The sequence below is a fragment of the Pinus tabuliformis genome, chromosome 1_1, assembly GCF_031772625.1.
Source record: "Pinus tabuliformis cultivar Carrire ecotype Pingquan chromosome 1_1, CPIR1, whole genome shotgun sequence".
NCBI classification, from domain to species: Eukaryota; Viridiplantae; Streptophyta; class Pinopsida; order Pinales; family Pinaceae; genus Pinus; species Pinus tabuliformis.
The window spans coordinates 263,632,838-263,704,926 of record NC_142297.1 but is presented as its reverse complement, the minus strand read 5'-3'; the positions used below and the strand labels follow the sequence as shown (position 1 = coordinate 263,704,926).

At 37.6% G+C, this 72,089-nt stretch overlaps 1 long non-coding RNA gene and 1 pseudogene across 1 annotated transcript; both read left to right on the top strand.

The window, feature by feature from the left end:
* Positions 1-29,062: 29,062 nt before the first annotated feature.
* Positions 29,063-29,551, top strand: LOC149212549 (nucleoside-triphosphatase-like; annotated as a pseudogene).
* Positions 29,552-29,782: 231 nt separating this feature from the next.
* Positions 29,783-32,210, top strand: LOC149212548 (uncharacterized). The gene is made up of 2 exons (XR_016250246.1): positions 29,783-29,951; positions 31,987-32,210. It is a non-coding gene; the product is annotated as an uncharacterized LOC149212548 (long non-coding RNA).
* The last annotated feature ends 39,879 nt before the right edge of the window (positions 32,211-72,089 follow it).

The window sequence follows — 72,089 nt, the reverse complement described above, 5'->3', positions numbered from 1 at the left end:
GACCTGGTATGCAAAGGTACCCCAAGGACAAGTGAAAGTGGTGTTATCTTGGTCTTTCGGGCTCATTTGAATCTAATTGTACCCGCTAAACCCATCTAGGAAAGAGAAAAAAAAATTCCCCGCCAGACTGTCTAACACTTGATTTATGAAAAGTAAAGGAAAATGGTCCTTTTTAGTGCCTTTTTTTAATTCCCAATAGTGGATACAGATTCTCCACTTACCTTTTTTTTGGCACCAGCGCCAAAGGAGAGACCCAATCACTGTCAAAGATGGGATAGATGAATCCTACATCAAGAAATTTCTGCAGTTCTTCCTTAACAATATCTTTAAGTGTTGGATTCATCCTCCTTTGAGGGTGCTTGACTGGCTTGCAAACCTCCTTGATATATATGATGAGTACATACTAAAGGGTGCACTCCTTTCATCTCCTTATAACTCCAAGCGAAGGCATCTAGGTGTTTTTTCAGCAGGCTACACAGTTCATTCTCTTGGGAAGTGGATAGGGATGGATTGATTCTCAAGGTTCTTTCTAGGCCGAACTCTATATTCTTAACACAAAGAGAAGTGGAGTTGACCACACGGAGATCAGTTGAGGGGTTGTTTTGGGTTTCTCTTACTATGTCCTCTAATGGCGATACACTGGGAGGTGGATTCTGAATCAGATTTTCAATCATATCATCCTCATCTTGCTATTTCCCCCCATGGCGATTTCTAATGCACAAAGCAGTGCATAATAGACTTCATCCTCATCTTCCTCCTCCAACCAGAGAGGTAGATCATGTTCTAACAAGGGTTGGGAAGGAGAATATAGGATTAACTGCTTTGACATATGCCCGTTCTTTATGGTCATGTTCCCAGCTCGACAGCTAATGTAGTAGCCAACCAAGGTCTTCCCAGAATGAGAGGATACCCAATGAGCTTTGCCTTGACAGGAGAACTAAGAAATTAGTAGGGTACTCCCAAGAATCAATGGAGCCCATCACATCTTCCACAATCCCCTCAGGGGTCACGGTGGAGCGGTCTGCTAGCTGCATCACGGTCGTGGTCTTCCTCAAGGAGCCCTGGAGGTTAAGTTTTAGCATTGTGTCCTTTGTCATCACATTAATGGCAGCTCCTAGATCAATCAAGGTGTGTGGGATCATGGCGCCATTGATGTGGACATCAACTAATGGGCTTCTAGGGTCCAGATATTTTGGACATATTACGTGCCCCAACATCAGGCCAAACATTTTCCCTATGACATTGATGGTTGGGGCATCTCTTTTACACCTTCTTGGATGCCTAAAGCACTTATCTTTGATCAACCTGTTGTAGATAGGTACATCTTTTATGGCTTGGAGAAGTGGTATCTTCACACATAAATGTTTCAATTCTCCCAGGAGTTTAGTTTCTTCTGGGGTAGGCTGGACTGTCATGGATAGTCTCTCAGGAAAGGGTGGAATTGCTTTAGGTTCAATTTCCTCTTTATCTTCCTCAACCTCCCTAGGTGGAGGCTGGCTATCTGGGAGAAATTTCCTAGATCGCAAGTTAATTTCCTGAATCTCCATAGCATAAGTTGGGCATGATGGTTCCCCACTATACACTTGCTGAGCCTGTCTGTTGTTCGGGTTCAGATTCGGCTGGGTAGGCATTTGGGGTTGCTTTGGAGGAGTAGGAGGTAACGGTTGTGGTTGGGTAGGTGGTGGAGGCAAAAAGAGCGGGAAGAGAGTTGTATTGGGGCCTCCACCCCTGATGAGGTGCATTCCACTGAGGTTGTGGCTGAGCATAGGATTGAAATGAATGGGTGGTTGGTTGGGCATGATATTGAGATGTGAAGGACCAAGGAGGAGGCATGGACCAAGAAGGATGAGTAGGGGGGCCCAAGAAGGTACGGAAGTGACTTGGTTGGGGTTGTAGTATGCCTGAGATGTCCCTTGCATCCCCTGCTGGTATGGTCTAGGTCCATGCGGCCTTCTTTGGTTTATGTAATAGAGCTGTTCAGTGACTCCCTCAGCCCCTTGATATACAACTTTAAGTCCGAGTAAGGAAAGGCGCTTATCTATAGAATGATTTTCTTCGCAGACTGAACAAACCTCTATAGAGTCAATGAGCATTCATTCCTAGGATGCCTCTTGGTGCATCTAGGGAAAAAAATGGCTAAAGCCCTCTCTGCTTCCTCTTGTTTCCTTTTGCTATGCAAGGTATCCATTTCCATGGCAAGAGTCTGCAGCATCTCACTCTTGAAATCTTCCAACATGTTTCCAATTTCTCCTTTAATGGATGAGTTAGAGGAAGAGGTATTGGCTATGGGTTGACTCCCCCTACCTTTCTTTCTGGTTGCTCTAGAATGGTTTCTAAAAACAGTCTTTATGTCCTCATAGGACAGTTGGTAGATGTCTCCCTGACCAGTAGATGGAGGGTGTCTAAAAGATCTTCCCGAATTCCCCTGAGCAGGACCAGCTTCAGAGACTCAGGGTCAAGTGTACATCCGGCCCTTTTGTAACTAAGCTGGAACCTCTCCTCATAGTCTTGCAAGGACTCATCACTTCCTATAGTCATTCGGAAAATTTCCTCTTTAGTATATTTTGACCTACAATAGTCTCGATACTTGTTGTTAAACGTTGGTTGCATCTAAGCCCAAGTGGTGATGCTATTTCCAGGTAATCCCATGAACTAGCGCAATGTTGCATCCTTGAGAGTAGAAGGGAAAACATTCAACTTTTTCTCATATTCTGCATAGTCACAGGTTCGACAGATAACAAAAAACTCAAACAAAAAGGTGTCAGGATCCTCTGTAGTCAAACCATGGAAATGAGGTAGGGTGGAAAGGCTTATATTCTTCATTTTGGTGTCCCCATTGGTCTCTCAAATGGGAAAGGTACCCTCTCTTCTCGCTCCATTCCCCCTAGCATTTCTGTGTTCAGCCATTGGCTCCAAAGAAATGTTTTCTTCTTCTTCTTCCCCTATAGGATCTTCAAATATGTGTGGTTGTTCACCTAAGGGTTCTTCTTGATCGCAGCCACCGAAGAAGAGGGAAGGTTGGCTGTGTGAAGCAATGGGGGTGTTGGGCAAAAATTTTCCTAAGTTATCTCTATTCCTACGAGGCATGAAAGGAAATCTTTTTGGTTGGTTTTTGTTTCTTTTTTCCCCACACTGATAGTACCTATAGAAATTGAAATGGTGATTGAACAAAACAAATTGCAACTATCTAAAATGAACTTGCTGAAATGAAATTTGTAGAATTGAAGAGGAAAGCAAGGAAATGCAGAGCTGAAGGAAAAGAAATGACTAGTCTACTTTTGTTGAAATAAACTATTAACAGAATGTTGCAATAGAAAATAGAAGCAGTGTTCACAGAATACTCGACGCTTGCCCGACAACGGCACCAAAAAGTGGTGAGCACCAGTATTGCAGCAATAATACTACAACTCCTAGGCTGCCTACTTTACTCTTATCAACCTGGTAGTTCGTAACAAACTTGGAAGAAACAGTGATGTATGCACAAGTACTAGTTCTTACTGCAGGTTTTCACTTGGTCAGCCGGCGCAAGATCACTAGGAACTCAAGCCAACTTCTATGGATTCCAAAAGAAGCTCTATATGTGATGAAAGGAGAGAAAGACTACTCTGCAGATACTACTCTAACTGCAGAAATGGAAAGACTGAAATGTAAAGCAAACCAAGTAAATCCTAATTAGCCAACTAATCCTACTTTTGCAGAATGCACTATGAAAACCATGAAAAGAATGCCACTACCTACTCAAGGAAGTAAACAACATCTAACTAAGTTATTTCCAGAAGTAAATGAGCAAAAAACATCTTTTTGGATTTTTATGTATTTTTATGTGAATTTGACATGCATGTAGTTTATTGTTTGTGAATGTGGCAGCGAATTGGTGGTGTTGAAGGGCGGTTTTGGGACTTGAGAGGATGTAGAATGGTGTGGATGGGTCCTAGGATGTCTCAAATGGCTTTCTGGAGGGCTTTCCCACACTCAGCCTTCAAAAGGAAGCCTACAGGAAAATCTACAAGTGATCCAGATTTAAATAGGAATGCAACAAATTACAGAGATATCCATAAAAATAGATATGCAGCGGAAATAATACTTCATTTCATTAATGTAAAAGACTGAAATATGCTTACAAACCGAAAATAGAAATAAACCAGCTAGGGTGATGGTAGCTTATCTCTGAGGAGAGATGTGGCGGCTACATGCCTTTGAACTGTTCTGAACTGTGTTACAATGAGGCTCGAAGGCCTATTTATTATTGAGAAATAATGGAAAACCCTTCACATTCCAAAACCTAACCCTAGAAGATGAAACGCCAAATTGTGGGCCCCATTTTGGGGTGAGTTGGACAGCCAACTTCCCAGGGTTGCGAATTGGTCGTATTATCTCCGTTTGACGTGCATGATAGCCCGTTGGAAAGATCTCTCCGAGGACTACGACAGAAAAGACGATTTTTTAACAAAATAATCATGAGTGGTAGATTTCCCAAAAAACGTCGTTTAGGGCCTCAAAACGGCTCCAGAAGTTTAGGACCCGAAAAACTGCTAAAAATAGTAAACTGCGCTATAATTAAGGAAATTGAAAAACTGAAAGGGACAGTTGTGGGGGTCTAGATGGGATAGGTGGGTGGCCACCAACATCCACCTGGATCATTCCTCCCCCCTTAAGAAGCAATGGTCCCCATTGCGTTGAGTTCCTCCCTAAGATGAGGAAGCTTCTGCTGAACTAGGTCTCTGGTGAGCTGTTCTGCAATCTCTAATGTGTTCAGAAATGGTGGGAAGCGTGGTCAATGACGGTCCACATTGAACACTCGGTGCAAGCGACGGAATGGAGGAATGTTGTGCTTCCAAGCATTGTTTCCCGTAGCCCTGGTACTAGTGTAAAAACCATGTCGGAGTCGCCTAAGTTTCTGATGGGTTCTGGTAAGGCGTTCTCTCTAGAGATGTAACCAAACTTTGTCGCCCACCTGAAACTTGGGTGGTACCCCTCTGGGTAAGGAGAAGTTGTTCCTGCGTTCTGTCATGACTGTATCCCTCTGTTGCTGCTGCTGCATGGAGGAACCCTTCGCGGGGGTCATGGATGTAGCAACAATCTTCCCCTTACTTTGGGAGCGAACCAAACAGAAAATAAATTTCCTAGTCTGTGAGATGAGCTTGCTGCCTTTCTTAGCAGTGATCAAAGAGGTGGCGGTAGGTGGGGCTACCTCCAGTATCCTGTATAATGAATTATTCAAAGAAATAATGACAGCGCGAGGCCTTCACTCATACACAGCATGTCGCCTCCACAAGTATGGCTGGCCTAATAGTACATCACAAACATCCAGAGGTGTAACATCACACAATACCTCGTCTGTGAAGGGCTTGATGTTGTAGGGAAGGCGGCACTGCTGGCGAACTTTGAGATCTCGTCCTTCATGAAGCCACCCGATACTGTACGGCTGTGGGTGTGGTGTAGTTGGTAGGCCCAACTACTTCACGACCTCTGCTGAAACGAGGTTCTTCTAGCTCCCACTGTCAATAATGAATTGCAGCGGTGAACCCTTCACCCACATTTGTGAGTGGAAAAGACGTTCCCCCTCCTCTAGTTCTTCAAGCTCATTCTTCTGGATCTTGGCGGTAGCAACGGTGGCGCTGGGCTCCGCATTAATGATCTTCTTCCCTTTGCCATTCCCCTTGTCGGGTTCTGACTCAGGGTCAGAACATGCATCTGATTCAGAAGCCTTCAACTCGGCCACCAGCGACTGCTTGGTCCGACACTCACTTGTGTTATGAGTGGGACTCTTGTGGAACTCACACCAATTTCCTGTGTCCTTCTTCAGCTTCGTGGTGTTGTTCTTTTCTTGCGGCTTCGATGGGTTGTCTTGGGTCACCCCGCCTTGGCTTTTTCATTTGGGCTTCGGATTTGCAAATCCAAAGTCTCGCTTCTTCTGTTTGAACTTTTGCTCGATTTTGACAGTGTATCAGTACGTCGTGCCGAGCGAGGAGATTTTTAGGAACTCCATCTCTTCCTGGATGTATCTATGTAGGCAGCCATGGTATTTGAGTACCAGATGCAGCTCAGAATCTTTGATACCCAACTGTGTGCGAAGGGTATGAAAAATGTTTGTGAACTCCAACACATCTTGGTCTTGTCCCTACCACAGTGTGGTCCATTTGATGTATTTGTCGTCATAGCTTTTGACAGGGTAGTACTGCTTCTTGATGGCATCCTGGAAGTCATTCCAAGTGGGTGCGGCTGAAAACAGTGAGCCTGTAATTTCATCCTTCTGCTCGCAGTATGTTTCCCACTAATCCTTGACGTGGGAGGCTGCTTTGAGAAGAGCGAAAACAATCTTTTTCCGACTTGAAAATTCATGAACAGAAAAATAACCCTCTAGGAGATTTAACCATTCATCTACGGCATCCGCGTCTATTTGACCCTCGAAGATGGGGATTTCAAAATTAACTTGTACCTTAAAGGGCGTGGTGTTTCCAGAGTAGCTACTGGAAGCTGATGTGTCACCTCTGGGTAGCCGCTAAAGGATCTGCGCAAAGTTGTCCATCATCGCATTCCTTTGTCGCTCGAGGGCTTCTTCAAGCAAGATTTTGATAGGATCTCCTACCCCCTCGTCTTTCTTCTCATCCGCCATGGGAGGCCATAGGGATTTGCAAGGTTGGTCTTGCAAAGGTTCGACCAGTTCAAGCCCTAACTCCTTATATCCTGACCTCGTTGGGGACATTCAAAGAAAAACAGAGAAAAAGCAGACCGCTCTGATACCACTGATCCGGATTTAAACAAGAACGCAAAAAATTACAGAGATATCCATAAAAACATATATGTAGCGGAAATAATACTTCATTTCATTAATGTAAAAGACTGAAATATGCTTATAAATCGGAAATAGAAATAAACCAGCTAGGGCGATGGTAGCTTATCTCTGAGGAGAGATGTGGCAGCTACATGCCTCTAAACTATTTTGAATTGTGTTACAATGAGGCTTGAAGGCCTATTTATTATTCAGAAACAATGGAAAACCCTTCACATTCCAAAACCTATCCCTAGAAGATGAAACACGAAATTGTGGGCCTCGTTTTGTGGTGAGTTGGACATCCAACTTCCTGGGGTCGCGAATTGGTCATATTATCTCCGTTTGATGCGCATGATATCCCGTTGGAAAGATCTCTCCGAGGACTACGATGGAAAAGATGATTTTTTGACAAAAAAATTACTGGCAGGTAGATTTCCCAAAAAAGGTCGTTTAGGACCTCAAAATGGCTCCAGAAGTTTAGGACCTAAAAAACTGCTAAAAATAGTAAACTGCGCTATAATTAAGGAAACTGAAAAACTAAAAGGGACAGTTGTGGGGGTCCAGATGGGATAGGTGGGTGGCCACTAACATCCTCCTGGATCAACAAGAGGACACAGCGAATCTACAGGAGGCCTACAGGAGGAGGCCGAGAGCAGTTTTCACTGTTTTGAAGGTGTGAGAGTGGGTGGAACAGGTGGATGAAGATCGGAATGAGGTGTTAGGGTGATTTAGGAGGATCTCGAGACACCAAGGGAATGGATAAAAGCTCGAAATTCAAAATGGATGAAAGGAGAATTTGATGGCATCAGTTGAAAGGGCTCGTCTTCCTAATCGTGGTGGCGTGAACGGTTTGTCAATCTAAGCTCGTATGCAAAAGATAGAGCTCGTCAAAGTTTGGTATGGCAGGGGAAAAAATGGGGCCCACAGTGCGCCACATAGCATCCCAGTCAGCACATGGGGCCCACATGGCAGCGTGACACATGGCCTCCCTCCAGTGGCCTCTTAAACATGCACAAGAGACAAACAACATTTGGTTATAGTTTTGATATAGTTAATACCCTAACTGTATAACTAAACCCAAATGTTTGTAAGAAGAACTTCGGTGTAAATCACATGAGGAAAGACCTTTGTCGACGTGTTTCGAACCAACTAGTGTGGTTCATCGTCAAGACAAGTTGAAGAAACAGATCCAGCTATGCAAGTTAAATAGACTAAGCAAAGCCTCCAACGACTATCTTGGCCAATGGCTAATTTGACTTTGGGACCACAATCAAAAAGTCATTTTTATAATAAAGTTATATTTGGTGACCATTCCTTTAAAATATATATAAAAAACATTTAAATAAATAAATTAATTTAATAGGTGCTAATGTTATTAGTTAGTTAACAGGTTTAATAATTAAAAGTAATAGCTGGTAAAAGTTAGTTGAAAAGTCAAAATTAATAACAAAAATAAAAGAGGAAAAACAAATGAATAAATCAAAATATAATAAAAAAGAAACATAGTAAATAAAGGTAAACGTTAGTTTAAAAATTAATAAAAGTAAAAATAAAGTAAAGGAAAAAAATAAAAATAAATAAATAAAAACAAGACAATAAAACAATAAATAAAAATATAAACTAAAACTAGGAAATATAATTAATAACGCAGTTAGTAAAGGTAAAAGTTAGTTAAAAAATAAAAATAAATAAATAAATAATAATAATAATAATAAATAAATAAAAATAAAAATAAAAATAGAAACAAATATAATAGAGAACAAAGCTAAATAAGGTAAAAGTAAGTTGAAAAATGAAAGTAAAAATAAAATAAATGAATAAAAAAAAATTATATAATAATAATACGACCAAAAAAAAGGGATAGGAAAAAGACCAATAAAAACCACGGATAAACACAAGGAGGAAGGAAGGGCTCCAGGGGGAACAAAGAAAGCAAGCAAAAAGAGAATACGGGGTGGGGGGGGAAGGAGAAAGACTAAGACGACAGGGCAGGGATCCAACAGCTACTGATTTTCCAGCCATCATCTCTATTGAGATTGTTAGGCGTTGTTTCAATCTCAATAGTTTCCCTAAATTTACGATGATGGAAATGAGCAACTTTGGCAACAACCTTGGCCTCCTCTATACAAACCTGATGCTTGGTTTTTTCCACATGCTCTGCTAATGCTGAAGACTTGGTTCTCCCATGTCTTAGGTCAGCTACATGTTCGCTGATCCTCTGATGGATGGAGCGCCCTGTTTCCCCTATATAGGGGGTTCCACAAGAACAAGGGATCAAGTAGACACCTTTCATGTCCTTAGGGTCAACAAGATCTTTCACCGATCGGAGGGATTTATGAATGGTGTTGAGGGGACTAAAGATTGAGGGGATATCATACCTCTTGAGGATCCGAGCAATTTTGCCTGTGGTTCCTTGAACATAGGGAAAATGGATACCTAGTCTGCGCTCCTTCTGCTCTTTATTAATTGACGCATTTTTAGAGGCTTTAAGGAAAGCCTTCTGACCTAGGCGCCTACTGTAGCCATTCTCCACAAAGACATTAAGGAGATGGGATCTCTCCTTATCAAAGCTCTTATTATCAGAAATCCTTTTTGGTCGTATTATTATTATATAATTATTTTTTTTATTCATTTATTTTATTTTTACTTTCATTTTTCAACTTACTTTTACCTTAATTAGCTTTGTTCTCTATTATATTTGTTTCTATGTTTATTTTTATTTATTTATTTATTATTATTATTATTATTTATTTATTTTTATTTTTTAACTAACTTTTACCTTTACTAAGTGCATTATTAATTATATTTCTTAGTTTTAGTTTATGTTTTTATTTATTGTTTTATTGTCTTGTTTTTATTTATTTATTTTTATTTTTTTCCTTTACTTTATTTTTACTTTTATTTTTAAACTAACGTTTACCTTTATTTACTATGTTCTTAATTATTCCTTTACTTTATTTTTACTTTTATTAATTTTTAAACTAACGTTTACCTTTATTTACTATGTTTCTTTTTTATTATATTTTGATTTATTCATTTGTTTTTCCTCTTTTATTTTTGTTATTAATTTTGACTTTTCAACTAACTTTTATTTTATTTATTTATTTATTTTAACTTATTTTCTCGTTCTAATTCTAACTAACTATTATCCTATAAAGTACCCTTTGTATATTGTTATTATAATATCTCTTATAACTTTTATTTTTAATTATTAAACCTGTTAACTAACTAATAACATTAGCACCTATTAAATTAATTTATTTATTTAAATGTTTTTTATATATATTTTAAAGGAATGGTCACCGAATATAACTTTATTATAAAAATGACTTTTTGACTCTGGTCCCAAAGTCAAATTAGCCGTTGGCCAAGATAGCCGTTGGAGGCTCTGCTCAATCTATTTAACTTGCATAGCTGGATCTGTTTCTTCAATTTGTCCTGACGATGAACCACACTAGTTGATTCGAAACGCGTCGACAAAGGTCTTTCCTCATATAATTTACACCGAAGTTCTTCTTACAACTATTATGAATCACAAAAACCTCAATTCAATAATTAAACCCAAATATATATTAAAACAAAACTATACCAAAATATATATATCAAAATACAACCATATATACCAAAATCAAACTATATCATTTTGTTATATTAAAATATTATAACAAAAAAACAGACCCCATTTTATAAACCAACGTGGAAAAGGTTATAGCCAAAAGGTGTACATAGATATATTGAGTGGTTTACTGAACAAACCAACGTATATATATATAAAATAACTTAATATATATCAACCGACAAAATCAAAACCGTTGGGACGGCATAACCGCAATATAAATGGTATGGGTTCACATAACCACAACCACCTTTCGGAGTAATGACAATTGGAGCGCCGGCATATCCGTTAACCATGGAACGGACCACATGCGGGTAGGCGGCTCAACACTTAATGCGCCCAGATTTTATTAAAACCAAAACACGCTATATTTGTAAGTTTTGGGAAAGTGCGCCCATTTAAAATTTTTAATATCTTAAAGGTTGGTTCATAACACTGATATATGTTAAAATTAGAGGGGCCAGCAATTGACCTCCTAATCTCCCTCAACGAATTTTTAAGTTTTACCATCACACAAAACTACTTTCTTGCCATATCCACCCAGGAAATTACATAAACTCAGTGTTTTACCTGAGCATGGAGGAAGAGGAATGCACGAATTTCGAGATAGGAGCGGGCACGCAAATCAAGGCAGTTTAATAAATTTTTTTAATGCAGGGATCATGAATTTTGCAAGAGAGTAAAATTTTCAACTTCTCAGGAATTGACAAATTTTATATAGTTTTTATACTTCTCATTGCCATGAGTGCAACGGTGTTGTCTGTTTCTTTATCAGAGGTCTTCATTTTTCGGTCATTTCCTAATTGCACGTGAAACCATGTTTTCAGAAAAAACAAGGAGCGGAACCATAAGCCATGATATTTTTCCAAGGAGGTAAAATTTCACTTTGTCAGCATATGGTTTATAATTTTTTTTCATGGTTTTCCGTAGGGATCCTAATGGTGAAACCAGATTTGACATCTGAACAACGGATTTTCAGCTCATCCCTGAAACAGAATCTTTGAGGAATCCCAAGGGAATCTAAAAGATTCCTTAAGCTCTAAATTTTCAAATTCTCAAAATTCAGACTTTGAACAGTCGTTTTAGTACTACTTGACGCCACAAATCTGATGGTGTATTCATATTTGTCTTTCTGTCATTTCTTGTTTCAGTCACTTTTTTAAGTGCTAGTGCAGATGTCCATCTTCATGTGCGAACAATCTTCTTCTTACGATCAATGATGTGAGATCGATGTTTCAGAAAACTTCAGCACTTTGACAACCTTTGCTTTAGGTGGCCCTTGTTGGTGAGGTATATGATGTGTTCATGTACTTCTTCTTTCTGCATTATGTTGTATAGATCTATGATTGACGATTGATGCAGGATCTTATTATTTCATGTTGTCATGATTACTTGCTTCATGTTATGTGGAATCTTTCATATGATGTACTTTCTATCATAACTCTTTGTGTTATGCTTTGAGATCCCTTGTTGCATGTTGTTGGGATACTCTGGTTGTCATCATGCATGTGACATCCCTTTTGTGCCATGTTGGCGGGATGCGCACCATGCTTATTTTGTGTTATACTGATAGGAGCCTTTTGAATGAGAGTTCTAACTGTGGAACATCTCTTAGAGCCACTCCTGCGTGAAGGCATTCTTCCTTGTATGATTAATACATCATATTTATTGACAACACATAATGCAGCGGCCTATACCATTTTGACACCAGGGCCTGGAGACGTAGTCCCTCTTGGACGAACTCTGTTATCAACGGCTTTTGTTTTCATGCGCTGATGATTTTTATGTTCCTCTTCTTTATTGTATGCAGATGGATTCCTTAATGTTTCTTTAAAAGCAATTTTAACACATCATGAAAGTAAAAGGTCTTGGGAAGGTCCTTCTTCACACCTGGACCTGGATCAAGTGGTATCAGAGCGGTCTTTACGTGTATGTGAATTGCAGTGTGAACAATTGAACTTTCAGTGACAGAGAATGAAAAAGCAATGTACGAGACTATGGTCGACATTTCCAAGAGAGTGGAAATCATGTATAAAACTCTACATAAAGAGATAGAGGAAAAGGAGTGATTGCATCTTCAATTGCAAGCCACAGAGAAGGCCATGGAAGAATTGAAGCAAAACAAACATAATCTTCAAACAAAGAATGATGAATTGAAGATGCATCTACATGAAGAGAAAGAGGAAAAACAAAGTTGGCTACGACAGCTGCAAGGAAAGGACGAGACCTTGGAAAAGCTGCAACGTGACTCATGTGAGGTAAAAAGTAGTTCTCCATCTTTATGTATGTTTCATGATGATGATTTCGCTATGTTTGAAAATCACACCATAGGAATTGGCTCCAAATTGTTGAAGAGAATGGGATATGAAGGAAAAGGCTTGGGCGTTAATGGCCAAGTCATTGTTAACCCCATCAAAGTAGAGGAATTACCACGTCAAGCAAGACTTGGGTATGTCAGGAAAGAAGTTGGAGAGTGCTCAAAGGTGTCAGAGTCGTCTGAGACATCGAATGATGGGAAAGCATCCCCATCATCCCATGGAAGTTTCCATCATAGGGAGAGAGCTGAGGCAAGCTTTCATTGGCATGCTGACATCAAAAACAACAAAGGAAGGTATAATCACTTTCGATCTTTGAATGTTCATTTTGTTTATGATCATGTTGTTAAAATGAACGAAGACAAAGGCATCAAAAAACATGCACTTTTTGTGGTTTACCTAACCATACCTTTTTCAAGTGTTGGAAAAGAATGGCAACACTCATGAGGCATGAAAAACCCTCTCAACATCATGAGAAGAAACAGGTTAAGCAGGTATGGAGGAAGAAAACCTACTGCAGTCATTGTGATAGAAATGGCCATTAAAAAGCCACTTGTTGGAGGCTCCATCCAGAGCAGTGACTTAAAGACAAAGAATCGATGCATGAACCAGGAAGAGCAGTTGTTTGATAAGCAAAACCGCCACAAGGAGGTGACCCATTCATATTGATCAGTGAAAAATGGTTTTTAGACATGTTGTTGTTTCATGGTCATTCTTTTGTAAATCATTTGTTGCATTTTAAAGTGTAAAAGTGATGATGTGTTTTCCATCACTTGGTCAGTGAAAATGATGTCTGGTCATGTTTTGAGTCGTATTTTGAGTTGTATATTAAAACTCTGAAAGTGATGTTATGTTTTCGTCACTTGTCAAAACAATAGTGTTTGGCCTTATGATTGTAAATCATGTGTTGCAGTGATGATGTGTTTTCCATGGCTTTTTGAAGCAACCATGATGAGTTGGCCTTGTTGTCATAGCTGGGGTATTGCGTCCATCTTGTTGTAAACTTGACCACCGATTATGTGATATAAACTCGTGGCAAGTATGGAACGTCTGGGTCTTTAGTTTGGTCATGTTATTCAAAGCATGTGATTTGCAAACAATGTACTATAGGTTGCAGAAGTAGCAAGTGTCAGTTTGTCGCTTAAGGCTCCGAAGAACAAAGGTGAAGGAGATGGAAGCGAGACCTTTTTAGAACATTTGTGGTGCAAAAAGGGTACAGAGAGATGCAGATTATTTTCCATGCTTTTGGACGACCAAAAGCTCCTTAGTGGGGAGGATTGATCTAAGAGGATCTCGAGACACCAAGGGAATGGATAAAAGCTCGAAATTCAAAATGGCTGAAAGGAGAATTTGATGACATCAGTTGAAAGAGCTTTTCCTGATCGCGGTGGCATGAACGGTTTGTCAATCTAAGCTCGTATGCAAAGGATAGAGCTCGTCCAAGTTTGGTATGGCAAGGGAAAAAATGGGGCCCACAGTGCGCCATATAGCATCCCAATTAGCACATAAGACCCACATGGCAGCTTGACACATGGCCTCCCTCCAATGACCTCTTAAACCTGCACAAGAGACAAACAACATTTGATTATAGTTTTTATATAGTTAATACCTTAACTATATAACTAAACCCAAATATATATTAAAACAAAACTATACCCCATACATACATATATATATACATATATATATATATAACAAAAAACAACCATATACGTATACCAAAATCAAACTATATCATTTCGTTATATTAAAATATTATAACAAAAAAACCCCATTTTATAAACCAACGTGGAAAAGGTTATAGCCAAAAGGTAGTACATATATATATTGAGTGGTTATATGAACAAACCAACGTATATATATAAAACAAAACTTAATATAAGTATCAACCAACAAAATCAAAACCGTTGGGACGGCATAACCGCAATATAAACGCAGCATGGTATGGGTTCACATAACCGCAACCACCGTTACATATCCAACCATTTGGAGTAATGCCAATTGGAGCGCTGGCATATCCATTAACCATGGAACGGACCACATGCGGGTAGGCGGCTCAGCACTTAATGCGCCCAGATTTTATTAAAACCAAAACATGCTATATTTGTGAGTTTTGGGAAAGTGCGCCCATTTAAAATTTTTAATAGGGTAAAGGTTGGTTCGTAAAACTGATATATGGTAAAATTAGAGGGGGCAAGATTTGACCGCCTGACCTCCCACAACTAAGATTTGACTCTTTGACCTCTCACAATTAACATTTAAGTTTTATCATTACTGCAAATTATTTTTTTGGATATTTTTCCAGAAAATTATATTCAGGGTTTCATCTAGAGTAGGGAGGAGGAGAACTGCACGAATTTCGAGATAGGAGCGGGCACGCAAATCAAGGTAGTTCAATAATTTTTTTAACGCAGGAACCATGAATTTTGCAGGAAGGTAAAATTTTCAACTTCTAAGAAATTGACAAATTTTATATGGTTTTTACACTTCTCGTCGCCACGAGCGCAACCGTACTATCTATTTCTTCATCAGAAGTCTGCATTTTTTTGGTTATTTCCAGATTGCACGTGGAACCATGATTTCAACGAAAACAGGGAGCGGAACCATGAGTCATGAAATTTTCCCAAGGAGGTAAAATTTCACTTTGTCAGAATATGGTCAAGTTTATACTTGTTTTTCATGGTTTTCTGCAGGGATCCTAATGGTGAAATCAAATTTGACATCTGAGCAGTGGATTTTCAGCTCATCCCTAAAACAGAGTCTTTGAGGAATCCCAAGGGAATATAAAAGATTCTTTGAGCTCGGAATTTTCAAATTCTCAGAATTCAGATTTTGGATAGTCGTTTCAGCACTACTTGACACCAAAAATCTGATGGTGTATTCATATTTGTCTTTCTCTCATTTCTTCTTTCAGTCACTTTTTTAAGTGCTAGTGCAGATGTCCATCTTCATGTGTGAACAGTGTTCTTCTTGCGATCAATGATGTGAGATCGATGTTTTAGAAAACTTCAAAACTTTGACAACCTTTGCTTCAGGTGGCCCTTGGTGGTGAGGTATATGATGTGTTCATGTACTTTTTCTTTCTGCATTATGTTGTATAGATCCATGATTGGCAATTGATGCAGGATCTTGTTATTTCATGTTGTCACGATTCCTTGCTTCATGTTATGCAGGAATCTTTCATATGATGTACTTTCTGTCATAACTCTTTGTGTTATGCTTTGAGATCCCTTGTTGCATGTTGTTGGGATACTCTGGTTGTCATCATGCATGTGACATCCCTTTTGTGCCATGTTGGCGGGATGCGCACCATGCTTGTTTTGTGTCATACTGATAGGAGTCTTTTGAATGAGAGTTCTAGCTGTGGAACATCTCTTAGAGCCACTCCTGCGTGAAGGCATTCTTCCCTGTATGATCAAGACATCATCTCTGTGTACATCATCTTTATTGACAAAACATAATGCAGCAGCCTACACCATATTGACACAGAGCCCGAAGACGTAGTTCCTCTTGGACGAACTCCGTTAGTAACGGCTTTTGTTTTCATGTGCTGATGATTGTTATGTTCCTCTTCTTTACAGTATGCATATGGATTCCTTAATGTTTCTTTAAAAGCAATTTTAACACATCACGAAAGTAAAAGGTCTTGAGAAGGTCCTTCTTCACACCCGGACCTGGATCATAAGGCACCTAGGGTCTACCAAGAATCATCAGGAGAGAGAAAGATGATTGGATTTGCTCAAGGAGAGAGGAAGAAGTTCTATGGAAAATGCAGGAAACTATGGTAGAATTGAGGTGAGACTTGGGAGACCTGTAGGGCATGGATCAAATGGAGGATGGGATGGCTAATAGGCTGGCCTACTTCTAGAAGAGAGTTGTTGCAAAGGAATTGACAATCAACGAATAAGATCAAATATGCAATGAAATGGGTGCATCTAGAAAAATAGAGTTTTGCATCAAACTAGTCTAAACTATGATCTCTGAAAGTAAATGCTAAGGAATGTTGCAAGAAAGGAAAGCATGAAAGAGAGTATTGCAAATAAAGAAGTGAGAATGATGAATAAGATCTGAAGCAAAATAGAACTAGACTATTAACCTACTAAAAAGCTGCAAACACTAGAAGTCCTATGAATGAGGAAAATCTGTGTTTTTGGGGCAGCAAGAGGGTCTTTGCCTCAAATCATGGTCCCAAAGGGAGGAAGAGAGGCCAAGGCACTGTTTCTAGCCTTTTGAATCTTTTCTTTATCACTGCTTAACCTACTATAGAAAGCACAAATGGAAGCAAACTACTAAATCATCAAAAGCAACCTATTCTTAACCATAAAAGAGATACATCTAACAACAACCTAATCTACAAACTGAAATAAAACATACAAATACAAGTAAAGAGGAGCTTGGCTGCTTGGATTGGGCCCTAACCCAAGAGCTTCAGCCCTCTGAGGTAACTTAGTGCTAGCTCAAAAAGGATTCCATCTTTATTATCAAAACAATAACAAGATTACATGAGACTGTCACAAAATAATAAGCTTGAAGTTGGAGCAGAGTTTACATAAGCAAAAATACAACAAAAATCTGACCCTAGTGAGGCCCTCGGCCTCTCTACTTATACAAATGAAGCTACCAATAGCTTCCTTAAGATCAGGGAGGCTTGACTCCCAAAAACTTGAGATAATCATCAGTCATCCTCCACTTGCTTGGCTGCCTTCTAGTGCATGACTTGGTTGCTTGTACTCCAAGCTAAATGGAGGGGAATTCGAAGTGCCACTGGATCCTTGACTTTGACCTCAAAATTCATCAATAATCTACATTAAACACATGTTAGACCACATAGCATCATAACTAACTCAACTCACTCCATAAGCATAAATATAATCATAAAATCATACAATCATACAATAAACTAAGAGAATGGTTGATTTGACTAGGTTAAGAGGTAAAATGAGACCATATAATTACCCATTTATGAGGCTCATCACAATACAAGTGTGTTATGTTCAAGACCAAGCCGAGAATAGAAATAACTAGCTCCATTATCATTTGTAGTGATCACATGCAATGCATGTGGGGGTGAGGACATACTTCCCTCCTCTTAGATACATATTAAGTTGGTGGGACGGTAGGCTCACCCCCCAACGCCTTGCTTGTCTGTCTCTCCCACGCCCATCAGGGAGAGGATAAACAAATAGTGTCATTTCTCAAAATATAGTCATTTACATGTTGAGGAGTATGTGATTCTTCCAAATATCCATCCACACAAGCAATAAAGATGTAGAGAACTAACAACATACTCTAAATATCTATCAATCCGAAGCCCATCATTCCAAAAATTATACTTTTCATATGAATTTCACTTTACATAGGTCTAGTTTTTGGGATGAAAGTTAAAATAGTTGTGGGGACCTTGCATAAATGTGGAAAACCTTGTGTTATTCCAATCATAAAAATAAGTATTTTCCTAACAAATAAACATATGTTATAGTTTTGGAGAAACACTAGAGTATGAAAACAAGTGACCTTGATAAGGTTTGTGGAATTTGAAAACCCTAGTTTTGTGGAATTTGAAAACACCAATTGGTTGATAAGGTTTGTTATTTTAGTGAATTTCCTATCTAGGGTATGGAGAGTCTACTTGTGCCATATTTTACAAACATGTGGTATGTACTTTTACTTCATCTTATACATAAATCTGAAGTGGTCATAGTATCTAAACTTTTTGCACTCATCGATTTCAATTCTATATTATGTTATTGTCATGATTTAGTTTCTATAATTGGTTATGCATGTCTACTTAAATATTTTTTATGCCTTGTGAATTGAATTGAGCCTCAAAAAATAAGTTTGATGCATAAAATTCAAAATAGTACTTTGCATATGACTATATTTTGGGATGAAAGTTAAATTAGTGTGAGGAATTTGCATAAAGGTGGAAAACCTCATTTTTTAACAATCATCAAAATATGGTTTTTCTTAAGAGGTCAACATAAGCTAAATTTTTGGAGAAACATTAGTAAAGTAAGGAAGCACCTAATCTTCAAAAGATTTTGTGGAATTTGAAAACCTAGTTGTTGGCTAAGGCCAAGTGTGGAAAACCTCATTTTGTCCTAAGAAGTCAGCATAAGCTAGAGTTTGGAGGAAATATTAGAAGAGTAACCACTTGATCTTGATAAGGTTTTGTGGAATTTCCAAACCCTAATATACTTGGAGTGCTTGATGTAAAGAAGATAGAAGACTATTACCTTGTAGAATTTGTGACATTATTGAAGGTGCCAAGGCAAGCCTTTTGGTGTGTTATAGTGTCATGTTGTGAATCTTTCATGGGGCTAAAATCTCTGGTTAAGTTAAAATATTAGGTTAAGCATGGTCCATTATAACATGAGGTGTATCTTCTTAGAGAATATTGTTATGCTGAAAATAATAAGTGGCTTGTGTCAATGATATCATGAAAATATACATGTTGGTAATGACCTATCTTTGTCACTACTGGGAAAATGTTGAATCGTTATGTTAGAACAAGGATGCTACATATGTGGAGAGAAAAAAACTAGTGGTGCATGTAAACATCCAAAGGGTTATAGTCCATCTAGGAAGTGAAAACACAAGATAGCATATTGGTATAGGGTGTACACTAAATAATTTAGAAATTTTAGAGAGGTATGATGTGTCTGAGAGCCCAACCATTGAAACCTTTAATTCTTAATATAATGCAAGAAACCCTAGAGTTATTGTGTGAACTACTGGCATCATGAGAAGGAAAATAATTCAATGGAGTAGCATGAAGTTGATATAAAAGTGCCTTTACAAGATAAAAAAGTACGGAAAAAATTATCGCCTAATGTTGAGTGTTGGGATGCAAGCAGAGTGAGGCATAACTTCTAGGACTTTGATTGAGGTGCTCTTTGTGTTAATGTCTCGTATGAGTTCCATAATTTTTAGGACCACAAATTAACAGATTGCCAAAATAGTATATGTCCCCTAAAAAGGACAATATTATTGTTTCACAGGCATGGAATTAGAAGACAAGTCTCAATGACCACAAAATAGGTAACAAGCACCCAAACAAACCTCACCACTTCCATTTGACTACAACCATTAGCATAATCAAAATAGTATGTTGGAACTTATATCTTGCCATGAACCACTTCCCATACTGAATATGGGACAACATAAGAGCATAAGATATTTCTAAACCACAACTAGATTACATTGAAAAATTGGAAAGCATTTACATTAGAAGCTTCTCTCAACAAAAATATGTGGTTTTCTGTAATTTGACATTATAACACACACATACTTTTATGTAATTGTGTTATATATTAATCTCTCTACTTATTGATCTCCAAATTGTCTTAGTGTTTTATTGTTTTAGATTTATTAACATTTAAATCTTATTTTATAATAATAGAGAGAAATGAGATTGTCTCACACTTACACATTATTGATTCCTTCCTATAAATGTCCCTATAATGAACATAGGTAAATAAAGTTTTTAACCAATATTGACACAAAAAATGTCTTAATAATGCACCTATGGTCAATTAATATACACCTATATCTTTTTACCAAATAATCTACATCCCAAAAATTTCAATCAAATAATAATTTCACTATTAAACTTTTATACCAATTAAATAAAAAATAAAATACTCATTTTAGAATTACATCATATTTTAAACTTTAGATTTAATATTATTTTAAATTTTCCCATACACATACATATAGGATTAAATTTTAATATATAATTTTAATTATAATTTTTAAAATTATTATCTTAAAATTATATTAATATAATTTTAAATAATATGTCTGTACTCTTCATGTATCCAAGTTTAAAATAAAAGACAAAATAGGTATATCCGTTATAGACTGACGAGTTCGCTTTATTGGCAGAGAACGATGTTAAAAATCACCAATGGCATCCTTCTATGAAGAGAGAGGAGGTGTTTCTGAGTTCATCCACGTCAGATCCTTAAAGGCATCGGCAATTCGGTTTCCAGAGAAGCCACAAGTGGATAGTACATTTTCTATTTCTTTCATCTCGTCGGGTGTGATCTTAACCGAGAGAGCACACATTTTTTTTCCAAATTCTTTACTTGGGTGGTTCCAGGAATTGGTTACATGTTTTTTATTTTGTTTTTTGTTTTTTAAATATATATGTGGCAAATTTAAGCAAGTGAACTTTTCCAACGTTAATTTTAAGAAATTTTTAATTAGTTAGTTTATTTATTTATAGTTGTATCTTTATTATAATTATGTAATTTGTTTAAGGGTTTGTTCATTTTAAAACACTGATGTGATTTATTTAGAAAAAATTTATTTTAATTATTAATAAAAAGTAATATTTATTTTTTATGGAATATTTATAATAATATTTATAAATCAAAGTTTAAGATTTATTTTCAAATTATTTATGTTTTTTGAATTAATTAATTTAATTAATTAATTAAAAAAATGTTATATTAACAAATGTCATATTAAATCTGTGGTATTGATTAGTTATGGTATTGTAATCATAGCTATTTTCAAGTTAAGAATTGTAAAGTAAAGTGACTTTTCACAATTAAAAATATTGTTAAAGGTTATTTTAAATGTATATGTATTTAACTATTATATTAATTCTTTTATAATTAATAATAAAAGAAAGTTACAATTTGTTTGTTTTGTTTGTTTGTTTGTTTGTTTTTTTTATGATTATTTTCAATGCAATCTAAAAAAAATAGTATGTGTTTTGATGTTTACCATGGGTTGATGTTTATCAAAATTTACTAACTATTTAAAAAAAACTATTAATTTAAACTCATAAATTGATGTTGTGACATTTAACGATACAAAAACTAATCATCAATATTAAAATAATAATTATAATGATAAAATAAGAATTAGTGATATCATTTTCTATTGATTTCTCAAGTCTGGAAAAATAGAAATGAACCATCAATCATTGTTCAAAATCTCCCAGCCATTTAAAATTGACACTTCTATAAATGTGGCTGAAAATTTATTGAAAATGGGTGATTTGAAATGTTCTTTTTTCAAATTCAACAATATATTTTCTAGCAAGATTGCCACTTTTTGTTGTTTAAAATCTAGTTTTAAATAAATACTTTAAAAAAACTCTGAAACACTCAAACTTTATAGATTAAACAACTTAAATTTATGTTCAAATTTTAAACAAATTTAATTAGAGAGGAAAAAAAACAAACAACTATTTCATTTATTAATCATTTATAATTTCAATTATAGAAAAATCCAAATTGAGAATTAGTATGGTAGCTTTTCACTATTTAAGATGATAACTTCAATTGGTAACTTTTCACTATTTAAAATAATAATTTCAATAATCTGATTTTTTTTTAAATATGGAATTAGGAGTGTTTGAATCTTATTTTTTATTATGGAAATGGATTCAGCACCAACAAAAACCTTTGGCCTATACAAAATCTTGAAATTTAATTGTTGTAACCTAGATTTACAAAAAAAATGGCTAGATTTTATCAAAATTTTACCCAAATATCCATGATATGAAAATAAATTAAGCACCATAAAAAATCTTGAAATTTAACAACTATAATTTAAATTTACAAAAATTTCTGTAAAATTTTATCAAATCTTACTAAAAATATCCATAATTTTCCAGACAAATAAACTATTATCTAAAATCGAAAAGAGAAGGATCAGTGCAGGAATGGAATTTGACGGGTGAATTTCCCACCACCACGTGATTTGCCCATCAAATACAGTTTAAAATTTTACAAGAATGTCAAAATTCTTTGTTAAAGTTGTGAAAACTGGCAAAAAAGGGTGAAAACTGTCAAATTTAATGGTTAAGCTTATTTTGAAATTCCAACCCTCCTGGTACGTGTACTGTTCGTTCAGGTGCACAGCAAAATTAAATAAACACAAAATTAACACAGCAAAACAATCAAGCACATAGGAGACAATTTTTAACGTGGTTCACCCAATCAATCTGGGCTACGTCCACCAAACATAGGCATCAGGAATTTATTAATCAAATTGGAGATTACATCATGAAAGCCTCACAAAACTCTCTTAGCAAACATCCGAATGGTTGCCTGTTATATAGCACAGAGAATCTAACAGCCTCATTAATTCTCTCACATCAAATATAGGAGGCATTAACTCCCTCCCAACAAACTGGAGCTAATCTAGGAACTGAATTCCTATTGTTGTCACCTTCAAAGATTTTTTCCTATTTCATCCCAAACAGAAAATCTCAACAATCTCCACCTTGACAACAATTCGCCTGATGCCCTGTTATTATTATTTTATCTTTTCTGCAAGCCAAGAGAAGCCAAACACCAGCGTAGCTTCTCCAACAAAACTGGTTTCGTGAACATGTCTGCACATTTCTCCTTTGTATGCACCTTTTCAAGAGAAACTCCCCTTTCAGTGATAACCTGTCTTATAAAATGATATTTGAGTGAAATATGCTTTGATTTACTATGATAGGCCGGATTCTTAGCCAAATGTATTGCACTTTGACTATCACAAAGTAACCTGATGTTGTCCTCTAACCTACCAAACTCACCAAGCAAACCTTTCAACCAAACCGCCTCTTTGCAAGCATGAGAAGCAGCAATATATTCTGCTTCAGTAGTGGACAAAGCAACAATGTTCTGTAGCTTTGACATCCAGCTGATAGCTCCACCTGCAAGAGTAAAGACGTACCCTGAAGTTGACCTTCTCTTATCCAAATCACCTGCAAAATCGGAATCAACATATCCCCAAACAAATTCACTACTCTTATTGTATGAAATACAATAACTACTTGTGCCTCTCAAGTACCGAAGCACCCATTTCACTGCTGACCAGTGTTCTTTACCCGGATTTGCCATGAACCTGCTGACAACCCCAACTGCATGTGAAATATCTGGTCGAGTACAAACCATCGCATACATTAAACACCCTACTACATTGGCATATGGAATTCAAGACATATAATCCTTTTTTCATCTGTATTAGGACATAAACTTAAAGAAAGCTTAAAATGGGAAGCTAAAGGGACTGAAACAAGCTTCACATTATCCATACCAAATCTCAAAAGTATTTTCTCAATATACTTTTGTTGTGATAGCCATAGCTTACCATTGCTCCTGTCTCTGAAAATCTCCATTCCCAAAATCTGTCTTGCTGCTCCTAGATCTTTCATATCAAACGTCCTTGCCATCTGAGTCTTCAACCTGTTGATTTCTTCAATGCTTTTGCTTGCTAAAAGCATATCATCAACATACAACACTAAGATAATGAACATGCCATTATTTAACTGCTTAAAGTAAACACAATGATCATATTCACTTCTTACATATTTCTGACTCAACATGAAAGAATCAAACTTCTTATACCACTGCCGAGGCAACTGCTTTAGGCCATATAATGACTTCTTGAGCCTGCAGACAAATTTCTCATTGCGATGGTGAACAAACCCTTCCAGTTGTTCCATATATATTTCCTCATCTAAGTCACCATGTAGAAATGCAGTCTTAACATCTAACTGCTGCAACTCTAAATCAAACAAAGCCACTAATGCTAACACAATTCTAATTGAAACAATTTTAACCACTGGTGAAAATATCTCATGAAAGTCTATGCCAGCTTTCTGAGAAAACCCTTTTGCAACCAGTCTCGCTTTGTACCTGTCTTCCGTATCATTCACACCCCGTTTCAGCTTGAACACCCACTTGCATCCCACAGTTTTCCTGCCTTTGGGAAGTTCAACCAGATCCCACATGCCATTCTTACCTAAGGCCATCATTTCTTCCTTCATGGCTGCTTTCCACTTGTCACTATTTGAACCTTCTACAGCTTCCTGATAACACAAAGGTTCATAATCATTAGCGATCAAAGCAACTGAAGTAACATGATCATCATACCTTCTCGGAGGGCGTTTGATCCTTGTAGACCTCCTTAAGAATATTTCTGGTGCTTCCACAATTGGTTGTCTATCATCTGTAGGAATTTCTTCATGATCGCCATCTGAGACCTGTTCATGTCCTCCATCTGAACCCTGTTCATAATCTGATTCTGAAACCTGTTCATGACTATAATCTGAACTATGGTCGTTATGACTATCATTAGAAATGATGTCAAATTGAATATGTTGGAAATCAGATACATCATCCTGTTTCAATCTTCTATCTACCTCTAACTATACAAGAGAGGATTCATTAAACTTTACATCTCTGTTGATGATGATTTTGCGGGTAGTAGGATCCCACAATCTAAATCCCTTTGTTCCATCACCATACCCAACAAAGATATACCTTTTAGACTTTGGATCTAATTTAGTTCGCTGATGTTTAGGCACTAGAGCATATGCATCACAACCAAACACTCTGAGTTTAGAATAGTCACAAGGGTGTCCTTTCCATACCTCTTGCGGAATCTTGCAACCTATTGCCGTTGATGGAGATCGGTTTATCACATAACAAGCTGTTGCCATTGCTTCCGTCCACAACTCCTTCTGCAACCCGACGTTACTCAGCATACACCTTGCTCTCTCTAGAAGAGTCATGTTCATGCGTTCAGCAACTCCATTCTGCTGAGGAGTATAAACCGTGGTCTTATGTCTTTCGATCCCTGCATCCTTGCAATAGCTGTCAAACTCCTTGGAGGAAAACTCACGACCATTGTCAGTTCTTAAACATTTTATTGTTCTACCAGTGTTGTTTTCTACCAATGCTCTAAACTGTTTGAAAACTGAAAAAACATCAGACTTCTTTTTCAACATGTAGACCCATACTTTCCGAGAAAAGTCATCAATAAATGACACAAAATATGACGAGCCATCATATGACGCTGTAGGGGCTGGACCCCAAACATATGAATGGATATAATCAAGTATGCCTTTACTAGTATGTTTGCCTGTTTTAAACTTTTGTTTACTTTGTTTACCAAACAGACAATGTTTACAGAAATCCAATTTTCCAAATCTTAGATTAGGAAGTAACTTTCGGTCAGCCAAAATTTTCAATCCTCTTTCACTCATATGCCCCAATCTTTGATGCCATAAGTGAATGGAACTATTGTCATGTTCAGACACAGACACATGATCTGACCCAGTTCTACCTTCTAACTGAAATAGATTTCCTACTTTCTTAGCTTTCATAACTAGTAAGATGCCTTTGTAGATTTTCATAACTCCACCTTGAATTACAGTTTTATATCCATTTGAATCAAGTGCTCCTAATGAAATCAAATTTTTCCTTAAATCTGGTACATGCCTCACATCTGTTAATATTTTTGTTGTCCCATCAAACATTTGCAGTTGTATGCTCCCAATTCCCACAATATTACATGTTACATCATTACCCATGTACACAACACCATCATCAATTGATTTATATTTTTTAAACCAGTCTCTATGTATACACATGTGGTTAGATGCCCCAGAATCTAACAACCAATGTTGATCATGTTTTGAAACATTAACTGACAATACTTCATCACTCATACCTGAACTGGATACTGAACCTGTATCTGTGGTGTTGGCTTCCTTCTTTTCTGTCGAAGAGCCTTCTTTAGCAGCCTGCTTTCGCTTCCAGCAATCCTTTTTCAGATGTCCAGCCTTGCCACAATGCCAACACTTCACCTTGGGCTTCTTTCCTTTGGACTTCGAACGAGAGTCGCTATGCTTTCCCCCGGAGTGTCTCTCTCGTGAGCGACCTCTGGCCATCATTACCTCTGATGTAGAGGTGTCTGCATTCAACCTCTTCCTCGTCTCCTCAGCCAACAAGGCTCCAACAACATCGTCAAACTCAAGGATATCTGATGTACTAAAGCTTATGGAAGTAACAAAGTGATCCCAGGATTCAGGCAATGAACACAATAGAGTTATTGCCTTATCCTCTGAATCAAATTTCACATCTAGACTGTCTAATTGCACCAATAAGGTATTAAAAACATTCAGGTGATCAGCAATTGAGGTACCTTCTTTCATCCGCAAACCGTAAAGCTGCCGTTTCAGGAGAATCCGATTTGTCAAAGATTTCGTCATATAGAGCTTCTCAAGCTTCAACCACAAGCCTGCGGCGGTTTTCTCTGACACAATGTTGAACAGAACATCATCCGCCAGACATAATCGAATTACGCTCAGAGCTCTATCATCCATCTCATCCCATTCATCCTCCGTCATGGAATGGGGCCTTTTGTTTTTCCCCAACAATGCTTTCTCCACACCTTGTTGAACCAGCAGATCGTGCATCTTCACCTTCCAGATCTCAAAATTATTCTTGCCATTAAACTTCTCAATTTCAAAACGGGCACTTTGAGTTTTCGCCATTTTGTATCAGCAAAAAACAAACACACAGTAATCTCCAATATCCAACCAGCAATAAAAGGAAAAATTGCCTATGCCTTTCTGCCTTTGCCTTTAAAAAAAAAAAACTGCCCTTTGCACTTATATTACTTTCCTTAAAAAAAAAAACTTTCCTTTTACTTGTGCAAATTCCGCCCCACAAAAAAAAAAATACATACACTTGCCTTTTATTCTAATTTGCTTTCATTTAACTGTTTGATCAACCAGCAAATATATATAAAACAACCAGCAAATATATATATATATATATATATATATATATATATATATATATATATATATATAGATATATATATATATATATATATATATATATATATATATATATATATATATATATATATATATATATATATAGTGCCGTCGTTATGCATCCAAACAGAAGGATCCAGATCATTTGCGTAGGCAAAAAAGTGCATAAAAAACCTGTGGTCTCTAGATTCTGCGTTGACAAAGGCCAGTCAAGGAGTTAAACACCGGCATTCTGCCACATTCCTCTTCCTAACGAAGGAATCGAGGATTCGTTCCAACAGAATATCACTGCGCACGCATTTGTTAAAGTTTTAACATATAACTATGCAGATAATTTCAAACTAGCGTGCAAAAGACAGTTTCACGTTGTCACAAAACATTTGAAGCCCCCACGCAGCGATTACTCAAACCGGCGCATGTATCTCCACGCCGATACGCAGGTGTTTATAAATTCACCTCCCACGCAGCAAACACAATTTAATCACGCAAACAAATGGAAATTACTCTCGTTCACGCAGTCTTGGAAATGTACATCCGTTTGTAAATATGGATTAACACCGTTTGATAATAATTCCATCTCCACGCATTAACAAGCAATCCACTCCACGCCGTTTTTCAAAATATATTCACGCTGTTTTAATAAAATATGTCCACGCCGTTTTCAAAAAATACACATCAATCGTTTTTGAATGCGCATACCTTTACTCCTCACTATGATGTAGTGCCTTACGCTTATTCCTCTAGCAATCCACGCAGCAGGTCACAGCAACAGTCACGTCCAAAACAAACGCACCCTCAGCGCTCCAGCACAGTCCGCCAGCGCTAACAGATCAACGCAACACCTCCATCATCGATCAGCGCAGCGCCTCGATCAGATCCTCCAGGCAGCACCTCCAACAAGCTCTGATACCAATTGTTGGTTCAGGTGCACAGCAAAATTAAATAAACACAGAATTAACACAGCAAAACAATCAAGCACATAGGAGACAATTTTTAACGTGGTTCACCCAACCAATCTGGGCTACGTCCACCAAACATAGGCATCAGGAATTTATTAATCAAATTGGAGATTACATCATGAAAGCCTCACAAAACTCTCTTAGCAAAAATCCGAATGGTTTCCTGTTATATAGCACAGAGAATCTAACAGCCTCATTAATTCCCTCACATCAAATATAGGAGGCATTAACTCCCTCCCAACAAACTGGAGCTAATCTAGGAACTGAATTCCTATTGTTGTCACCTTCAGAGATTTTTTCCTATTTCATCCCAAACAGAAAATCTCAACATGTACCTAGACTTTTATTACTTGCACCTCAAGCTATCTCGATGTATTTGGATTCTGCTTTTTTTTTACAGTTAAATGTAGTTTATTTTAAAATAAGCACGTTATAGTTAACCAGTAGATAATTTAGAAAATCACAAGTTTCAATTTTTTAATATATATATAATTGATATATTTACGACTTGGTTGACAGTCGAGTTAATAGAATTTACACTCTATTCTTCACATCTACCATTTTGATGGCCCAATTAATACCCACTAAAGATTTGACCGGATAAAATCTAATCTTGTGCGCTATAGCCTGTGAATCGGGAGTCGGGACAACAATGTTATAATATTGTTTACAGATTTAAAGCGTGACAAAATTTGGAATGCAAATCAAGTGCAGCCAAATGTGTTGAGTTGATCTTTAACTTTGTCTTATTATGGGAGAGTTTACATAGAGCATTAGCGGGAACCAAATACTTCGTTCGCAGAAGGGGCGATGGCGATGGCAATTTACAGCCAGACTGCCATAAATCTCTTTACCTTCCTTGCATTAATCTGGTTATGCAATGCTGTTGCCCAAAAATTTTCATATAAAGGCAGGCGGTATGCTGTTGTGTTCGATGCTGGCAGCACTGGAAGCAGAGTCCATGTTTACAACTTTGGAGACAATATGGAGTTCATTCCAATTTCCCATTAATGGAGTTGGCATAGAGTTTGCCAAAAGAGCATCCCCAATTTACTTCATTTCATTAAGAGATACTTAACTTCATCTTTATCTTTACATATATAAAAGTTCATTAAATTTCATTGATTAATTTGTGGCAGGTGAAACCAGGTTTAACTGTAAACCTATGCAGACAACCCTGAAGAGGCTGCAAATTCTTTAAAGGAGTTTCTCCAAAGTGCTATGGAAGTTGTCCCTGAAGCTGCCAGACCAGTATCACTTGTTCTACTCAGGGTATTTATTAATTTATTATTAGGCCGATAGGCCTTCCTTTGAGTGAGCCTTTCGTCGTCCTTTTATTTCTAAGCTTAACAGTTGGCGTGCACATTCAGCAAGAAAATTGTTCACATCTGTCGTGCAATTTCTGTTTCTCCTCAGCCTTTCATTCTCCTATTGACATTTGGCATGATTGCTTATTCGACATCTGGCGATGTTTCTCCTCAGCCTTTCATTCTCCTATTGACATCTGGCATGGTTGCTTACTCGACATCTGGCGATGTATCTGCACGGAATGAGGTCCAGGTTCATTGCATCTCTGGTCGTCCCTTCCATTTCAAGCAGATCCCAACTCCGAAACACGCCTCTCATTTCTCCCTTGGCCGTTGGCGCTCTGCAACCTCGCTCTTCTGGTGCTCGAGGTGAAACCTACACTAGCACACCACAGGTATCTTTTTCCTCCTCGGACTTAGAAGCCGTTGCAAACCCTCCTTCAATGTTACAAATCCTCTCTCTGAGGTTTTCACCAGGAATTTTGTTTATCTGTCTTGGATAAATCTTTCCCAATTTCACTTGGATCTTAGGTTCATTCAACAAAAGCGTAAGGTCTTCCTGGAAAGTTTTTCAACATTATCACCCACTACACACCAACATTATCACCCACTACACACCAACCCTCGCAGGTAAGGCTCTTGTTGAATATATGATGTTTCTGTTATCATAGGTCTTTTGTTTTGCATGCTCATAGAAATCCACCGTTCGATCATATTTCAAAGCTTTAGTACTTGTTTTTAAGAGAGAAACCCTAGAAAATCTCGCCTCAACGGCATAGTTTTGAGGTCGGTGAAGAAATTAGCGACTCGTTTAGGTTTTGAAAGCTTCCACGTTCTCTTTCCCGTTTGGAAACCTTACAAATCTTGAATTTACGCGGCTCATTTTGAGATTCCTGAGGAAATTTTGTTCTATTCGTCTTTTCTTAATCGCTTTGTGAAATTTCACGAGAATTGGTATGATGTAGCTGGTTTAGCGAAGAATGGAGGCTATAAAGCCGGGAAATGAAACAAAAATTTCAGAAGGTTAATGAGAAAAAAATAATAATAGTTGTTCCTTTAAAGGAGAAAATTGGTAAAGATGCTAGGCTATGCATGGGCGGCAGAGTGAAGAGCAACAACGACAGCGGCACATGTTGCCTGTCCCAAGTCACGGTACAGTTGGCGATTCTTCCAGTATTAAGTTTTTCTCTAAGGTAATCTTATGCTCTAACTTTATGATCTAATCGGTCTCTCGTATTTTAACTGCGTGAATTGATTTGAAAATCTCCCTTGGCTGTTGGCGCTCTGCAACCTCACTCTTCTGGTGCTCGAGGTGAAACCTACTCTAGCACACCACAGGTATATTTTTCCTCCTCGGACTTAGAAGCCGTTGCAAACCCTCCTTCAGTGTTACAAATCCTCTCTCTGAGGTTTTCACCAAGAATTTTGTTTATCTGTCTTGGATAAATCTTTCCCAATTTCACTTGGATCTTAGATTCATTCAACAAATGCATAAGGTCTTCCTGGAAAGTTTTTCAACATTATCACCCACTACATGCCAACCCTCACAGGTAAGGCTCTTGTTGAATATATGTCGTTTCTGTTATCATAGGTCTTTTGTTTTGCATGCTCATAGAAATCCACCGTTCAATCATATTTGAAAGCTTTAGCACTTGTTTTTGAGAGAGAAACCCCAGAAAATATCGCCTGAACGGCATAGTTTTGAGGTCGGTGAAGAAATTAGCGACTCGATTAGGTTTTGAAAGCTTCCGCGTTCTCTTTCCCATTTGGATGCAAAACTGTAAATGTCTTATATGTAGTACTTCTTTCTTTTGTGAAAATATGCAATTATACATTGTGGTGACTTGTACCGTAGAAATCTTAGGTTTATTTAACACTTCATGAGTTTGCAAGTGTGTTCCCCTCGGTTATGATTTTCTGAAGTTTTTGGTTGTTGGAATTGTCTAAGTCTCCAACCTTGATATCCCCGATATCATTGCTACAAGATATAGAGTTGTTGTTGATTTCGTTCAAGCAGTCAAGCCCTGTTTTTGGATTAAAAACTGTTGCACCACATATAATTGAATATTTGTCGTTTTAAATATCTACACGAGTGGTATTCTGGGGCTAGCTTGTGGTTGAGATTTACAAGTTGGAAAAATTTAACCTTTCTTGTTTGATTTTGAGTAGTTTTCAAATAACTGCAAACAGTTTTAACTTCACGACTTGCTGTCATAGGCTACGTATTTTAGTGTAGAGTTACCTTCCCTGATTTTGTATAGGGAGCTCATTTTATGTCGTTATTTTGAGTCCTATTGTTGTAGTGATATGCATAAAGGCTTTCCTACTTTCTAGACATTTGGTATTTTGGTCTTCACATTTTTATTACTGTAAGTTGTATATTAGGCAGTGTTAAGTTTCATGGCTTTAACGTTATTTCTCCTATGATAGGCGGAATATTTTCGTCAACTGCTTAAGCCTGTAACGTAGATGGGCAGTTGGCATTCTTAGCGTATCAACCAGTTTTTATTTTCAAGCTACCTTTATCTAAAAATACCGATCTTGCGGTGGAAGAGAATATGGATGGGCTAATGTGGTTACCATCATCCACATGGACCTTATGACAATTGTATATGGTAAAAGCAATTAATCAGCACACGCTGTGAACTCATATTCATTTGGTATGCTTATTATGATCTATTACACATCTGCTATTTTGCTATTCCATATTCAATAGAGTTGCAAACAGATGAGATATTTTGAAGCTTTAATGTCTGTCTTACATGATTTCATTGTGTGTTTATACAACTGGTTATTTCATTTCACAAAGATGAGATATCAGCTGCCTCATTGCTTCATCCATGTAAAGTTGGATTTCTCAGGAAAGGCGTTGAACTTCCTTCAGGCATATCGTCATTTGTGTGTAGGAGAGTTTATGACACTACGAACAGGTGTTTATGGTGGTTAACTGATCAAGACTACACTGATGTAAGTTTTCCCACACCATACCTGGTTAAATGATGGAAATTTGTTTAGATTTTCATTTTTTCTATTTGTATATCTAAATGTCATGCTGGGTATGCTAAATACATGTTTGAAGGGGCGTTTATTTTGGAGGAGTATTGTTGTCCTCAATGACTTGAGAATCAGCCTACGAGCAACCTCTGATGGTCAAAGTTCAAATTTGTCTATGATGCAGTGCAAGTATAGAACACGTCCAAAGTTATTTGAGTCTTTGGACTCAAGGATCGAGGTTTGACAAAAGACGTTCAATTAGCATCATATCTATTGATGCCAGGTCGTTGGTCCCTAAAGAAATCAGATACCGGATGTTGTAAAAGTTCTACTTTACAAGTGAAACATATCTGGCAGATATTGGATAGTACTTTTTGTTGATTTTTTCTTTTCCCTCCAACTTGCATTTAGAACATCTTTTTCCCACTTTTTCCATTTGATATAACTGCTATTTTGGAGCTAATTTCCAATTTGAAAGCAGTCCAGGATTACTCTACATTGATGAACAAAGTTAGATTGAAGGTTTAAAATTTAAATGGATTTGTGATGCCAAGGTCCCATTCTTGTTGAATTCTCCGGAAGGGGAGTGTCTTTTGTTTTATTGATTGGAATCCTGTCCAAGCTAACTTTTTAGATTAAAGTTATTTGACAGTGACATGGATTTAAATAAATAGATATAATGGTAGGTGCAACTTTTGTGAATGATTTCTTCCTCAGCACTATTTTGTAGGATGGCTTCTTTATGTAAAAGTTTTCGTCTAATTAGCCAGTAATCAGTTATATAATTTCAATAATAGCAGTTTGCAGAAAAAATTCAGTGATACAATTTGTTGTTTTAAAATGCCCAAGCAGTGAGTTATAACATTGAGTTATAACATTTACTCACGCACTTAAAAATTTGGAACTAGTTTGATCTTGATCTTCTCAATGATTAAAGTATTTTGTCTGATCTCAGATTAGTTCTTTCAATTTGGTTGGCTGTATATTTATTATTTTGAAAGATGTACTTCTTTCGGGACTATTCCTTATAGCAGGCAACAACTAGCTTATGAAACTAATCTTATATTCAAACTAACCCAACGCCTAATCCTATATTCATGCTGTATATTTATTATTTTGAAAGATGTACTTCTTTCGGGACTATTCCTTATAGCAGGCAACAACTAGCTTATGAAACTAATCTTATATTCAAACTAACCCAACGCCTAATCCTATATTCATCTGGGACTGTACATGTCTTTGAAATTATCACAATTTAATAATCTTATCGACCTCTCTTTGCACCTTTTGAAATTATCACAATTTAATAATCTTATCGGCCTCTATTTGCACCTTTTAGCACCTTTTGGGGCAATTGCTAGTTTATATTGTTCTTTTCTTTTTCTTTCATATATATATATATATATATATAATAATTGTTCTTTTCTTTTTCTCTCATATATATATATAATAATGGAATAGGCATTCTAGAGACACCCTCCGGAAAGTTTCCTTCATTGGAAGAGATTTGGTTGTAATTTTGCAAATATTAAAGTCCAGTTAACCCATTAAGTTAACTTATAATTATAAGTTATAAATAAGAATGGATTTGTAGTTTTGTAATTTTAAATTTCAGTTAACTTATTAAATTACTTTATAAGTAAAAATGAAAATATTGATATCCCCGACACTAATATTAACAAACAATAGCTAGTTCCAATGTAAATACCTTGCCGCATTTCAGAATTTAACATGTGAACTCCCAGGAAAAAAAACCCTTATTATTAAAAGATAAACCCATTGAGATTATACATGTAAGGCTTTAGTTATGATTGACTGTAAGCCTAACAGAAAAAGACGGTTCCACATGATTTAATTTAGAAAGGTGTTGCTTGAGATCTAAATTTAAAAAAGTAATTTTATGAGATTATAATTTATTTTATTTTATTTTTATTTTTTAGTTGTTAAAATGTAATTTTGTTTTTTTTTTGGGTTAAAATGTGTAAATTTATAAATCTGAATCTATATATTATGTGTAAATATATAGTTATGAATCTAACTCTATATTAATGAGTCCAATTAGAAATTTGAATTTAAGAAAATGGTTCCGTGAGACTTGAATTTTTGTATGAACCTGCAGCAACATTATATGTGTAAACACTTAGTTATGAATCTAACTCTGCATTAATAAGCCGAATAAAAAAATCTGAATTTAAGAAAAAGATTCTAATAGATTTGATTTTTTTTTCAAAATTTGTGAAATTATAAACCTGAATTAGCATTACATGTGTAATCACTTTGTTATGAATCTAACCCTGCATTAATAAGCCCAATAAGAAATCTGAACTTAAGAAAGGAGTTCCAATAGATTTTAGTTTTTTCAAAATTTATAAGAAATCTGAACTTAAGAAAGGAGTTCCAATAGATTTGATTTTTTTTCAAAATTTATGAAATTATAAATTTGAATCAGCATTATATATGGAAACCGTTAGTTATGAATCTAACTCTGCATTAACAAGCCCTATAGTGGAAGGGTTTGTATAAGAGTTGGATTTTTGTTGAGCATGTGGGAAGTTATGAACCTCAGTCATCATAGTATGTTTATTCATGAATTTAAATATGGATTAAAAAGCGAGCTTCATGAAAATTGTTTTGTAAGTGGGAAATTATGAACCTGAACTAGCATGATAAGGGTGGGTTTTCTGAACCTGAATCAACGTAAACATTTAGTTATGAATATAGCTATGTATTAATGAGCCCGGTGAGAAAGATGTTCTATGTAACACCCCTTGTGAAAAGTAAATGCTAGTAACTAGTGAAGTAATTATGGAACAAAGACTTTATTTAAAATATGTATAATCCTGTTGTTAATGTTATGTTAATAAAAAGACAGTTGTGTTGGTACCATTTTGAATTGAGTTATGATTAATCATGGTTAGTAACTGAGGAATCAGTTACCCTAACTACCTGGAGGTAGTTGAGACCCCAGAGGAAAAAAGGGGAAAAATGCCAAGTCTGGTTAGGATCAGATGGCAGAGAGAGGAAATGAAAAAAAAGAATGCTATGTTGGTTAGGATCAGATAGCATAAGTGGAAAAGGAAATTTTCCTGTGCACGCTACGTCTGGTTAGGATCAGATAGCGTTGACTGGCGAGACCAGTGATATTGCGGTCGAGTAGGACCTGCAAGTGCTTGGGGGTGGAAGCTCAGCGAAGACTTCCTACGGACGGGTGGATTGACAAGCATTATAAAGAGGTTTGGCAGATAAACAGGTATGGTTTATCACTTACTTATCTGTTAAAATGTTTCTGTACTGTACTGTGGAAAGTAAACTAAGTTAACAGCTACCAGCCTATTCCTCTTTAATGATATTATGAAAATGGTTATAGTAATCTGTGTGAACCATGGAAGTCGACTCAAATATAATAGTTGGACTGAATTTTTAACTGAGGAAAGAACTCTAAGTTCAAAGAGAAAACAGTAGCGAAATGTAGAACAATCTCAATAACAGGGTTATGATAACCCCTGAACAGAGTCGATAGCAAATCCGAAATGGACAGATATAAACCCTCTTGCATGTGAAAAAGATATGCGTATAATTATTAGTCACAGAAAGAACCCATATGTACATATATGTAAACACTCAGAAGAGCCCGAAAGGTACAGTCGCTCTGTGTGGTAGCGCAAACAATAAACCCCGAGAATCTAATACACATTTCCCAGGATCAAGACGAGAGAGGCTCGCGGCCAAGCAAAATAAAAAGGTAATAGAGCTATCATTACAAACAAAATAAACTACAGAAATTGCAATATCTCTTTTCTTAACAGTCGGAATCATGAATAATATTCTGAGACAGTACAATAATCATGCTCATTGAAATAACCAGTAGAAAAGTGCACATACGAATGGCAATGGCTGAATAAAAATAGCATTACTTATTCCTGTTAACAAATGCGATGATAAGAGAAAAGAATGAGTGCCGAGGCCGGATATGGTAACCATAATGTTATGCGACCCTTCGGCCGGTTAGCAAACAAATATCCGCTACGATGAAACCCCTCATGCCGAGCCGTGGCTTACGCTTGGCTGGCTGAGGCATCGAGCCAGACAAACACGAATACAATACCATTCTTAAAGCAAAGAGAAATTAGAACAGTGAACCTGAGCACAAATACACAGAAGTATTTCAACTTTGGAAACCGCCATTAAACCACAAATGGAAGAGCGAATAACTTCAGTGATATAGTGATACATTATAGATCAAAAACCGAACTCTTTTGATTATCCGTGCAACTATATAATGAAAACCATCAAGTCAAACCCTTACGGGTCGAAAATTACAACTCAATGATAAAGTAATGGCTGCGTTCTGGAGAACCAGCATTCATACATGAAATAGGGTAACAGTCTACCGATTATGAAAATATTAACTAAGTCTATGAAGCCTCTTGGCAGAGGAGTTCCTAGCTGGGTGAAAGGAACTGAGCAAATCCGCCGTCCCTGTCACGGGAGTAACACTTCAGTACAGGCCTGAGACAAAACATAAACGAGTATCTATGTGCCCGAGACTTACCAGGGATATGTTAACCAGATGCAAGGGGCGATTCCGCATCCTTGAGGGTTATCTCCGCATCCTCGGAGGAGATGACAACACCCACCTGTGAAGAAGAATAACCCCAAATGTTAATAACCTGTAGCAAAGAGAACCGTGGAAGGACATTAAATCAATAACGGAAACTTAGCTATGGAGAAATCTCAGAAGCCTGCATCTTAAGCTCAATAGGAAATTAATGTTACCTGAAACGAATGAACAGGGTATATGTTGAAGAGCTAATACCTTCATGGCTGTAGAAGGCCGAGTCCCATAACTAAGGCAGCATGCTTTAAACCTTAGAAAGACCTGTGTAGCCGCAGAGGAACGCTAAGGAACAGAGCTCCGCTAACACTCAGGAGATTACGAAAATGAAACAAAACAAGAGCCGAAGGCGGAATTCACCATTATATAGCTAAGATCATAATTACCGTTTCGTGGCATCGTGGGAACCCTTGATCTACAGCAGAAGGATCTCCACCGTCAGATAGCCGGTGAACCTCTGGGTTGCATTGGCGCGAAGTTGACAAGCCAAGCGGCCAGGCTGTAAAGCACCGAGTGTCACATGGCATGATGCCATCCAGCCGTTGAACTCACCAGATGGACGGAGATGCATCGACCACGGCAGAGCCGGACATTAAACCGCAGGCTCGAGGTGTCTCGGGGAAAGTTGCTTTAAATGTTTATTAAATTGCACAGTGACCAACTATGTAACGTATTGCAGACTTTTGTACACGTAACCTTTGTGTTGAATGACCAATGTAAACCCCATAAACATTATGTAAATTTGGGTTGAGTATTGTGCGCACCATTGTAGACATGAACATAGTTGGAAATTTATTACCATTGTAGATATGCACCTATTTGGATGGTTATTATGTGTTAATAAACATGGTAAGATAGTATATGTGTATAGGTTTAAGAATGATGTAATTATAGGTTAAGAATGGTGTAGTTATTAGTTATTAAATGAATTTTTTTTTATGTATTGTTTGGAGCGTGACATTCTAACTCTGCATTAACAAGCCCTATAGTGGAAGGGTTTGTATAAGAGTTGGATTTTTGTTGAGCATGTGGGAAGTTATGAACCTCAGTCATCATAGTATGTTTATTCATGAATCTAAATATGCATTAAGAAGCAAGCTTCATGAAAATTGTTTTGTAGGTGGGAAATTATGAACCCGAACCAGCATGATAAGGAAGGGTTTTCTAAACCTGAGTCAACATTATTTGTGTAAACATTTAGTTATGAATATAGCTATGTATTAATGAGCCCGGTGAGAAAGATGTTCTGTAAGAATTGAATCTCTGTTGAGTCTTTTGGAAAAAGATGTTCTGTAAGAATTGAATTTCTGTTGAGTCTTTTGGAAGTTGTGAACCTGATTCAATATTGTACATGCCAACATTTAGTTATGAAACTAATTGTGCATTGATAAGCTAAATAAAAAAAGGGTTTTTTTATGAGAGTTCAAGAATTTTGTTTTAGTATGTGTGGGAAGCTATGAACTTGAACCAGCATGAAAAGGCTTTTATGAGAGTTCAGGAATTTTGTTTTAGTATGTGGGAAGTTATGAACTTGAACCAGCGTGATAAGGAAGGGGTGAACTTTGAAGCAGCATGATAAGGAAGAGGGTTTTTGAGATTTGATTTTGCATTACTGAGCCTAACAAGAAAGAGCTTGTATAAGATTTGAATTTTATGTAAGGAGTTATGTAACTGAGTCAGCATTGTTCGTTGATTTAATAATTTAATAAGATTTTTTTTTTTTAAATGAAATTTGATGTGAACATGAACCAACATGATAAAGAAGGTTTTCAGAACCTGAATCAACATTATATATGTAAACAATTCATTTTAAATTTGTCTATCATTAATGAGCCCGATTAGAAAATTTCTTTAAAAGATTTGAATTTTTGTTGTATGTGGGAAGTTGTCAAACTGAGTCAGCCTTGTATATTTCAATATTGAATTAGGAATACAACTATGCATTAATTAACATAGATCCATCTTAAATACAGATCTAAGATGAGCCAGGGCATCCAATTTCTTCATGGGCAAATTTTTTTATGACCATACATTATTTAAATGTTTTGTATAGTAATTTTTTTTTTAGATTTTTTAAAATTTATATTTTTGCCTATATGAGCAAAATTTCAATTTTGATGATGGACTGACAACGTTACACATCACACTGGGCTACGTTACACATCACACTAGAATGAGCCCCTCAGCTCAATAATGCCCAAAAAAAAAAAAAAATATGAGATTTAAGGCAGATATTTGATGTCAAAGCGGACAAAATTTTGGCACCGTAATCTTTGCTAGTATTTGATTTCTTTGGTTGAATAACATTTTCTATTGTTATTTTTAAAATTCAGGTTTGTATAGTGTTTGGTTTGATACCCAACACTACTGCATTTAAGTTTAGGGAAAGTTGGGCCTCTATTACGAAAGGCAGCCAAGAGGGCCTGTATATGTAAGTATATTATCATTTTAGAATTCACTACGACTTTATTGGCATTTAACATGTGAAATTATTATTATTATTATTTGTCTGTTTTGGAAAATAGTTTATTTGACTAAACTTACATTAATAAGTTAATTTTTATTTTCTTCTACCTAGAAACTGATAATAAAATAATTTTAATTTATTTGTTAAATTTATGTAAATTTACTTATCTTGTTTTTATAAATTTGAATTTAAAAAAAAAATCATTATTTTAGTTATGAAGTGCACTCAAGTTTGTATAATAAGTAATTGGTGAATGTTTGTAGATTGTTTTTTTAATAGGATTGACATTGAAGTGACTTAAATGGGAAACATGGTATGTGTATTTCAATTTGGATTAAGTTAAATTTTATAGTCTAATTTAGTTGCAACAATATCTACCTTCACTATTTTTATGTGAGAACAATTATGAATATAATTTGTGAAAGCTAGATGAAATGCTTGAACTAACATGATTTTGATTACTATGAATGGAAAATGGCTAAATATTAGACTTTTTAACCTATTTTTTAATGATGTTTTCCAATCAAATATAACTAAAATCTGGCCAAAATTCTTGGAACCCCAATGTTGAGCTAACAAAATTTTAAAATATGGGTGCAGGGGGTTTTTGATGATGCTCAATCCATTTACTTATTGAAAAATTCATATTGGGGTGAATCCATTTAGGTATTGAAAAATGCATTTCAAATAATACAAAATTGAAATCTTGACAATTTTTGCTCACCAAATTTTAATAATAAATTGACAAAAAACCAAAAAAGTTTAATAGTTATCCAATTTATGAATGCCTTTCTAGTATAAAAAATGATGAATTTTCATTAATTATGTTATTATATGAAATATATTAAAAAAATAAAATAAATATTAAAAGTCATGTGAAAAGCAATTTAAAAATAAAATATCTTTAAAAAATTTATGATCAATAAAAATACCCGTCAAATTTAACCCAAAAAAATGTACTCTATTTTACATTTACTTTTTATCTATGTATCACGTCAATGCTGACTTTCAAAACCGAGCCCGCTTTCATTTTTGACTGCGGAAACTCTGGATTTTTGTGGTGTCATTTTATTGACTGCGACAAAGGTTGTGGAGAGACGGTGGAAAGAATCATAAAAGGTAAATAATGTCATTCACAACCATGCATTTGATGTTATATAAATTGTTATATATATGGTTGTATATACATTATTTAAATTTAATAATATATATTTAAATTTATGTATTATTTAATATTATTAAAGGGTGTATATTATTTATTATTTTGAGAAGTTTTAATATGGTAAAGATATTTAATTTTTTGACTGAGTAAAATTATATATAAACAAAATTGCATAAAAAAATTAATACGCATTTTAGTTTGGTCAAAATAAAATATAAAAGTAAAAATAAAAATAACTCTATAAAAATAAAATAATAATGTTTTGACTAAATCAAATCACATAAAAATAAAATTTAAACTAAAAAAATAATAATAAATTTAACTTAATGTAATGTAAACATTTTTGCTTGGTTAAAATAAAATAAAAAAGTAAAAATAAAAATAACTATATAAAAATAAAAATGAACCATGGTACTTAGAATTCATGGTATTCATGTGGAATATAGCCAATTTAAAGGGGGAAATTAAACTTGTCTAGGTCTATCTTAACTCCGATCTACCAACCATGGAGAGATCAAATCTCTTGATATGCAAATCTTTTTTAGAGTGAAAAAAGATTTGATCCATCTTGAGGCTTGGTAGATCTAGAATTAAGATAGATCTAGACTGAATTTTATAAAATCCAATATAATTAATAATATTATAAATCTAAAATATTTATTTATCTACAATTATTAATTTTAAAATTTTAATAGTAGTTAACCCAATAACTTATTATTATTAAAATTAAAATGACCAAACATTTAGTATTTGAACCACGATAAAGCACATAATTAGAAGTAGAATATTAATGATAAATATCACCTATCTCATTACATTCGATATATTCCACCAACATAATGTCACCTCTATTGGAATGTTTGATTCCCAACTAATTACTATTTTTGTTTCTTTCATGTGGATCTTTGATGTTTACATTGATATGGAATTAAGGTTTCAACCTAAAACTATTAAGATAGATTTATACATTTTCACATTTTCGTTTATTCACATAAGAAAATATTTAAGAACAATAAGCAAGCATACAATGAGAGAATATGCAAAAGAAATAGATAATAGAGTTCACCTACATGGGTTATGATTTCAGTTCCATTTCTATTCATAAACTAGTTTTATTTATTTTCCTTCAAAATAAGGCATTTCAATTTACAAAAAGGGTAAAGATTCACAAGCAAATTTACAACTTGTTGAGATTCCTTTACAAAGAACTAACAATCCAAGAAAGCTTGCAATTTCTTGAGTCTTTTTTTCAAAGGGAAAATGAATCCACATGCAAGCATATAACTTGTTTCTTCTCTTATTTGAAGGGCTCAATAAATCCAAGCCTATTCGAAGGGCTTAATGAGTCCAAACCTATTCTCCCCTCTCTATAGAGGATTTGAATAATTCTTCATTTGAGAATTGCTTCACCATATCAAGAAGAGAATGACTCTCAAGATCCCCAAAATTTAGATATGACACCATTCAAAGTATTGGTTTGAGAAAAAATATTAACCATGCCCATGAGAATATCAACCTTCTAAGAATAATTGCCCATCGGACGCGATCACTCTGCTAGGGTTCTGAGCGACCCATCAACGACGCCGACAGCATTCCAGGCAAGAACATTTCAGCAGTGAGAAGGATGTTGTAGAGTACCAGAACCGCAACGCATCAGGGCCTCAATATGGCGCAACCTATGGGGGGGGGCATCAGAGCCCTCGCCGACGCAGCAAGATCCTGCGCAAAACGTCATTTTTGGTTCGGTGGACAGAGAGATCTTAAACAGGGGGAAAAAACCCCAGAACGACAGCAAAGGAAATGGCGGACGTAAGGAAGGAGACAGCAGTCCCCAAGAGGGTACAGAAGGGCCTGAGGAAGGTCCGAAGATAACTTCAACCACCTGCAGACCAGTCGCCAAGGAAAGGCCACGAATCGAGCTGCCAGGAGACAAGATTGACAAAAGGATAGAGTTCATGCGAGATCATGCCCTCATTGGGAAGTTCATAGGGTTCTGGCCTACTGAAAAAGCCCTAAATGGTTGGATAGCGGCGAAATGGAAACCAAAAGGGGATGTCAAGCTGCAGCTAGGGCCGAAAGGTTTCTTCACAACAATCTTTTATTGCTTGGAAGACAAATACAGAATACTAGTAGGAGGGCCTTACTTTTTTAATTCGGCTGGATTATATCTGCGAGATTGGATCCCCAGATTTAACCCAGACAAGGAAGATTTAACTTGGGCGCCAGTTTGGATCAGACTATACTCTCTCCCGGATGAATACTGGGAGGAGGACACTCTTAAACGGATCGGAAATGGGGTGGGAGAATACATCAGAATGGCTGAAGAAACAAAATCTCGTAAGTATATTTCCTATGCCCGAATATGTGTATTCATTCGCCTCAATGAAGCTCTTCCAGAGTCAGTAACTCTTGCCCACCGAGATGAGGAATGGATCCAGCCTCTTGACTATGAACATGTCCCTTTTCGTTGCAGAAAGTGCCATGCCCTAGGTCATCTCTTTAGGGACTGTCCTCAAAATGTCCAAACCAGCTTACCTGACCCTTCTGATACCCCTGCTCAGGACGGCTTCACTAAAGTTCCTAGCAGGAAGCGTTCTCACAAAAAACCCCAAAATGGGTTTAAACCCCAGCCCAACAAGTCTCATGGCCCAGTAACCAAGAACAGCTTTGATATTCTGGGCCAAGCCTCTGAGGATCTCCCACCCCATGCTGAAGCCAACCCTGATCACCCTTCTTCCTCTTCTCCTCCCCCTGCTTCTAACCCTCCTCCCAAATCTCCGTTCCCCATCATCACACCCACCATTCTTAATAGGGATCAGAAAGATGCTGCAGAGACCCTCAAAGACATGGAAGTTGAGGGTAAATCAGACCTCCCCCAGAATCCAGAGACCGGCACTGAAGACAGCGATCAAGTGCGAATCATGGAAGAAGAGCCAGAGAGTATTAATCTGACTGGCTTAGACATCTTGGAATTGGAGCTGGCATGTAAAAAGAAAGCATATGATACTATTCCAGAGCTCCAACTCGATAAGCTCGAAGAGATCATTTCGCGAGCTTATCATCAGAACCAACTTGGGATACAATCAAGTAGCCAATGGGATGGAAGTCTGCGCCCAAAAGACACTAAAAAAGAGGAAGAAAGACAGATCTGCAAAGAACAATAGAGATTGGGAAAATCCTGGTAGATTCAGGCAGATATGCTAAGTTGACAAAGTACTACAAGCCCTCTGTCAACGGTTAATCATGAAGCTGGTATCTTGGAATATAAGAGGGCTAAACAACCCCGGAAAACTCAGGATGTTAAAAAACATGATAAAAAAGGAAAAGCCACAAATGTGCTTTCTCCAAGAAACTAAGTGTAATAGCACTACGCTAGGCAGCATTCTCTCAAAAGCCTGGCCCGGATGTAGTTCGGTTGCAGTAGATGCTTCCGGAGCTTCAGGAGGGTTGGCAATAGCATGGAATACCCAAGCGGTATCCCTTTCAGATTTTCATGCAGCGCACCACCTTATACAGGCGACCTTTCACATCCTGGGCACCAATATTTACGGCAACCTTTCAAATGTTTACTTTCCACAAGACACTGGAAGTAAGGTAGCGCTCCTTGATATGATTGAAGCTCTTAGCAACAGCAGAAGGTACCCTCTCTGGATCGTTGCTGGGGATTTCAACATGATAACTAAAACTGAAGAGAAGCTAGGAGGCAGAAGTAGAATGGAGCCTGAAGTCAGTCGCTTCAAGGATTTCATCCAAGCAACATCTCTTATAGACATGCCGTTCTGTAATGGCACCTTTACATGGAGTAATCGCAGAGCTGGCAAACACCAAATCGCCTCCAAATTGGATCGCTTCCTCATCTCTGACAACGCGATCCACTTAGGAGGAGACATCTCAGCAGCCATTCTTGCTCACACTAGCTCGGATCACTGGCCAATAGCTCTACAATGGCAAAGACCAGGTAACTTAATCAAAAGACCCTTCAGATTTGAAGGATTTTGGCTCACGCATCCCACTTTCAAGGAGTTTGTCAAGACTACCTGGGCCTCGTTCATTCCCCCAGAAGGAGCAAAAATGTATCAATTCCAGCAAAAGCTAAGATTTCTCAAAAGTCACCTAAAAAGGTGGAACAGGGAAACTTTTGGAAATATCTTCAAGGAGCAGCAAAAGCTAACTCAGGACCTGGAGATTCTTCACCAAAAGATCATCTCGGAGGGGCACACGGAAGCCACCCTGGAGCAGGAGCGCCTCATCCACAGTCAGCTGGAGAATAGGAGGAAGCAGGAGGAAATCTACTGGAGGCAAAAGTCTAGGGTCAGATGGCTGAAGGAGGGTGAGCGTAATACAAAATTCTTCCACAGAACTACAGTTCAGCGAAGAATGCACAACAATATACCCTTCATCCAAAATCAAACAGGGGCAAAGGTGGAGACTCATGAGGAAATTGAAGAGGAACTCCTCAACCATTTCCAACAGATTCATCAAGAGCAGAGAGAAGATCGACGACAGGCCATCCGCAAAATCACTAGCAATATTCCAAAAATCATAACGGAGGAACAAAATGATCTCTTAATGCGCCCTATTCATCCCCAGGAAGTGGATGAAGCAATGACACAGCTCAAAGAAGGTAAAGCCTCGGGGCCAGATGGATTTACCACCACTTTCTTTCACTCTTTCTGGGACATGCTAAAGGAGGAAGTCTGGCAGATAGTTGAAGAATCCAGGGCAATGCGCTGGCTTCTCCCCTCTCTCAACGCCACCTTTATTACTCTCATCCCCAAAGAGGAGGACTCCATCACCCCTGACAAGTTCAGGCCTATTGCATTATGCAATGTCATCTATAAAGTTATATCAAAAGTCATAGCTAATCGTCTCAAACCTCTCCTGCCTGGGCTCATCTCTCCGGAACAGTCAGGGTACGTGGAAGGACGACATATAATGGATGGCATCCTACTCTCTCACGAAATCATTCACTCCCTCAAGCACTCAAAGCAGGCAGGTATGCTTCTCAAATTAGACCTTTCCAAGGCATTTGACAAACTAAGCTGGAATTACATTCATCATATGCTAACAGCTTTTGGTTTCTGCTCTTCTTGGATCCGTTGGATCATGAGCCTGATTACTTCCACTCATTTCTCAATTCTTGTTAATGGCATTCCCTCCCGTCCCTTCAATCCCTCCAGGGGTATCCGGCAAGGGGATCCCCTCTCCCCCTTTCTCTTCATCCTTATGGCTGAAGGGTTGGGGCGGCTCATCAAACAAGCCCTCCATTCGCATCAGATCAAAGGCATCTCCGTTCACAACTCCCCTGCCACCTCCCACCAGCAGTTCGTAGATGATACTATGATTTTTGGTTATCCCTCAGCTCAAGAAGCCCGCTGTCTGAAATCCCTCCTCCAGGACTTTTCGGAAGCCTCAGGCATGCACATCAATTTCTCTAAATCTCAGGTCTTCTTTTTCCATACTCCGCCCTCAGTCAAATCCATTGTCTCTCGTATCTTGGGCTTCCCAGCGGCTTCCCTACCTTCCAAATACCTGGGCGCTCCCCTCTCAGCCTCAGGTATCAAGCAACCCGCATGGCGCTCCCTTCTTGAGAAACTTGAAAACCGTCTCAATCTCTGGACCTACAGATCTCTTAACTTAGCCAGTCGAATCGTCCTCATCAAATCGGTTTTGCAGGCAATGCCTTTGTACTTATTTTCTATTCTAGCTGCGCCAAAGTGGGTTTTAAAGAGTATAAGAAACCTTCAGCGCAACTTTCTGTGGAGCAGCTCTGCCACCAATCGTAAATGGGCCCTGGTGAAGTGGACCAATGTATGCATGCCCAAAGACAAGGGAGGCATTGGGTTAAGGGATCCTGAATACAGCAATTCCATCATGAACGCCAAGATCTGGTGGCAATGGATCACTAACCCAGATAAGCCATGGGGAAAAATCTGGACAGCCAAGTATGCGGGAAATCGACCTCAAGAAGAACTCATCAGATTCATTCCTACTGAAAAAGGATCCACAATATGGAACGCAGCCAAGCAACACTATCAGATAATTCAAAAGCATAGCTTCTGGGAAATAAGGAATGGATGCACTGCAAGATTTTGGACTGACGCCTGGAATCAAATGCCTAAACTCAAAAATATTCTTCACCCTTCCCTAATTCCAGATAGGCAGGACCAGCTGCAGGAAAAAGTTCACCAATTCTGGATGCCGGAGACGGAGTATGGCTTCAGGAAATGGAAACAGAGCAACCAAATACTCAATAGTACAGATGCTCGGAAGGAAGAAGAGCTAGGGATCGAGCTAAGGAAAAGAAGTATTAGGCAGGACAATGGTGAGGACATTCTCAGATGGGGATACCTACCCAAGGGATCCTACACTACCTCAGAAGCTTACAAGTTGATATGCAACTTCCCTTCTCCTCCAGACCCTGTTTGGAGCAAGATATGGGAGCTTGGACCCTGGCCAAAAATCTCCTATTTCCTCTGGTTGGTCGGTCACAAAAAAATCCTCACTTGGGATAAGCTTAGAAAGCGGAACTTTCATGGTCCCTCGATTTGTCTTAATTGCTCTCAAAATGAAGAAACTCTACATCATCTCCTGGATACCTGTCCTCTGGCCAATCATCTATGGGATAAGGTCAGTTTCAGATGCCAAAAGAGTTGTAGAGGGGAGGGTGATATCATCAATTCCTTAAGACAATGGCCAAAGCATCCCTACAAAAGTAAGGTCCTCAACCATTTATGGAGTATCATTCCGGGGATCGTCCTCTGGAATGTCTGGAAGGAATGAAATCAGCGCATTTTCAAAAACAAGCGATCTCCTTTAGAAGAAACCTGGAGCAAGATTCATAGGAATATTCAAGAGACGATGTCACTTCAGATATGGACCAAGGAAGATCTCCCATCTACTGATAATGAGCATAACATTCTAGTTAATTGGCAGCTGTAGCTAACTCAAGATTCTCTCAAGATCAGTACTTCTAATAACAATTGCAAGAACATCTGCTATTGGAAAGCCCCTCCCAAAAATTCATACAAGCTGAATTTTGATGGGGCTTCCAAAGGCAATCCAGGAGCTGCTGGATACGGAGGCATTCTGAGGGACTATGAAGGCACTCCTATACGGATTTATTTTGGGAACATAGGGTGGGATACCAACAACTCAGCAGAGTTGGAAGGGCTGTGGCAGGGCCTTTTGCAAGCTTGGAATCTCAACCTTCAACCCCTGATAGTAGAAGGTGACTCCCAGATTCTCATCAATATGGCCACCCGCATTCAGAATGGATCGCATGCAAGGAAAGTGGCTCCCAGTTGGAGGCTAGAAGCAAGGTTAAGTGACATAGCACAAAAGCTCAGCAATTTTAGAGCCATCTCCTTCATACACACTAAAAGGGAAGGCAACAAAATTGCGGACCTCCTAGCCAACATTGGAGCAGAGACTGAACATCCCCTTCTATTTGGAGGCACAGATATCATTCCTAACAGGCAACAGTTCCAGGAATGTCAAAGCCTGATCCAAGAAGAGGCTGTCGCCCCGGATGCGGGTGTCATTAAGTTAGTTATTGGTGAGCCACATGCCCAGCACGGGCTGCCACGTGAGGATCAGGGGCCTTCAATGCCTCTCGCCGCCGAGACTGCAAGCCGGGTGAAGCATAAGGGCAGTCTTAATGAGGGAGCTGGTGGCGATGGCAAACCTGCAGAGCGCATTCAATGCGGGCAAGTTCCGAGGGAATGATAATGGGTTTAAGTATGATGGAATGTTGGGGAGCAACGTTCAGTATGACGAGAAGGATACTCAGAACTCTGAGCGTAGATGCTGTGATTTGGTTGATGAGAGCTCGGACGCGGTCCGCTCCATGCTTGTTTTTACTGGTCTTTGCTCAATTGAGCTCAACTTCGACTCAATTTGGGGACAACAAGCTTCAGGAAGGGAACACAACAACAGCATGCCCTCCTCTGCTCTGGAACAGAACAAGGAATTTGAGGATTCCATGGTGCGGCTGCGAGAAAGGATGCCTTGCAGAAGAGGCTCGGGGCATGGAGAATCCTCTCGTCCCCCTGCAGCGGATGCCCACCATCACTGCTGCTGCTGCTACTATTACAGAAGTGCAGGAGCCACCCCAATTCCAACTAGTCAGTTTCTGGAAGCTGGTAGCTCTAATGATGGAGCGCCCATGCTCCCAGTGTTTGGCTCAGTCATTTTTTCACTGGGTAGCTCCAAGGACAATGCATGAATCAATGCACACATCTCAGTGCTTTTCACCAAAATTCCTGAGGAGAATGAGGATGGACCGCCACGGGTACCTGCTGAGGATCGATCCGAGAGCATCAAGGGGAAGCGCCCAATGGCGGAGTCATCGAATGCAGAGGATTATTCAGAGAGGGAGCCTCAGCAAGCCCCCTTCCGAGCTCGAGAACAAGAGAGGCCAGCCCCCACGCAGGATCCCATGGCTATGTGGGATGGCATCCCAGAGGGACAAGGATGGTGTAGAATTCTGGAAGAAAAACCAGAGGACTAACGCACAGTGGCTCTCCCTCGCATTGGCTTCCTTCGCTCAGGCCGGGTATGGGGTCTTGGTTGATTTCAGGCTTTCGTCTTATGTTTTGGTTTGTTTCCTTCCTGTTCTGAGTCATGGTAACGGCTTCTACAGTCTTGCTGGGTTTGGCGTCTTATGTCTGGTATACGTCTTATGTCTATGCTTGTTTCTTGTCTGTTCTGTGTTATGTTCTCGGCGTCTACAGTCTTTCTGGGTTGTGTGTCTTTTGTGGGTTGTCCCTGTGTGGGCCGTCTGTTGCAACATTGAAATATCACCGAGTCATGAATATTGATCTAGTCTGGATATATCACCCTGCGAGGCAGAAGTTTGAGAATGATAGAGTCCCCCAAGGAGCCACAGTTGGCCCTGGGCAGACAGTCTTTCTGGATGTAAGCAACGTTCAGTATGACGAGAAGGATACTCAGAACTCTGAGCGTAGATGCTGTGATTTGGTTGATGAGAGCTCGGACGCGGTCCGCTCCATGCTTGTTTTTACTGGTCTTTGTCTTTGCTCAATTGAGCTCAGCTTCGACTCAATTTGGGGACAGCAAGCTTCAGGAAGGGAACGCAACAGCAGCACGCCCTCCTCTGCTCTGGAACAGAACAAGGAATTTGAGAATTCCATGGTGCGGTTGCGAGAAAGGATGCCTTGCAGAAGAGGTTCGGGGCATGGAGAATCCTCTCGTCCCCCTGCAGCGGATGCCCACCATCACTGCTGCTGCTGCTACTGTTACAGAAGGGCAGGAGCCACCCCAATTCCAACTAGTCAGTTTCTGGAAGCTGGTAGCTCTAATGATGGAGCACCCATGCTCCCAGCGTTTGGCTCAGTCATTTTTTCACTGGGTAGCTCCAAGGACAATGCAGGAATCAATGCACACATCTCAGTGCTTTTCACCAAAATTCCTGAGGAGAATGAGGACGGACCGCCACGGGTACCTGCTGAGGATCGATCCGAGAGCATCAAGGGGAAGCGCTCAATGGCGGAGTCATCGAATGCAGAGGATTATTCAGAGAGGGAGCCTCAGCAAGCCCCCTTCCGAGCTCGAGAACAAGAGAGGACAACCCCCACGCAGGATCCCATGGCTATGTGGGATGGCATCCCAGAGGGACAAGGATGGTGTAGAATTCTGGAAGAAAAACCAGAGGACTAATGCACAGTGGCTCTCCCTCGCATTGGCTTCCTTCGCTCAGGCCGGGTATGGGGTCTTGGTTGATTTCAGGCTTTCGTCTTATGTTTTGGTTTGTTTCCTTCCTGTTCTGAGTCATGGTAACGGCTTCTACAGTCTTGCTGGGTTTGGCGTCTTATGTCTGGTATACGTCTTATGTCTATGCTTGTTTCTTGTCTGTTCTGTGTTATGTTCTCGGCGTCTACAGTCTTTCTGGGTTGTGTGTCTTTTGTGGGTTGCCCCTGTGTGGGCCGTTTTGTTGCAACATTGAAATATCACCGAGTCATGAATACTGATCTAGTCTGGATATATCGCCCTGCGAGGCAGAAGTTTGAGAATGATAGAGTCCCCCAAGGAGCCACAGTTGGCCCTGGGCAGACAGTCTTTTTGGATGTAAAGTTTACCTGTATATATTAATATAAATTAGTTAGTGTTGCTGAGAAGAAAAAAAAAAATATCAACCTTCTAAGATAATCTCAAATTTCCTTGAAGATCACATCTCTCTACAATTCATCTTAACTATCCTTTGAGACTAGGAAAGAAATCCATGAATATCTCTCTACTTTGAGACTAGGAAACTATACAATGCTAGGCAACTTTTGCACCAATGCTACATAGTTTTCACATTTATATTAATTTCCTATCACAATTGATAATGACAAATACAATAATACAGAAAGCACCTAAGCTCAAAATAAGTATTAATCATTTCATTTTATCATTTTTCCCTTTTGCTCAAGACTTCAATTAGCCATATTTTTCTCATTTGAATTCATCCTTAATTCATTAAAATGGTGTCAGAAAAATGCTTACATGCTCTTCATTGTGTGGATAACTTTAGTAGAAGTTGAGACCAACTTGAATTGTTGATTGTCAAAATCCTCCTAGATCATACCTCCCCATAAAGAGATACTTTTGGTCTAGTAGAAGTCATGATCCATTAACATAATGGGTGGATTTTCTCTCTTTTGGAGGTTGATTTCTATAGTCTCTTTTCTACTCAACATTCTCAAAAAAGGCAGAAAAGACACATTGCATATTAAGTGATGTTGTCACAGGTTATCACTTGCACAATGTCTTACTTCTTATGGCCTTCCATGTAACATACTTGGTTTACCAATATTGCAAACATTACAACATTGCAAAGATTACTCGAATGACATCAATAATATAATCTTGGGTTTGTTTTCTAATCTCAAATGATTGGTCCATATTTCACTCTTAATGAAAATATTTTCCATGGTACTCATGGATTTTTGTATTTCTTCTTTGTTTTCATTCATCTTCCTTTCTATTTTTCCATTATCTTCATTCATATTCTTCTCCATTTTATCCATAATTTTTCTTTAATTTTTTTTTAAGAGCATAATAAATATGTTAAAACCTATATAAGCTCCATCTTAACCCTAAAACTGCTTATTAAGCCCTAGATATTGAGTGATTACATTTTATTATTATTGTACTTCTTGTCTCCTACACACACACACACACACACACACACAAAGGAGACCTAGTCTTAAAATTATTAAATATTATCTTCTACATTTTATTCATTGTAAAAGTAGGTTCCCCCCTTGAAGAAGATGGTAATTTTTGGTTTCTTATCATTTTTGAGGTGCAAGGTTCATAACATTTGGTATCTGAGCTCATGATCCTAGAGATGTGCTACTTCAAATAGGTGAGCGTGGCATTTTTGCTAAAACTTTCTTCTGGGAGGTTTCAGATGGTGAAACTTGGATAATATTTAGAAAACATTTTGGGCAATATTTGGTTCAAATTTTAGATTTTTCTTTGTTATATTTTAAGAGATATGTTTCAAGGAATTTATGGTTTTTTAATGCTCCTTAAATAAGGCTCAAACAGATCTTGGTTCGCTTTAAATTTGGATATATTCTCTAAGGAATTCTAAGTTCTTGAATGCTCCTAAAATTAGTTTCAAACAAGCTAGTTTGGCATTTTTTAATTAACTTTATTCTTGTGAGGTTTCAAATAGTGAAACTTGGACCATCTTAATGGTAAATCATGAGGAATGTAATACCCCTGCCCATATAAGGTGATGCAAATACATGTACTCTGTTATTAGGCTAGTGAGCCAGATGTATATAATGGTTAGGTTGGTCAGTTAGATTTATATGGTGAGCCTATGTGCCTTTGTGTCTATATTGTGCAATGGATATATATATATATATATATATATATATATATATATATATATATATATATATATATATATATATACGCACACGCAATTTAAAATAAAAAGGGGGCCCATGGTCGGAGAAGTGTCTAGCATTCTAGCCATGTGGAAAAAGAGGTTAAGAAATCAATTCGCCTCCAATTAGGAAGTAGAAGAAATCTGAGTAGAACAAGGAGAATACCAGAAGCAGGAAAAGGACTCAGTGTGCAAAAGCATATGTAGTTATCAGTTGGTACAAAAACAATTACAAGCTTATTGAGAGGACAAAAATTGAATTTAAGTTATAGAAGGAATTGAGAAAATCAAGCTAAACTTCATATGGACATAACTTTTAGCCCAAAAGTCAGAATTTGACATTTGACTAGACAAAGGAAAAATAATTTTGAGAATATTACAACCATCCACCCATAATTTTGAATTGAGGATAAAATTTATGAGAAAATTAAAAGAAAAGTTATAAGAGTCTTAAAGGAATAAAAATGGCTTAACAAGCCGTAGAATTCCAGAGGGCATACCTTTATGCCCGAATATTAGAATGATGCAAATAGATAGTGAATAGAAACCTATTGATGAGGAGAATATTTTTGAAAAACTAGAATTTTTAATTGGATGAGATTTGTTAAGAAAATTGCATAGGAAAGAAACAAAGTTTGGAAAATAATCATTTGAGTCCAATTAAAACTTCTAAAGGACATAACTTTTAGCGTAATTATTAGAATTCGATAACTGAGTAGTCAATAGAGAGCTATTGAATGGTAGAACACATTGGTAAAGCCATAATTTAAATTTGGGTAGGAATTTTAAAATAAAAATTATTCGAAACATATAGGATTACAATAGGATCATGATGATTTTGAACAGGACTATGACCATTCAAGCTTGGTTTTGGGTTTAGTTACTAGTATACTGGATAAGGGAGAATGGAGAGTGACTAATATAAAATTCTATAATGATGGCACTGCATTAATATTGTAATAATAATCAATATGGTTATATATGTCAAGGTAATACTGACAGGGTTTCAAATAGTATGGAATTGGAAAATGGCATCCAATATAACATGACAATATATGTAGGTACAACTATGCTAGAAATAGTAATATAAGACACATGTGGTTGGTAAAATATAAACGACTAATGGGAAAGACCATAAGAGGATAACATGCTCTTGATTCCATGATATGTAGGAAAATTGAGTAGGAGAATATCTTTAACCTTCATCTTGCTTCTTTGTCATAAAATATTAAATGTGATGTATAAGATTGTGTGTTGTATGGGCACATATGTATGTGATATATGAATATGTGTTAGGTGATTGTATGCTAATTAATAGGGAAATTCTATAATATTTATGTTATAGTTGATATATGAAGATAAGCCTCGTTGTTGTGTTGCTAATGATGCAGTTGTTCAGGACAACAACTATATGGAGCACAAGCCTTATAGGTCTGCCATTTTATTTTATGTGAAAAACTTGGCAAGATGGATCACCTGAGCGACTATTGGTCAGTGAAGGGGATTCCTTAGCTTGGAAGGGTGATTATGATAATAAAGAGATGATTTAATTGAATCTTTTATATGTTGGAGAGTAAAGAGGAATGTTTAAGGGCATGGAGGGTACCTAAAGACCCCAAAAAGGAAGTAGGGACTCCTGGAGACACGATCTTTGGAACATCCCTATCTGGTAGTGAGCCACCCTGGAGGTGATGGCAGGACACCTAAGGGAGAAGTGAGTGTGGTGAAAGGGTGCACCACTTAGGTGCAGGCTAATGGGGGGCATGAATCCTAGGTTGGAGGCCATTTTGGTTTGGAACCTTGGCCGGTGGAGGGTACTGAGTATGTAACTAGTGATAGGAAAGTAGATGCCTCATGAAGTAAATATTATATATACTCATACATATAAGTATTGATTCCATTTTCATATCTTATTATTTAGTGTTGTGAATATATGAATTATGAATTGTAATTCTTAAGAATAGAATACTCGTGAATAAACTAGTGAATTTATTAGGCATGCTTAAAGAAATTATTATCAACTATTGTAAATCCTAGATCAGATATCTTAAGGAATTCTCACAACATAGTTTATGGGTTTGGTAAATATATATTGAGAATGTTGTTTCGTGCCCCGAGATGGAAGGTTAAGACTATGGAAAAGTTTTTGTAGTGTTGGCATTGATGTCAACGAGAAATAAATGGTGTAATATGGCTTGTGTACAATTGATGTAAATTGGTTTTATGCTTCATGATTGTATTGAGAGTTGGTGCTAATGGTCTAAATTTGAGTTGTTGTTCTTGGTGATGTTAAAATTTTGAACTTTGTGTACACCAAAATATATGTGATTCTTGAGTGAGCATAACATGTACATATGTGACTATCCTTAAGTAGAAGTGCATATACAATCCCGTGCACAAAAAAAAACCATGGTCTTTTTTCGTAGTGATGTACCGTGGTAATCACTCCAATATGCTTGTGTGCTTTAGAGGTCATAAAAAATGCATGGTTAAGTTTGAAAATATTTTTCATTCATTGAATATTATGGTGGATCAAGTCAAAGAGAAATATTCGTTATACCAAACTAGATCAATAGTGCATGAACATGGGTGATTGATTCTCCATTTCTTTATGTAGTTATTGTTTAATCATTCCATAAAATTATTTATATGAGAAATCTTTGTAAAGGAGAGGTTTTCTCTATTGAGAGTGTGAGGAATTGTAATGCATTGAGAGAAAATTGTGAGAGGATGTTTCTTTACAATGCATGTAGAAGCTTGTTGAAGAAGGTCAAAATTATTTTAGATATATTTGTGCATGTTTCAATCAGTGTTTTATGCAGGGTGTGAAGAAAGTGTTAAAGAGTTGTCTCCATCATATAGATTTTACTAAGGAATCTCAAAGAGGTAACTAAAGCGGATTTTACAAACGTTATAAGTATTTGATATATGTTGTTTCTTGTATCAATCTAGACATATATTTTCCTTGTATTTGCATATATTTTTTAGAATTATAATTGCAATGGTTGAGGCCTTAAGCAAGTGGGGGCTTGTTAAATTATTGAAAGTGTCCAACAAAATCTATATAGAGGAGTGGTTGGTCCTAGCTAGTTGGGGCTAGCATATCAATGTCAAAGAGAAGATTGATAAATAATACAAGAGAAGAATCAAAGTAGTACGGTGGTTTTATTCCCCTAGAGGGTTTCCACCTAATATATTGGTGTTCTTGTGTTGTGATGTTTGTGCTCTCATTGTTGTATCTTTTCATCAATTACATTAAATTTTAGAAAGCCATACTATTGTTTAATGTTTATACAATACTGATTCACCCCCCTCTCAGTATTGCTTGATCCCATCAATTGGTATCAGAGCCAACTCGTCCAAGTGTATCTTAACCGCTAGAAGGAGACCAAAAGGTGATCATGGCCTCTCAAGAATCCAAAGTTCCTATTTTTGATGGAGAAAACTATGTTGTATGGAAACCAAATATGGAGGCATATCTGATCAATTTGGGTGTTGATGTCTGGGCAACTATTGTGTCAATTTATACAGTTTTTGTTACTATTCCTATAGATCCTGATAATGTGAAGGCCAAAAATTCCATTATGTCTAGACTCAATGAGAAAGAGCTCATTAAGCTAATGCACTGCAAGTTAGCAAAGGATGTCTAGGAAAAGCTTTAGAATAGAGCTTATGAAGGAAATGAAAAATTGAAGAAGGACAAGTTTGAAACCTACAGTATGAGGTTTGAGAGCTTGAAAATGAGAGAGGATGAAAATATTGGAGAATAATTCCTTAGAGTTGAGAAAGTTGAAACATGATCAAAGGTATAGATGACAAGCTCGAAGATAAAGTGGTCACTCAGAAGATCCTAAGGTCCCTACCAATAAGGTTTAACGTAAAATTTTTATCCATTGAAGAAATGAAAGACTTGAGTTCCCTCCTTATAGAAATGCAAATTTTCCTTTCCTCCTTGCATGTAAGTGTTACAGGGAAAAGTGTCTATATAGAACTGCTCTATCCCACTAAGGTGTGGTAGCTGCCTTAGAAACAAGCAAAGTAAAGTCTACTTTCGTTTTCCTTTATGAAAGATAGATGAGAGAAGAATAAAGGAGACCAACCTCTGTCTTGCGCTTGGTTCCTTTCTCGATTCCTCTCTCTTCTAATAGTCCTTTGCTACTCGCTTTCTCATATACCCAGCTTCACAGAGTACCTGTAGAATCAAAGCAGCATAAAACTATACAAGAACATGGATCTATTATCATAAACAATCTAGGATCAGATGTAAATTGACCATACAAATGCACAAAACATGGATTACTCAAGAGTATGGAGGAAAACTTGAATAGCTTTATTGATAATCAAGAAAGAGCCAAGAGAGTGTTACAACCAGTTGTTCTGACCCAGCATCATCCGCTTAGCAGGTAAGCCCTTCTTCACCTCATGCAAAGCTTAGATCACCCAACACTATGAAGTTGCCTCAATAAACCAACAGCAATTCCTTACAAGATGCAAAATTCCAGCCTCTGGATCTCTGGGATGAGGGATCCATATATAGATATCTGTAAGGGGGATGAGTCAGCTTGTGATTTGATTAGTGTCTCCCCTCTGATAGTTCTTGCTTCCACTTGGAGATTGAGGATCTCTTACTCATCCTTGGTCGAATTCGGAGAGGCAAGTGTCACAGGAGAAGTTTCTGGAAGATTCCATGCTTTTCCACCTCGCGGATTGACACTGCCATTTGTCATTTCTCACCCATCGCACCCCATAGAAGGGCTTTTTGAAATGAAACACACCTACACAGTGTACTTAGGTGCAATGCAACGCACTTTGCCTATGGAGCAGGTGAAATGATCCTGTTTTGACCAGTTCTGAGTAGTTTCTCATGGAGAACTTCTGGGAGAAGCTGTAATCAGTTGACCTTGTTCCTTTAGGGGTTGGAACAACACTTTTAGGGACTTAGGAGCCCTTGGTTTATGGAAATTTTATGCTTGGGGTTGCAGTGCCCAAAAATGTCTATAACAGTTGTCCCCTAAAGCATGAGGTCGTTAATTTTTTATGTCGGGTGAAATGCTTTAACATGAGGATCCGAAGTTCTTTCAAGCCGGGAGGAGACCTGTAATAAGATACAATACAATACATTATCTTCATAATTTTTCATGATCTAGCTTAGGCGAGCATTTCCCATGCTCAGCTTTATAAATTCATTTTAATGTACATGAGACAGACAATCGTCTGAGTGTAGACTGATGATTCTGGTAGAGCCATCATCCCATAGATTGGATGATTATCTGTGCAGCAATGATGTACATTCGATGTCTTTATTTTCATGAATATATATCGCAGCCCGGATGGATGAAACTAGATCCGGGGTCTTCAATCTCGTTCGATCTTCACTCTAAGTACAAGTCGATCCATGTGAGAGATGTTCTGGAGTCGAACATGGAAAGACATCGCCTGATTACCAGCTAATGATGTAAGCTGTTAACAGGCGCGAGAGGAATCACCGATAATGATGATGACCTTCAAGGTACTACAGTACAATTCACGTGGTGTGAATAAAGGACTTGGCATCGAACACCACATAAAATATTTCGGTCGAAGGCCATTGATTTAAACCTGTCGCCGGAAGTGAGAAACTTGCCATTGGGGCATGCAAGCTTCAAAGTACTGAAAGGGGTATTCCTAGATCGACTTCTTGGATAATGAGCCGATGTCGACAAGAAGTGATCCGTCATAGGAGGGCCTTAATGAATCCCACATCAATGACACGGAACGGAGAAAATGATTTTAATGGAGGTGAAAATAGTTTGGTGATATAAGGTTCAGGGTGGCGGTCATGAAAGAATGAAGTGTGAATGTATTGCAACGGGTGAGACACAGGTGAATTCTCTGAGTGACTTCTCTTGAACATGTCGGCGAAATTGACATGATGAATTGGTAGCATTAACCCCAAATGTGGATGGCATGATGTGACCATGGTGATGTGACCAGTGAATGAAACAACCCAACCCGACTTGGATGCAGAGCGAAAGTGTCATGTTCAAGAGCGACTTGCTACCAATGAAGTTTCTTCAAGTTTTCTTCCCAATTTTCCCCAGTCATTTCTGACCAGTACCTCTCTATTTTTTTCAAGCTTGAGGAGGATAACATATGCTTGTTCTATAATTCGCCCTTCGGGCAAACCCATCGCTATGTTTTAACGAGCCTAGCGATAGTGAAACTCGTTCTCGTCTATAGACAAGTTTGTCGCTATTAGTTTTTAACGAGTTTAACGACAAAGATAACTCAGTCCTTTTCAATTTTAGAGAGTCTGAAAAGGAACGTAAAGGAAACTCCAAAAATCCTTTTTCGTAATCTAATCCCTTAATTCCGAAAAAGTATAAAACAATGCAGAAGGGATGAATTTTCGATACTTTTAACGAGCCAAACAAAACAAGCGCTCGATCTTTTTGTGTAATAATCCCTCAGGTCCAAAAAGACTAAAATCTAAAGGAGGGATAGCACTTCTGGTCCCTTTAACGAGCTGGAGAGGCCAATGGCTCGGAAACCTTTTCATATTTTACGAGTCAGTTGAAAAGAGCTTAAAGGAGACTCGTCTTTGAGGAACGAGTGATAAATTCGGGTAGCAGCTGATTCTAGGTAAGGTTTGGAATTTTCCAATCACGGTAGTGTCACAAGGATGGCTAACAGGATCACTCTTTGCAGCTATTCCTCAAAATGGGTAAACAATCAAATGGAGGTGAATGATCGACCAATGCAAAAGTGGAGGTGATGGATCAGAACACGACCAAGGCTTTAAAGGCTGAAGTACTACATTCACGATGGTTATTTACCGGAAATTGGTTCATTTTTTTTATTGAGCTTAAACTCTGGAGGAACATTTTCTCATGTCTTATGTTTATTTTTTAACGAGCTTGAACTATGTGCTAAAACTGCTCGATTAATCCAGTCGTATAATAAGAATGTCTCATTTGAAAACGACAATTTTTTAAATCTTTTCCCCACATCCTTTCTTAATGCAAGTTAGGAAACGACCAATCCAAAAAAGAAGATAAATAATCGCTCTTTGCTCGCATGCCAAAAGGTTTGTATGCCCCCAGGTATAAAATAGAGTTTCGAGGTTACCAAAGAAAACACTTCTTCGGCGATGTCCACCGAAATAGACAAAGGTGAGTGGTGCATTTTCCTCCACTCACATAACTTTGACGAGAGAATATTATTCCAGTCTAACCCCCTTTTCCAATCATGGACGGGAGTATAGGTCGGTCATATATCTCTCGTGGAAACCTACCCTATACCGGAAGTTTTCCTGCCGAAGCAGACCAGGGTGCATGCCCCCTGGGTTTCAGTCACGCCCCCAAATTACTCGTGCTCACCGGGCGGACGGACTGGGGATTGATGAGACATTCCTTGCGTGAAAAGACCATTTAGGGATGGTATATGACTATTTGCCATGTGTGAACCGGGAAATGAAAGCTGGTCTACGAGCTTGACCACTCTTCCTTCGTGCGGAAAACACATTACTCTAAAGAGTGATGAGACAATGGCTCCCATGCAATAAATATAGTCTCGCCCAAGGAGTAGATTATAATCTAGGGGCCCTTGGACTACCATCACGTTCATTTGAACGGTTTTCCTTCTCAACGTTATGGGCACATTGGGAAGGATCCCTAACGGTCGAATGGTTCCTTTATCAAAGCCTGTTAGATTTCTCATCTCAGGAAAAAGCGATGGCGAACCAAGCGCTTTCCAAGCAGTCGAGGAAAGGATACTCACGGAAGCCCCTTCGTCTATGATGGTACCAGCCATGACCATTTTGTATATTTGAGTAATAATTCAAAATGGTACACTAGCCGGTAAATGGGGTCTGCCTAATTGATTCCAGTCGAAGGAAACAACTAAGTTGCTTGGAGGTGGGACCGAATAGATAGTCGGATACGACTCTGATGAACTTCCTTCCTATGGTAAAGGAATGGGTAGATTTCCCCCATGTTCATCGGAGTCTGTGCTTACGAAAAGAATTTGGACGGTGTCATCCTTGTTCTCTTCGGTGACGGTATCATCTAAAGATGGAACCTCTGAAGGCAAGACCGGGTCAACTGCCACCTCGAACTTTTGAATTTCGTCTGGTATGGGTTCAGATGGTTCTTCTTCGATGATAGAAACTTCGGCCGACCACCTGGGCGGCTCAACCGGATTTTCAACTAGTGACGTACTCGGCAAGAGTTTTTTATATCCAGGAGGAATTCGTAACGGTGAAACCGGACGATCGTACAAAACTCTTTTAGCCTCATCCAAGAAGGGACAACGGTGGACAGCATGATCGCCTTCGTACAGTTTACAAGGAAATCTATATTTTCCTTTCTGTCCTAGTGCTTCACTTTCACTAGTCGACGGTGTATGCTCAACATGATCATCAGAGGTTGACGACACCGGATTGTGCAAACAGGGAGACCAGTCCATTAAGATCCGAGGGATGCAAGGACAATCTCGATGAAAGTGGTCTCCCTTGCAAATGACACATGGCAATTTAGGCCTAGTCAGTGTAGTGTATGGATTTTCGCTAGACGATGCTTGTTTGCCCCTTTTCGCTTTTGGCTCCTTCTTCTTCTTCTCTTTCTTCTTCTTCTCCTTCTTCTTCTCAGGAACTTGATTTTTGGCTTTACCAGCTTCATCAAGCGAAGAGGAAGGGGTAGAGGAAGAATTGGACGAAGTAGAGGGTTGGGCTGTAACTTTAGGATCGTCTAGTTGTTGACTCGATTGTTCAAGAATCGCGGGGTTCTGAACGACAGAAGTTGAGAAGAGCCATACGGGAAAGCCAATTGTCAATCCTAGAAGCGACAATGTGGCCATGTGGGGTGCACCAACATCTCCCCAAGAGGAGAAGGGACTAGGATTTCCACCAAGGGGAACTCCTTGGTTGGTGGACTCCATTTTCTTCAACTTAAGACCAACATAGGAAAGGTGATGATTATTCCGTTTAAAATAAATTTTAGACGCTTTGACACAACTTGTTTTTTCAATTTTAAAGAGTCGAGAAAAAACAAAAGATGACTCTAGTCGCCTTCGATTTTTAATGAGCCTGAAGTGACAAGTGCTCAGATGGACCTTTTCCATTAAGGAGTCTGAAAAGGAATGAAAGGGACTGCTCTGGAAATATAGACAGAGGGATTACCAAACCAATCGCAAAACTGCAGAATACGTTTTACGGTACGGAAATCAATCTTCCCGAATGTTGTGTTCAGTGCATTGCGATCGATAGGGCGGCAGACACGACTTCCTATGGATAAAGGATTAAGCCTATTGTGGTCTCCCAAAATATACTCGACGGTACGTGGGAGCACAAGTCCGTACTGGCACTTATCGTCTCAGAGTGGAGGAATCACCCAACCAACAGTGAGAACAACAGTTACTAGGCTTTACGACGCCAGAATACGTCTCTAGCCTAGACTTCTAGATGTTGTGCGTTAGGTTCCAAAGCGTTGTTAGATTCATTAAATTTATTTTAAGTTGATCTTTCTTAATAAATTTTCCTTTCAGGTTCACCGTGTGATGTATATACACAATTCCTAAAATGCAATCTAAGATGATAAACAGTCTTTTATCTTCTTTGTGCAATGAAAATCCTAGCTACTAAGGAAAGAGAGACAATATTCTTTCACAAAGAGCAAAGAGCACACACTATATGCACTGTCCTAAATCAAACCAATCAGACAGTCTAAATGCAAATGCACATGTATGTATTTGTTTTCAGCCTTCTTAATATGTGAATGATAAAAAGAAAGCTAATGCGCAAATCTGAATTGTTTTCAAAGCGACAATTACTAACAAGTTTCTTTTTCAAAAACAAAATGAAGACATTGACAACACTTTTCGATTTGGAAATGAAAACTTGTTTTCGACACCAAGAAAACTACTAATTCAGACCAAATACAATAGTAACAGGGTAATCGACTATCAAGAGCAATCATACTCTCTTTTATGACTGAAAACGACACTTGCGACACTTTCAAATCAAGAAACGACAGTACAATTACGTTACTTTTTTCAAAGGAGAACTGAAAATGACTCAACAAATACACAAAAACACTTACAGTTCTTTGCACACTAGAAGCATAATAACAACAAGGAAAAGGGGTTTCAAACAGAAATATACTGATTACAGGAAGCAAAATTCATGAATAGAACTGAAAAGAATGAATCACAGAAACCAAAACTGAACAATGCCTAGTCTGATCAGCGCACCTATAACACAGTGAATTTGAAATGTAGCGCACCTACTACACTCGGGAAGTGCGTTGAATTTCAGATTCACAGAACAGTACCTGCGCTGGGCCAGAGATGAGACTTTGCTTGGGTTCTAGGTCACAGTTTGCAGTTCAGTTCATGGGTTTTGGCCGAGCAAATGGTAATCAGTAAAGCAACAATCAGGGGTAGATCTAAGGAGGTTACTAGAGCTACCACAAGGGGCAATCAGAGAGTTTGTAAATCAATTTTTTAAGTCATAAACAAAACCCGGAGATTGACTGAAGCGGCATTTATCTACTTTGCATTTGCATAGAAAATGCAGTTCGAAGGCTACCTGGCTCAACTTCAGGCTCCGTCTGTAAGTTTATAAAGTAAACAAATGTAGATAAACAATCAATCTAGTCGCTCCCCAGCGGAGTCGCCATTTTGTTACAGGGAAAAGTGTCTATATAGAACTACTCTATCCCACTAAGGTGTGGTAGCTGCCTTAGAAACAAACAAAGTAAAGTCTACTTTCGTTTTCCTTTATGAAAGATAGATGAGAGAAGAATAAAGGAGACCAACCTCTGTCTTGCACTTGGTTCCTTTCTCGATTCCTCTCTCTTCTGATAGTCCTTTGCTACTCGCTTTCTCGTATACCCAGCTTCACAAAGTACCTGTAGAATCAAATTAGCATAAAACTATACAAGAACATGGATCTATTATCATAAACAATCTAGGATCAGATGTAAATTGACCATACAAATGCATAAAACATGGATTACACAAGAGTATGGAGGAAAACTTGAATAGCTTTATTGATAATCAAGAAAGAGCCAAGAGAGTGTTACAACCAGTTGTTCTGACCTAGCATCATCCTCTTAGCAGGTAAGCCCTTCTTCACCTCATGCAAAGCTTAGATCACCCAACACTATGAAGTTGCCTCAATAAACCAATAGCAATTCCTTACAAGATGCAAAATTCCAGCCTCTGGATCTCTGGGATGAGGGATCCATATATAGATATCTGTAAGGGGGATGAGTCAGCTTGTGATTTGATTAGTGTCTCCCCTCTGATAGTTCTTGCTTCCACTTGGAGATTGAGGATCTCTTACTCATCCTTGGTCAAATTCAGAGAGGCAAGTGTCACAGGAGAAGTTTCTGGAAGATTCCATGCTTTTCCACCTCGTGGATTGACACTGCCATTTGTCATTTCTCGCCCATTGCACCCCATAGAAGGGATTTTTGAAATGCAACGCACCTACACAGTGTACTTAGGTGCAATGCAACGCACTTTGCCTATGGAGCAGGTGAAATGATCCTATTTTGACCAGTTCTGAGTAGTTTCTCATGGAGAACTTCTGGGAGAAGCTGTAATCAGTTGACCTTGTTCCTTTAGGGGTTGGAACAAAACTTTTAGGGACTTAGGTGCCCTTGGTTTATGGAAATTTTATGCTTGGGGTTGCAGTGCCCAAAAATGTCTATAACAGTAAGGTCAAATTGTAGCTCCAAGTGCTATAATCAAAACCTGCACACATGAATAAAACAAGCAAATGATCCATAAAATATGTTGGGTGATTTAATTGTTAGTTAAATCCCTGTCGTTTAATTTTTTAGCCCGGGGTTTCGTAAACTGAGGAGGTATGCCTGTACTAAATGTACTAAGTGGTTATCTTTCAGATTAGATTAATCTAATGCAATTAAAACAAATTAAAAAATAAATTAAATCAATCTAATTCGAATCAAACCAAACCAAATATAAAGAAATTGAAATCACACTTGCATAAAGGAAATAACACATGCTTGGAATTGAAATCACACTTGCAGAATTGAAACCACACCACACTTGCATAATTGAAATCACACCACACTTGCATAATTGAAATCCCACCATACTTGAATAATTGAAATCACACCTATTGGAAAGTAAATCATGCTGACTGAAATGAAATCACACTTGCTAAAAGTAAAAGCACACTTGCATGAAAAGAAATGAAATAAAACAACTACACTATGTTACCAATATGTGGAAAGATGTGCAAACTGTGGTTGATAGGGTCCCTCCATTCCTCAGCGAGCACACTAAACAAACTATCACATCTTGGAGATCAAAGTGGTAGTATGTATTTCATAAAGATGAAGTCACAAGATATCACAATAATTCTTTATCCTCACTTTACAAATTACACGGATGGAACTTGGAACCTCCAACTAGCAACTATCACTAACAACAACACTAACTAGTTACAATTGACAACTGACAACCCTTTGTATGAAGGGTGCACTCTTACTTATACAAAATTTAAGGATAACTATACAATAAATATAGATCCTTAGATCTCTCCTAAATCCACATTTATCTCTTGTGGTTACAACCAATCTCCAAAATCCTCTCATCCATGATTCTTCTCCTTTGAATGTGCATAGTTAATGATCCACATTTTCTACAATTATTCCACAAATCTTCATGAGTTGGAATTTGAAATTTGAATTTGTGGTTGGGTGGCCAAGTAGGACCCTTTAGAATATCCAAGTAGGCCTACAATATCACAAAACTCATAACACTTTTAGATATATATGAAAATATGTTAATTTCCTAGCATTTAATCACAAATTCAATTATAATATTTAAAATCAATGACTTGGAAATAATAATGATAAACCCGTGTAATGATGAAAAGGGTTACTTAATGTAAGGTTATGGGGTTATAGAGTTACAGAATGAGGGTAAAATGATGGAAATGAAGGTGAAAGTGGATGACATTTTGGAGACCCAACAAAAACCAAGTAGAATAGTCTAACATTCGTATTCAATGAATCAACAAGGCCTTGAAATACATGAGTGAAAATATAACACGACCATGGAAAATTTTAGGGGCCCATATTCGCAGGTGGGCTAATTTTACATGATTTTTCCACAAAAGAGATTCACCGATTTTCATTTTTTTATAAAAATGATTCGCCCAAATTTTACAACACAATTATTTTACCTTAAAAATCACCAACATTATATAGAGACTATATATAAAATCATTATAAATTTGAATAATTTTACAAATATATCAATAAACATTTTAAAATTTGCATATTATGGACTAGTGAGATTCGCCAATGTTTTTAAACTTCAAGATAATTTTTCATCCTTAAAATTTTCCTTGAACACGACAAATGTAGGAAAACAAGATACTCGTTGTATTAATAAAAATAGGAGAGAGTTTGCGACCATAAATGGTAGTTAATCTTGTAGAAGTCTCCCCAAGTTGACTTGTCCTTCCTTGTCACAAAGCACACTTCAATGCCAACCCTAATGCATGAAGATGATGACTCCTTTAGGTTCAAGGCAACAACATAGGGGCACTATCAATCTCCAAAAGCCAACCCTGATGCTATGGATGACAGTGAATTTATAGGAGAGGGATGATAATTTAGGATTTACCTTAATGGGCTTGAGATCCACATATGATGGGAGCATGAGCTCAAGGGATAAGAGGCAGAGTCTCCAAGTTAGGATCAGTTAGGATTCGAGCTTCTTATTCATGGTAAATTGTTAAAACAACCCTTGGAAGCTTCTAGAAAGGGGAGCTTAGAATTATTTTTAATTTTCCTGAATTTCTAGAATCAACGCACCTACTAAAGGGAGCAACAAGTGTTTATGAGTCCTAGTGCAAAAGGGAGAAACCAACGCTAAACGCATGTGGATAAAAGGATAGGGTGCGCTAGGGCTAAAAGCATTGATTTTGAGCCATAAATCCCAGAAACACATAATTTTTGGAAAGGTCATGCTTAGCGATTTGTGAAGTGATGATGAAAACATGTTCACAGATATTGATTAATCTGGTTTGCAGACCTATTAACCAGATGTGACAAAATGGCTTATAAAAAATTGCCCCCTAAAGTACAAAGTCTGAAACAACAACTAATGATTGAAGTGCTTTACCTTGTGACAAGTCCAAATCAAGAAAAAACGGTCGAGATCATCATCTATTACAATACATTTTTATCATGATATCCTTGCCGAGGGAGGCATACTCATACTCAACACATAAGCTAACATTACCTGTACACTAATTAAGAAGTCACATCCATTGCTGACAGAGAGTGGACCCATGCTTGGATGACTATCTGTATGATCATAACCATCATACTTTGTAATCTTGTATTAATATTGAAATCAGGGCTTGGATGGATGAAACTAGATATGTGGTCTTCTATCTCGTTCACTCGATCATCCAACTTATGAATCTAACCATGCAAATAAATGAGTTGAAGTCGAACATGGTGGACACCATCTGATTGTCGGCCAATGATGTAAGCCATTAACAAACACGAGAGAAACCACCGATGATGTTAATGGCTCTCAAGGTACCATAGTACAATCCATATGGTGTGAATGAATGAGTTGAAGTCGAACACCACACAAAATCTTTTGGTTGAAGGCCAATGATGAAAACATGTCGCAGAGAGCGAGGAAACTTGCCATTGATGTATGCAAGCTCCAAACTACCAAAGGGAGTTTCTAAGTTAACTTCCTGGATAATGAAATGATGTCGACAAGAAGCGACCCATCATAGGAGGGCCTTGATGTATCTCCCATCAATGACAAGAAACAGGTATCAAGACATGAGACATAATGATGTTAATGTGGAACTGGTTCAAGAACAATAGACATGAATGAAGGCTTAAGAGTATCATAGCAGATATCAACTAAGTGAATTCACTTGAACATATCAGCGACAGTGAATGGAGTTGGAAAAATTGACCCTAAGTCGAATATGAAGACTTTTGATATGGTGTGATGAACCAAAAAGACAAGTAGATTTCCCAACCTAAGAGTCACAGAGATGAAGTGAAAGAGTGTCATGTTCAAGAGTGACTAACTACCATTAATAGGTCGAGTACCCTGTTTTCCCAATTTCCCCAACCATTTCTGGTTAGTACTTATTTATTTTTTACAAGCTTGAGGGGGATAACATATGCGTGATATGTAAGTTCATCCTTCAGATGAATCCCTATGAGTATTTTTAATGAACCCTGAGAAGGAGTGGTTCGGTCCCATCATGTTCAACAATTACATCATCGTTTGATGTTTTTACATTCCAAAAAATGTGTAACTCGACTCCTTTAGCATCGGGTTTACACATTCATGTCAAGTCAGGGATGTTAGTCCATATTTTTTGTAAGTCATAATCATTAAAAGGGGGTGTTGTGTTCATCATAAGGATGTTCAAACCTAGGGAAATGTGTCATTTACATCCTTTTGCATAACCCTAAGTTTATGCAAAGTTTTACGGCTAAGGAAAATTTTCTTAATATTTAGAAACCTTGGCGAATATTTCTAGTCCTTCATATGCAAAGCGTAAAATGTTTGGATATATTTTTCTAAAAATATTAAAATTTCTAATGATTTCATATCATTATCTATAATATTTTAGTGATTTTTAAGCTAAAATAATTTTATACTATAAAATTTGGGCGAATAAATTTTAGAGAAAATGGAAACTTGGTGAATCTATTTTTTGGAAAAAGCATGGAAAATTAGCCCACCTACGAATATTAGCCCCTAAAATTTTCCATGGTTTTACATTATGATATGAACTATAGAAAAAAATTGGGTAATGCTATGAAATGTTTTTGTAGCGCGACACTACAAAAAATTTTCATAGTGCGGCGCTACAAAATTTTTTCGTAGCGCTTTTAAACAAAATTAAAATTCGATTTTCGACCCTTTAAACTGTCATTTCTAAGCGTCTAAGTGGTGGTTTGTCAAATAACGGTCCTCAATTTTCCTGAAGTGACATTTGCCAAGGGTTTTGAGCCTATTTGAGTTGTTTATAACTAAGCCCTAGTTTTCTCTGTTTTGCCCAAAAACTATTTTCCAGCAAACCCAGAATTATTGTTTTCTAGTGTAGAAAAAGGTAAATTGTTTTGCAGTCCCCTGTTGAGTTATTGCAAGGTCAGTAAAGGTGTTACAGGTGTTGGAGCTTGGAAAAATGGGTCGTTTTGGCCATGTGAAGAGGTTCGAACCCGATGGAATGTACTTCAAAGTGTACCCTGAGATGCTCGACCTTTTCAGAAGTGGAGGTTGGGAACCAATTTTCAACGATTTAATGGATACAACCTCAGTTGGTTCCATGACCTCGTCTTCTCTTTCGATGGTAATACAACCATAATTAGGACATTACAGTTCCCTATCACCGAAGAGCCAATTGCTGAAGCAACAGGGTTACCAACAGAGGGAGAAATGTGGTTTAAGAAGCAAAGGTTGCTGAATGTAGATTTGAACTTCTTCTTGAAAGAAGATTGCCAAACTCAAGATTGGGATGCAAGGGTACTACAAAGCAAGCTGAAATCTCAATGGTCTACTGCACTCAGGATTGTCCAACTGTTCTTCACTTGTGAGGGTAGGTATTCTAAATCTTACCTATACCACATGAGATTCCTTTGTCACTTAGTAGGTTTTAGGAAAATGAATTTGCCTTATTCTTACATCAAAATTTATTGAAGATGTGTACTAAAGCAAGAAAGATACCTGAATTACAAGCTCATGATATTTTCCATCACAATATTATTAAGATTTTATATTCCCATGAGATAAATAAACAAGTGGAACAATTAAGGAAAATTAGACAAAGGAGCCCAAAACCATCTATACCTAGAAGATAAAAAAGAGGCCAAAACAAAGTTCCTCCTTGAGCTGCTGCCCATGAAACTAAAGGAGAATCTAATTAACCTTAGGTTGAAAAACATGAAGAGATCCCTGTAAAAATGCGAGAAGTTGAGGTTGAGGTTTATGAAGGAAGAAATAGAAGCCAATAAAGGAATTTAGAAGAGGAGGAAATAAAACATGAAATTTCAAAGAACAAAAAAGGTAAACAAAAAATCAAAATAGAAGATAAGAAAGCCAAGACAGTAAGGGTTTTTGGAAAGATGCCTCACAATCGGCCTACTGACAAGATTAGGTTGAACTTCAAGGCCATATGAATCCTAAATAAAAAGAAGCAGTTATCATCCTTGATGAATAAGAAAAAAATAGAGCAGGTTTCAGAAGGTAAGAAAAGACAAAGAAAAACATAGTATGTTGAGAAAGGCAAAAGCAAAACCCTAAAAACTGATAAAAGTTCACCAAAGCCAGCTAAGAGGGTGACAAGGAGTCAAGATAAGTTGGGCATCCTTGCTGAAGTTGCAGAGGACATGGGGAATTGATCAGTTGACTCCATGAGATAGGGTATAGTGCAAACACTAATTTTGTTACAATAACCCTAATTTTGTTGCATCAAAACCCTACTATATTTAACATTTTGGTTTACCATGGTTCAATGATCAAGCAGTAATAATTTTGAGTATATTGTGGTAAGATATCAAATATTTTTGTGGCCTGAGGAGTACAATTCAACATGAGGAAAGCAAACAGTAAAGAGGGTAAACAATTACACAGTTTTGGCATCATTTCCAGGTTCATGCATAAGTTGGCTACAAGGAGGGAATGCGAGTTTAGCTTCAGAGTTTACGCTTGTATAGCAACAGACTCATCCATATCCTATATTGCAGCAGATAGCTCATTCTTCTTCTAGGATGCTAGCAGCAGAAGCGTATAACAACCCTTGTACTTTGTTTTGACTAGGGATTATGTACTAGATTAGTGATATGAATAGATCAGAGGATAGGGATTTTTGTAATTTGATCAGTTAAACTTTCAAAGACTATGTAAATATTTTGTAATTACTGATACCATACTTCAAGGAGCTTAACTCTATTATAATTTCTATATATTGCATCAAGAATATGAAGAAAGAGTTGGGTTTTATAAAAATTATAGTTTCACTGTCTGTGCATTTTGAATGCTTCAATTTTTTCATTTGCCAAGATTAGTAGATTCTAAGAAGTGATATAAAGAGTCATGAGATAGTGGATGTTAGTATGTATCAATGTGTTTTTTATTTTCTCCTTCAATAATCTCATAACTACATTTCCTCTGAACGTTTGGAAATTTAAATTAATTCAGAATTCATTATTTCTTTATGCTCTGAGTTAAGTTTTCAAAGGTTCTCATTCTGATCCTCTAAATCCACCATAGGATTCATTGTGAATTCCCTATTGTGGTGGACAATGTTTCTTCTTCTTCACTCATCTACAACAAATGACAAAGTTATAGGATCATCTATCCACCTTGCCTTTATCAATCCTTATTAGACAACTAGCATCTTGGTAAATTACCTAAAAATGCTAGATATTTCACTCAATCACCCAATGAGTTATTGTTTCCAGGCCCAACAAAACCCTACATCAACACAACCTATCCCAAAATTCTAGCCACAGTGTGAAACTCAGAGAGAGCCCTCTCTGGATTGAAGGGGCTAGCCTTTAATCTACAAGTTTGAGTGAAAAGGTTACCTTGGAAACTTCTATCCCACAACCAAGAGATATTTTTTGAGTGCAAACATCTTGGCGGCCATACTGTGGATTCAAATGTTACATCTTACCCAAAACTGTTTTAAGGATTAGATCTACTTTTTGTGGGAAAACAAGAAGTTGGATAACACTAGTGGCTAACATTTTTTCTCTGGAGACTCCACAGTGTACAATTTGAGGCTATTTCATTGGAAATTCTGGTGTATAAAAGGATTCATACAAGGATCCATTCAAATCCAAATCCACCAGAGGTCTTGACAAGTCCTGGAAAATTCTTCAGGAAAATGAAATATGCAAAAGAAACAGGTACCTTTCTTTTAGAAAAATATCTTTCTTTTCCTAAAGAGGAAAAATCTGTTGAAGACATTCAGTTAGATTTGAAATTTGTACACAATTTATTTAGATCTAAATCAGAATCCAATTTGTCAGACATGGTCCTTGATGAAACAAAACTAAAACATTTTACTCCTAGTATTGTTTAAAGAATAAGTAATTTAGAAGAAGATAAAGAGATTTGGTTGCAATTTTATAAATTAGAACATCTGGTTCAACAAATTCAAACCATTGTTTCTAAATCTCCCACCTTCAAGCATCTCGTTCCATCATTTTTTGCTCCAGTGGATTCACTTCCATTAGTCATCCCACATAGTTTTGTTTCAATTGCTCCTGTTGGTTCTACTATACCTACTTCATCAACTATTATAATAACAGTTTCACTTCCTCTGTCATCTGCATTCCAGACCCATGTTATTAGTTCAAAGCCACCTTAT